This window comes from Engystomops pustulosus, chromosome 9 (genome assembly GCF_040894005.1).
Source record: "Engystomops pustulosus chromosome 9, aEngPut4.maternal, whole genome shotgun sequence".
In the NCBI taxonomy this organism is placed as follows: Eukaryota; Metazoa; Chordata; class Amphibia; order Anura; family Leptodactylidae; genus Engystomops; species Engystomops pustulosus.
Genome location: NC_092419.1, coordinates 52,083,363 through 52,155,451, shown reverse-complemented (window position 1 = coordinate 52,155,451; position 72,089 = coordinate 52,083,363). Strand labels below are relative to the sequence as shown.

Here is a 72,089-nt window from a genome sequence, read left to right as displayed (position 1 = left end):
TTCGTCGGGTTTCCCGAATATTTCCAATTTCCTCCATGATTTTGGCGCACGCGATCGGATTGTGGCGCATCGGCGCCGGCTTGCACGCCACAGAAATTCGGGGTCGGGGGGATGGCCGTTGGACAACCCGACGAATTTGGAAAAACCGCAGAATTTAAAAAAAGAATTGTGTTGCAAGATCACTAACATGCACCAGGAAGAAGAAGATGAACTGCGGCAGACCTCGGCACAGCAGCGACACCTGCTGGATATCGGGCACACGACCTTAGTGAACGGACCAAGAACTGTCCAAGAACGCAATGTCTGACAGCACCCTAACTGTCCATGAGCAATCACCCTGCCAAGACCTTATGATGGTATTCATACATACAAGTTTAACCCCTTAATGAGTTCATTTGTGCCTTGATGAATTTTACAAAACTGGCATGGGTCAATTTTTTTTTTGTGACACGTTGTACTTCAAGTTAGTTGGAAATTTTGGTTGATTCATTAGGCAATTATTTATTAAAAAAATAGGGGAATTTTGTAAAAATTTTGAAAAAATTCTAAATGTTCTGTTTTTAAAATCTAGAAATCCTGTTAATAGAAACATCCACATATAACCCTGTTCTATTAATTTCACCCCTCAAACTATTCAAAACATCATGTAGAAAGCTTGTTAACCCTTTAAGTATTTTATAGAACTTCAAACAAAATGAAGGTTTGATTTGGAATTTACTAATTTAGTCAATAATTCGTTAATTTTTCCCTTAAATGTACCCACTTAAGCTGAATACAATGCACTTACATGCACCAGGAAGAAGAAGGTGAACTCCGGCGGACCTGAGCGGGGATGCGAAAGATGCAGGATATCAGGTACATGATCTTCGTGAATTGCGACAGAGTACATTCTGGTCAGACAATGCACTTTCGGGGATCGTGACAGGACAGGTAGGTAAATGTGGCTCATTGCGTCTGGATCTGTGGTAGTGGATTCTCAGTACCACCGCAGACGATGACGTAAGCCGACACCTGAGATCAGAGTTTAAGTGGTCCCTGGTTTTCACCAGAGCCTGCCACAAAGCAGGTTGGACTTGTTGTGGCGTGGTACCACCAGGTCGCTCCACACGGGTGTGACAGTACCCCCCTTTGCAGGAGGCCACGGTCCAAGATATTGTCCAAAATATTGTCGGCTCACTGTCTTCATGTCCAGAACCTATTTTACCACAAAAACATCAGTGGAGTCAGCCTCAGGAGCAGAAGGAGGAGATTGCCGAGAGAAGCGGTTCAAGATGACAGGCTTCAGAAGAAAGACGTGGAAGGAGTTCGGGATGCGCATAGTGGGAGGAAGACAGAGTTTATAGGCCACAGGATTTATGTGCTACTGCTTTATCAACTCTAAATGGCCCCAGAAAACGTGGACCAAGCTTGTATCTGGGAATCTTCAGCCGGACGTATCTAGATGATAGCCACACCTTGTCAACCAGAGAGAAGACTGGAGAAGCCCTGCGCTTCTTATCAGCTTGGGTCCTGGTGACTGATGTATCTGCTCGCAGATTGATTTGAGGTCCTGCACCAACTCTTCCACCACAGGAATATCCAGGGGAACAGGACAGAGGAAGAAGTGAACGGGAATTTTTCCATAGATAATAAAGAAAGGGGCAGCATCAGCAGACTCAGAATCCAGGGTGTAGGAGAACTCATGTAACAGAGAGGACTGTCACGGGTGGTCTTGCGACCCATATCGTGGGCTCACCCGTGCCCCTCTGCCCTTGCCAGCGTGTCTCCCGCGCACCTTACCTGTCCCGGCTCGTGTCTCTTCTTCATCCCCCGAACGCACACATTCCCGACTCCTGGTGCGCAGCGGCTTATCTAGATTTAAAGGGCCAGCACACCGTTAATTGGCGCTGGCCATTTTCAGAAAACACACATAAGCCTGCCTCTTCCTGTACACCCTGCCGGATCTTTGAGCTATTTAGCCATTGTGAAAGTCTCACCGAGGTTCCGCTACCTTTTTAGTCTGATCGTACCACCATTGTGGCTCAGCAGTCCCGGCAGCTTGCCGTGCAAGGTGAACAGTTAGGACAAGTCACCACCAGGTTGCAGCAATTGTTGGCAACCCAGCCACAGCGTCAAGCTCCTGCGGCTCCTCCTACTGCCCTGGTTAGCCTGCCGGCTGCTGAACCTAGGCTAAGACTGTCTATGCCCACTAAGTATGATGGGAACCCCAAGCTATGCAGGGGCTTTATAACCCAGTGCTCCATGCACATTGAACTCATGCTGTCTCAATTTATCACAGAGCAATCCAAGGTGCATTTATCATCAGCCTCCTCTCCGGGAAGGCCCTAGCGCTGGCTACCCCTATTTGGGACAGAGACGATCTGGTCATGGTTACTCACATGGAATTCCTGGTGGAATATCGGTCAGTGTTCGAGGAACCTGCACGGGCCTCCTCTGCTGGGACGGCGTTGCTGAATCTGCACCAGAGGAACCTGTCTGTGGGAGAATATGCTGTCCAGTTCCATACCCTGGCCTCGGAACTCTCCTGAAACGATGCGGCCCTGTCCACAGCTTTCAAAAAGGGGCGCTTCTCTCACGTTAAGGCCGCTCTGGCCGCTCGTGACCTGCCGTCTACCCTGAGTGGTCTCATCACCCTAGCCACCCGGATTTATAAGCAATTTATGGATTGTGCCGAAGGGTTACGGCTCGAGCAACCCAAGTTCATCCACGATGTCTACCTCACCTGGCTCCTGCTTTCCAAAGGTCGCTCCAGCCTCCGGCCGTACCATCTACAGAGGAGCCTATGGAGGTGGACAGAGCCAGACTCTCCTCCCAGGAGTGTTTCAGAAGAAACCTCTGCCTTTATTGTGCCAGTCCTAAGCACTACATTGGGTCTTGTCCTGTCTGTCCGCAACGTCTGGGAAATGCCAGCACCTTGGGTTCTTGGGAAAAGCGTCCCTAGGTGTAAGCAAATCTTCTCCACGCCTGACTATTCCTGTGCTTCTCAGCATTGGCACCTGCACCCAGATCCAGGTCTTTGCTTTCTTGAACTCTGATTCTGCAGGGAACTTTGCGGATGCCGCTTTGATCTCCCAGAATCACATCCCCGTGGTTCGTCTCGAGAAACCTTTGGTCATCTCCTCTGTCAGTGGCTAAATCCTCTCTTACCCAGTCCAGTGCTGCACCAAGCCTCTGTCCTTGCAGGTCAGTGTGCTGCACAAATAGAGACTTTCTTTTTATGTACTACTACAGTACATGTCCTCCATCCTGTTGGGTCTACCAAGGTTGCAGCTCCACGCACCCGTACTTTCGGTGGGGTCCTGATTACCAGTCTCACTGAGTGGAGATTCCTCATCCAGTGCCAGGCTTGGTTTCTTCTGTGGCTCCCAAGCCCCTGGAGGGTCTTCTAGCTTGCTATCAGGACTTTTTTGATGTCTTCTCGAAAAAGCAGGCTGAGACTTTGCCGCCTCACCGCCCCTACGACGGTCCTGTGGATCTGCTGCCGGGTTCGTCCCTTCCTCAGAGCCGTCTATACCCACTCTCAGTACCAGAAACTGCAGCAATGTCGGACTACATGAAGAGAACCTGCAGAGGGGATTCATACGTAAGTCCTCTTCTCCGGCTGGTGCAGGCTTTTTCTTTGTGACCAAAATGGATGGGTCACTCTGTCCATGCATTGACAACCGTGATCTTAACAAGGTCACAGTTAAGAACCACTATCCGTTGCTGTTGATCATGGAGCTGTTTGACCATCTTCGTGGAGCCAAGATCTTCTCCAAATTGGATCTTCAAGGGGCCTACAACCTCATTTGTATCCGCCAGGGAGATGAGTGGAAGACCGTTTTTAATACCGGTGATGGACACTTCGAGTGATGCCGTTTGGACTGTAACACACCAGCCGTCTTCCAGGAATTCATTAATGACATCTTTAGAGGCTTGCTTTATGCCTGTGTTGTGGTCTATATGGACGATATTCTGGTATTCTCTCCGGACCTTGTATCCCACCAAGTCCACGTACGGCAAGTCCTCAGTCGTTTAAGGGCCAATAGCCTTTACGCCAAACTTGAGAAATGCCAATTCCACCAGCGGAATCTTCCATTTCTCGGCTATATCATCTCCAACAGAGGTCTCCAGATGGATCCTGCTAAGTTGTCTGCTGTTCTTCAGTGACCTCGTCTGACAGGACTACGTGCACTACAGAGGTTTTGGGGCTGCGCAAACTACTACAGCCAGTTTATTCCACATTTCTCCTCCCTGGTATCTCCCATCGTGGCACTCACCAAGAAGGGTGCCAACCCCAGACTCTAGAAGTTTTTGGAGCTATGTGTGGGTGCGCTAATAACCAAGATGGAGAAGAAGAATGTACAGATCTGAGAATAAAAGTGTATACAGATCTAGACTGAGAGCAAAAGTGTTTAGTGTTTTTAATTACAGCAGTAAGAAATAAAAGTCCAATGGTAACGCGTTTCAGCATAAACTCTTCGCCAGACCATAACTACAATACATGATAAAGATAACAAAATACACAATAAGTGGGAAATAATTATAACATCAGTAGTATAAAATCCCAAAACATAATAAGGCAGAGTAGATTACATAGAGTCAGTGTGAATAAATAGGTAGAAACCATAAAAATATTTTAAAAATATATATATATATTTATACAGGGTGAACTTGAAAGCACGAAAAGACAAAAATGGAACAGAGACGCTGAGGACTACCAGAAGGGAACCATCTATGCCTGGCAAAGTGACCCTTTAAATCAGGGCCCACCACGACAACGGGAATATGTCCGAAAAACAAGGGAAGAATCCCGACCACCAGCACTACCAATCGAGGAGGGGAAGTTGTGCCTACAAGCTCTGAATCTTTTTTAGGCGAAGGCATGAGCCTTCAGCCTTTAAGGACAAACCCACAAGGAGAGGAGGTGTTAGACACTGGCGATATAGGAAAAACAAGGAACCAAAAAGAGAGAATGGCCGCGACGAAGGTGGCGACCAGAAAGAAAGACAAACACTAGTTGTTAATATTTCTTCATAAATTTTGTCTGCAGAACAAATCTCACTATTGAATAGAGGATTGTCGTTCTGCCCCGCAGCACCTATTGATTGGTTTAACATTGAAATTGAGCTTCAAAATTTTTTTAGATCTGTGAAACTGAAAACTTGGTTAGCTGAAAAACCCACTGTACCATATGTGAGTAATGTACCCACTTCTCCTGTACTTAAACTTAAGGATTTTAATTTGCATGTTAAAAGTAATTTTGTCCCCAATATGACCAATACAGCAGTGGATTCCTTTATACAAGGGGTCAAAGGAGGTATACAGAAACTCAAGGAAAGCAATACCTTGGGATTGTTGAAACATCCGAACATTACTAGGCAGGAATGGCAGGCTTTGCAAAATCTTGCCCATGGACAAGCAGACTTATGTTGGTAAGGCAGAGAGACAGCTGGCAGATAAACTTGTGTATAAGAAAGTAAACTCCGATCCAAAATTTGAATTTATCAAAAAAATCAGAGGTGTTCTTGATAGAGCCAAAGAATCAAATCTTATCGATGAAGCTTTGTTTAATTATTTGAAAGTAGATCATCCTGTTACACCAGTCTTATACTTACTGCCTAAAATTCATAAATGTCTGGTGAATCCGCCAGGGAGACCCATAGTGGCAGGTATGGGCTTCATCTTTAATACAATTGCTATTTTCTTAGATAAGCTATTAAGACCATTTGCTATCAAAACAGCTTCGTACATAAGAGATACGTCAGATTTTTTGCAAAAATTGGAAAAGGTGGATGTTACTGCAAATGAGAATATCATCTTCGCCTCTTTTGACGTAGTAAGTCTGTACACGTCTATTAGTCACAAGAGAGGTTTAGCAGCAGTGAGAAGTAAACTGGCTAAATCAGATTATGGTGATGATGTCATCAATTTGGCGATGGAATTGCTTGAATTGGTACTAACGTGTAATTACTTTCTTTTCCAGGACACGTTTTTTGTGCAATTGAGAGGTACGGCGATGGGGGCGAATGTAGCCCCCACATACGCAAACATTTTTATGAGTGTCTTTGAGGAGGATTCGGTCTATGTCTCCCACCACTTTGATAATGTATTGAAGTGGTGGCGATACATAGACGATATCTTCTTGATTTGGAAGGGGACATCTGACGAACTATTACTTTTTCAAAACTTCCTAAATGGGGTAGATGGGAATGTGCAATTCACTTTAGTGTGGTCAAAAGAACTGATACAGTTTCTAGATGTGCAGGTCGTGTTGAAGGACAAGGAGCTACATACAGACCATTACGTTAAACCTACGGACAAGAATAATTTGTTACATTTTAGTAGCAACCACCCTAAAAAAATGATAAGATCTCTCCCCTATAGTCAGTTCCTTAGGGTTCGCCGCATAGTCTCCCTTAATTCTAATTTACAAAGAAACTTTGACGGACTAACAATGAAATTCAGGGACCGGGGTTACCCCAAATCACTGATAACTGAATATAGCAACAGGGTCCTTGAGATGCAAAGGAAAGAACTCTTACAACCGAAAACCAAGCAGACCAAATCTGACCGCATACCTTTTGTATCAACTTACACCCAAATCAGTTGTGAAATAGGGAAAATTATCTCCAAAAACTGGCACATTCTCTCTGATGCCTTCCCTAGGATCCTAGAATTTAGTGTTCCACCACTTTTTTCCTACAGACGGACACCCAGCCTTAAGGACAGACTGGTTAGGGCCGATATAGGCTCTAAGAAAAAAGATGATCAAGGGCGATAGATTCACCCACCCAGTGACTAACATTACATATGAGATTAAACACTATCTCACATGTGACTCGGACCACGTCGTGTACTTGTTGCAATGCCCCTGTAATCTTTGGTACATCGGCGAAACCACCCTGGATTTTAAAACTAGAATCAATCAGCATCGATATACGATCAGGGTGGGCAGGAAGGACCTCCCAGTCCCCAAACACTTTCATGAGTGTAAACACAGAGAGGGACAACTTAGATTTCGTTTAATTGATAGGATTCCGCCTCTGAGGAGAGGAGGGGACAGAATGAAATTGCTCAAGAAACGGGAATTGGAATGGATTTTTAAACTGAATACATTAAAACCCAACTAGTGGAATTGTCTAACTAACTGGTTTACCTTACTATACTATATACATCCATATGTCCTCCGTCTTAACCATATGATACTAATTTTCTTTTTGTCCTAGATGACGTTCTCACCATTTCACTTGCTCACTACCATATTATGCTGGACACCGTCTGTGGATCCCTCCTTTAACTTTGTTTTTTCTTTGGATTCTTCTTGAACCCTGTTTCTTGGCTTAATAATGTAATAAAGAACTAAATTTTTTTTTACTATATTACTATTATTAATTCTTTTTTGCGCTTCATGCGTGACAAATGTATTGGAGTAGCAGATCAGTTGGTATTAAGACCTTGAATTACACCGCCTATCCTTATATTGTCTTACATTTAAACGCTATATGCGATTATTAACAGTTCACACCGACCACTAGGGCATTGTTCTCAACGTTCACTAGTGGGGGAGACCGCAGACTGTCTGTGATGGAGATGGATACATTTCCATTGCAGCGAGCTGTAGTTCTCCATATTTACACGCTGTGCAGTTCTTTGCACTCGTTGTTACCCACATTTTTTGTGACATTGTATTCTTGACCCCTTTCGAATCACTTAGCCCATAATTTGGGTCGGTGTGTTACATGTCTAGGTACTCTTTTGGCTTGACCCAAGGGGCACCGTTAATACAGATAGTGTCTGTTCTATAGATATATAAGGTTTAGAGTATAATTTATTTATTTCTATCAATCACCAGCTGCAGACCTTTCCCTTCTTTAACATGGCGCTTACGGACACTGGGACGAGGTCCGCGCCTGCGCCGTTGATTAGCAGCAACATGTTACCTTGTAATCTTTCATTAAGCGGAGATACCCTTTTCCAAGATGGCGTCCGCAGCTACCTTAATAAAGTTTATGCACATGCGTGACATGCGTACTTCTGATCTGCTCCCCACTACAGGTCACGAGCATGCGCAGTAGCGCTGCCGAGACGCGACCTGCGGCTGTTTTGATTTTTTGTAAAGGAGTTTCCACATGGGTGAGTTATTTTCACTGATCAAAGGCACAATATGTATTTTTAAATTCTGTACCATCTTATGATTGTTATTTCTCTATTGCACATGTTGATATATTGATCTTAAAATTATTGTATGAAATGAAGCACGATCTTGTATACATATGTAATGTTTACATTTGCTCATGATGTCATTGCACTGCGACTATAAATATCTGTATGTAACCAGACACACCTCGCTTGACAAAGGCTGAACAACAGCCGAAACGTTGCGGGAGGTGGAATAAACACCAAAGCTTTTTTCACTATTTTGGAGTGCTGCCACTTTCTTTGAACTGATATCTACTGGACTCTGACTGGTTAGAGTCAAGGATAGCACCCATTACCATTCCTTACAAGGACTGTGCTGCTGTTTTTTCGATTTTTTTTATATATATATATATATACATACATATATATATAGTATATAAAATTATTGAATACTTTTACTGAAAGAAAAAACTTCACAACAAGTAGCTACTGGCTAAAATTTATATAGCATGAAATGGTGGAGAATGACATACATTATATAATAATAAATAATATATAAGGTATAAAAAGTATATATATAGATACATAGTGAATTAATATAAGTCTAGATAGACGGAACTGTATGAGAACAGAATTTTAGAGGGGTATTGAAAGACCGCAAGATGGTAATGCTTACTTGAATGGGAGCCAGTGAGATAAAAAGTGGGAATAACAGGGGTAATAAAATTTGAGGGACGGGAGATGTGGAGCAGTGCGATGACCAGTAAGTAAATAAGATGATGTAAATTGACGGAGGTGTATTACTTACATGGAGTGAAGGACCGGCGGGAAGTAGCGCTGCTGATCTGGCCGAGCCGCTGGGCTAGCAGAATATATCGAGCCAGGGACGCCGGCGCATGCGCGGTCTTGGCGAGCTGGCGCATGCCTGGTGGAGCTTAGCCGGCAACCGCAAAAGGTAGTGAGCGATCGCCGCCTACAGGGATTTCAATCGCAGATGTGCAAGAGAGGGAGTATCTAAAGGGTGATCACCAGATATAATCTGGAGAGAAGTAACTAATAGTTCCATAATTAGGAATGGTCCTGTAAGGCAAAACTTAAACTTAGTTTAAACAAGCGACATATTGCATTTCATTGCATAGTGAAAATTATGAATATTATAAATATTATGGGGGTCATTTACTAAGGGCCCGATTCGCGTTTTCCCGACGTGTTACTCGATTATTTCCGATTTGCGCCCCTGAATTGCCCCAGGATTTTTTTTTTTATAATTTTGTTTATTAATGATAAACAGCAAGTCAAGGTACAGGAAAGCAAAGGGTTACAAATCATCTTTCGTATTCTTACATACAATGAAGGTCATGGTCTCTATGTGTTATATCACAAGAAAAAGAAAATTATTATCAAGAACCATTGTCTTCTATGTCTATGTGATTGATTTGGAAGAAAATAAAGTCCACATTCCCTCCTGACTCACTGGTCTGTCTGTTTACAAACTTATCAGAACTCGTTCAACCGGTCTGTGGGTCTCGGCAGAGTACCACAGAACTCAAACCTAACTTAAAACATCGCAGAAAAGAGGGGTTAGAGGAGAAGAAAAAGAAATAAAGAAATAATAGGAAAAGAGTGGGGTGGGGTAGCTTAGGAGGGGGATCCTGGTCATGGGTCTCGTCCAGAAAGATGTTTTTTTGTTCAAGATTTATGTTTATATAATTTTATAGCAGCCTTACGTAGTCAGGAGACTGTTTAAACTGAATCCAGGGTTGCCACGTTTTGTAAAATTTTTCCTGGGTTCCATGAACCGAGGAAGTGAGGTCTTCCATATGCATCAGGTCATTGACCCTTGTGACCCACACAGACATTGTCGGCGGGGCAGTTTGCTTCCACAGTATAGGGATGCAGGATCTCGCAGCGATGACCAGGAAACGCAACAAGGATCTCTTATATCTTCATGCGGACATATCGCAATGATTAAAGAGGAGAAGGGAGGGTTCCAAATTAATTGAATTTCCACACAGTGTGGAGATAACTCTCCCCAGGTCTTGCCAAAATGGCTTGAGTACATTGCAGGACCAGAAGATGTGTAAAAAGGAACCCTGCGTCTCTCCGCATCTCCAACACATGTCTGAGACTTGTGGAAAAATAGCATGTAGTCTGGTCGGGACCCTGTACCATCTTGCTAGCAATTTGTAACTTGCTTCCTGATATCGTGAACTAATCGTCGCACTATGGCAAAGCTCGAAAATTCTCTCTTTCTGTTCAGGGGTCAGAGATATATTTAGGTCTTCTTCCCATTGTGTGAGGAAAGTAGGGCCCGGGTCATTTGGGATTGACATCAAACATAAGTATGTTAGGGATAAGGTATGTCGCATGCCATTTGTGTTGCTGCATAAGCATTCGAAAGTGGTCTTTTCTTTATTAAATTGCTGACAATGAGACAATGAGGTCAGGTAATGCCGCAGCTGACTGACCCTCCACACCCCAAGAGTACAGGGGTCTGTCACCCCTGACAGCTCCTGACTCGTCATCCAATTTGAATCTTTGATGAAGTGTTCTGCCCTAAATTTGCCTGCTCCCCTCACAACCTGGAGGAAAGTCCGGGTTGCCAAGAATGGGTGTGAGAGGAGATTTCAATGGGATAAGTCTGTTTCGAACAATTTGAGATTGGCACATGGTCAAGGTAGGACCTACTGTGGGGTGTTTCTTTAGGGATACCACTTTGGAGGGTTCCAACCAAGGCAGTATCTGTAATGGTATTTGGGTGAAAGATTGCTCAAGGTGTACCAATGGCTTTTCCTTCTGGTTGCAGCACCAGTCCAAAACTCTTGCCATGTGTGTAGCACTATAGTAATTTTTGACATCAGGAAGACCTATTCCTCCAGATCTTTTGGACCTGAACAGAGTGTTTCGACTAATTCTGGCCGGCTTCCCCGCCCAAATAAAGCTATGCTTTATGGCATTCAAAGATCGGAAAAATGCAACAGGTATGTGAATGGGAATTGCTTGAAATAGGTACAGTAAACGGGGTAAAATATTCATTTTAAAAATGGCGCATTTTCCAAACCATGAGAAGAGTCCTTTGGACCATTTAGCACAATCTCTTTGAATGTTTGAAAGGACCGGGGGGAAATTCAATGCATATAATTTAGATAAATCTGCCGGGAGGTGTATTCCAAGGTATTTAATACTAATTGTTGCCCATTTAAATCTAAAAGATGCTTGGAGTGTTTCTCTTAGAGGTTCAGCTAGAGATATATTTAATGCTTCCGACTTAGACCAGTTAACCCGGAAATTGGATAAAGATGAGACGCAATTCCTGCATGAGGTTAGGCAGTGAAATCTGTGGGTTACTTACAAAAAAGAGTAGATCGTCTGCATATGCAGCTATTTTTTGGGAGGAGCCTGAAGTCGTGATGCCGGTGATATCTTGATTAGCCCGAATTCTGCGCAGAAAGGGTTCCAGGGAGAGTACAAAAAGTAAAGGGGACAGAGGGCAGCCCTGTCTCGTGCCATTTCGAATGACAAAACTTTCTGACAATAAGCCATTCACCCGAACCGAGGCCGAGGGGGAGGAGTACAGAGACAATATCCAGGACAACATGTGACTACGCAGTCCAAAGTGTCTAAGTGTTTCAGACATGAATGGCCAGCTGACCCTGTCAAATGCCTTCTCAGCATCTGTAGAGAGAAGCATGAGAGGTGTCTTTTCCATTCGCGCTTTGTGAATCAGGTTAATCGCCCTAGTGGTATTGTCTCTGGCCTCTCTCCCTAATACAAACCCTGCCTGGTCCGGGTGAATATATCTTTTCAGCAAGGGGGCCAATCTCATCGCTAAAACCTTCGAGAAGAGTTTGAGATCTTGGTTTAATAATGAGATTGGTCTGTAACTGGCACACTGAGTCGCATCCTTCCCGGTTTAGCTATAACTGTAATGGTAGCTTGTAAAGCTTCCTGCGGGAGAGGCGAGCCAGCAGCCACGGCATTATAGGCCTTCGTCCAATGAGGTTCAAGTAAGTTCGCAAATGTTTTATAATAGGGCAAAGAAAAGCCGTCCGGTCCCGGGGCTTTGCCGGTTTGTGTCGCTTGCAATGCAGCTTTAAATTCTAGACCTGTTATAGGGGATTCCAGCATTTCCGCTTCCTCACCCGTCAGCGTAGGTAGTCCTGAGCCGGCTATGTAGTCTTGGATCTTACGTCTACATTCTGTCCTAGTGTGAGAGGGAGTTGGTCGTTCCAGATTATATAGAGTCTGATAATAATCTCTAAAAGCAGCTGCTATCTCTTGATTAAGGTGCAAGGTCTCCCCTTGTGGAGATGTAATTTTAGGGATATATGTGTGTGCTCTCTGATCTCGTAATGCTCTAGCTAAAGTCCTGCCACATTTATTACTATACTCGTAAAAGTGTCTCCTGCACTTTGCTAAAGTACCTTTGGCCTTGTCAATTAGTAACGTACGTAAGGCTTCTCTAGCTGAGATTAGGGAAGTTCGAACGTCAGAGGTGGGTGTTCTCTTATGTGTGAGCTCTAATGTTTTGATCTGATCCAATAGGTTGGAAACCGCTTGAGCTCTCTCCTTTTTGCGGCGATGTGATATGAGGATGCTTCTGACATTAAATTTGTGTCCTTCCCATGCTATGCAGGGGTCAACATCCTCTGCTATTGTTCTTTCAAAATGGGTTGAGATCGACTGTTTGATGTCCTCCAACACTAAAGGGTCTTCCAGGAGGGAAGCGTTAAGCTTCCACTGCCACTGGGTTGCTGCTGGATTTGGTAGCGAAATGGTCATTGAGATTAGAGCATGGTCGGAAAAGGTGATGTTATCTATGGTTGCTCTATGGAGCAATCCTAGGTCTCTATGACGTAAGAATAAGAAGTCTATTCTGGAGTAATTATCATGGGTGGCTGAGTAAAATGTATAGTCTTTATCTGAAGGATGAATTAACCTCCAGGTATCAACTAGTTGGTGTTCATGTAGTAGACTTCTCATTCTACGTAAGCTTGCTTGTGTAAATGTTGATGTTCCTGTGGATGTATCCATTACTGGGTCTATTGCTACATTAAAGTCTCCACCGACTACCACTATGCCTTCGGCAAACTCATCTATCAGGTCTAAGAAATTGCTCAGAGCCCGGGTCTGACCTGTGTTTGGGAGGTATAATGAAGCAAAGGTATAAAGACTGCCGGCTATCTCACCCTTTACCATGGTTATACGATCCTCATCATCGCTGCGAGAATCCACAAAGGTCCATGGGATCGTGTTTGCTATTAAAATAGAAGTGCCCCTAGACCTAGGGTCATCAGAGTAACTGTGGTACGAGTGTGGGAACCACCTGTTCTTAAGATTAAATGGTCTCGCTGTAGTAAGATGTGTTTCCTGTACAAAGGCAACTTGAATTTGCCTGCGCTTGAGTAGGTTAAGAAGGATAGAACGCTTTTCAGGGCTATGTAGGCCTTTCACGTTAAGAGAACCTACATTGAAGTTGTCTAAGACTCTGTCTGGACGAGACATGTTCACTGGCAGGGAGGGCTAGGGGTGGGTTGGAACTTGGGGGATGGGGGGGAAGTAGGGAAAATCTGTAGTGGGTTAGAGACCAGAAGAGAAACAAAATTAGAGGGAGGGGACCAGGAGGAAGAACCGGAAAATAAGAGGAGGGAAAAGAAAAGAAGAGTAACAAAATAGAATGTAGAGAAGGGGAATACCCCTAAATCCCAGGTAAATATACCAGGGAACACCAATATGTGGTGTACGTGTGGGGAACGTAGAAAAGCATGTACAGAGCTTGCCGACTAACAGGTATTAATAATAATTATAATTACAGTAGACAGTCTAGCATCCTCTTCCCCCTCATGTCTAAGGTACAGTCGCCTACGCAAACTCCACCAATAGGCCTGAGTGGGAGGTTTAAAACCTTAAACGTTGCAACTACCGCGGCTACCTCCAACAATGATTAACCTCCAGTTATTCAGCACTTGCCTTATAGACCGGAGTATCACTGTTGGGTGCCACATTGCCCATCCGACATTTACATATGGATAGTTATTTAAGTAACAGTGCTATACATTGTAAGTAATTATCCAAACATTTCAGTGGAAGTAACTAGTAATCAGAGGATAAAGTAGGAGGAGAAAGAGAAGGTGGAACCTTAACAGGACTATAGATATACGCCTGGTGTTGGTACGTCTCTCCTCTCTGGGACAGTCCTTTCACTTATAAAAGTTTAGATTTTCTTGTCTGTTGTCGATGAATGATGTTTCTCTGGCGAGTGTTTTCTCAGTAAGTATGGACTTAGGCCTCTACTGGTAGCGCTACCGATAGGTCTGGTCCCAGTGGGATGTTGTCATCTGCAGGAGGTGGGGCTGATGATGATGGTGGGACAGTTGCGGGCATCATGGATGAGCAACGTCTTCCCATGGAATCTCTTCTTCTTGATGTTGCAGAAGTGTTTCTCGTGTGATCAATAGTGAGCCAATCAGGTACTGAGATTGGAGGCATGTTCAGAAAAATGAATAGGCCCGGCAGATCCTCCGGCTTCCTCAGGAAGTAATTCCCGCCATTATGTCTGACAATTAGATGAAACGGGTGACCCCATCTGTAAGTGGCTCCCAGTTCCTTTATACCCTGCAACAGGGGGTGTAGTGCCCGTCTCATATTCAAGGTGCGAGCTGAGATATCCGGGTAGATGTGCATTTCAGAACCCTCCACTTGGATGGTACCTTCTGCCCAGGCAGCTTTGGTAATTTTTTCTTTGTCGGTGAAGTAGTGAAGTCTACACAGCACGTCCCTGGGTGTGGAAGAATCCGGAGTAGACATGCGTGATACTCTGTGAATACGGTCAATCAGTATCTCAGTGTCTGGTGGACGGCGTAGCAATTTGTTAAAGACGACTGACACTCTCTCAGGCAAATTGTCACTAGGAAGATTTTCAGGTAGACCTTTAATGCGGACATTATTTCGCCTGCCTCTGTTTTCCTGGTCGTCCAGGAGTAGAGTCAATTGTTGCAGATGATGTCTAGAGTTGGTAATTTCCCGTTCCAACACAGAGACCCTTTCATTTAAAGAGACAGTCACATTTTCAGTGTTCACAGTTCTAGTAGTGTCTCTAAATCTTCTCTGAATCCCTCTAGTGCCTGCTGGTGGGATGCCTCTACCCTCTGTAACACAGAATCCAAGTCCTGTCGTGTGGGGAGGGCCTGAATTAGTTCTCTTAGAAACTGGAGCTCAGTATGTATTGTGTCCCCATGTATGCCTGTGGCAGGGTTAAGGGATGAAGATTGGCTCCTGGGGCTATCAGTTGGGCTAGGCCAGCTGGGGCTTGCAGAGAGAGCCGGATCTGTTACCTGCTGCGCCTGCTGATCACTTTGTGGGCTGGTAGCAGTGCTGCCGCGCTCATCCCTGTTGTTCCCGCCGGAGAGGCGCCTACTGGCAGGTGCGGGCGCCATATTTGATTCCCTCGGCGTCCCCCGCGGCTGGTGCCTGAAGCGGTCCAGACTCGCTCCCCCGGCCGCTGTCACGTTCGTTCCGCTCCCGGAACGTACAGTGCTACTTCCCCTCCTGTTTGACATTTGTAATGTCGGGGAGAGGTGTCGCTGCCCGCGGTGATGGCGCCTGTCAGTGCGGAGCTCTAACAACGAGCATCCTCACTCTGCCATGCCTAAGACACGCCCCCTTGCCCCGGGATTTTGGCGCACGCGATCGTATTGTGGCATATCGGCGCTGGCATGCACGCGACGGAAAACGGGGGGCGTGGCCGAACGAAAACCCGTCTGATTCGGAAAAAAACGCCGCATTGAAAACAAAAAATGTGTTGCGGAGCTTGCACTTACCTTCACTAGGATTAGGCCGGTGAACTTGAGCGCGTTCCGATGCTCTTCAGTGCAGCAGCACCACCTGGTGGACGTCGGAGGAACTACCTTAATGAATCCCGGCCGGATCCGAATCCACCACAGAGAACGCGCCGCTGGATCGCGAATGGACCGGGTAAGTAAATCTGCCCCTATAAGTATAAATAAAAGGCAACTGGTGTTAAGATAAGTATGTAAATAAGTATACATAAATAAATAAATAAATACATAGTACACAGATATAATGGATGGATGTATAAATACATAAAAAGAGCAATCAGCATATAAAAATTGGGTGATAGGGAAAGGCTATTATTACATGTGTATTTAAAAATAAATCATATGTAAATGGACAGGATGAATATAATGGGTGATCCTTGAGGGACTCCGGAGCGTAATGGCATGACGTAGCACGCAGCACGTCACGCTGCACAGCCGCCCTCCACACCTCCCGCTCCCCACGCTGACCTGGCCCTTGGACCCGGCCCGGGAAGGGAAGGGAGGACCCGGGCTTGCCCGTCCCGCTCCGTGGCGGTAGCGGTACCGCCGGGCACGCTGATTTTTTTATGCCCGGCGCTCACTTTTGAAGGAGGCTGGCCGCTCGCGGCGCATCTTTGGCGCTCAGGCGCCGAAACAGCTGGGCGCCTGCACGGCTCCGTGAGCTGAGCTGGAAGGACTGAGAAGATGAGCAGGGATTTGACGATGTCCGGTGCCGGATGCGCGCTGACCCGGAGGAGGGCGTTCTGAGATCGCTGCCGAGGCGTGTGGCTGGAGTGCTATCCTGGGTGTCGGCGTGACCGGAGACAAAGGCTGCAAGAAGTTCGTCGTGTTTGGTCCCTGCTCTTCAAGCCTGAGATGATTGCATTTTGAAGCCGTTCGTTTGGATGGGTGAGATGTACCTGGCCTGAGATGTCGGCCGCTCGTAGCTGTTCGTTTGGATGGGTGAGATGTACCTGGCCCTAACCTTCCTCTCCCATGTATTAACCTGACTGCATATGGTACTAACTCTGACTTTTTTCTAAACCAACTTAACATCTGCATGACATCTGCTTGCTATCTGTTTGCTATTTGCCCGCTATACGTCAGCCATTTGCACCCCTTTATCTAATTTTCTTAACATTGTCAGTAGCAAGCTATATCTCTGCAACTTCTTCCCACGGGGATAATATGCTGTCAAGAACGCAGAAGATAAGCTAATAACCACAACGTGGCATTTGTGTTATACTAACTCTGCACACAAAACTTTCTAACAACTGGACAATCCATTGGGGTGAACGGACCCTGTTTTTGGTTATGCCTGCCTTTTACCATTTGCTTTCCTGGCTTGCAGAAGATTCTGTGTTTTTCGATTAATCTATCTCTGTTTTGGTTTCAGCTTCCTATATTGCTTGCTATTTTTCAGTGGCTTGCATCTCGCTTACCGTACCAATTTAATACTGATCATTGTCAATCGTGCAGTATATGTTGCGCTACCGTTAGGTTGCTGTATTTGGGTCCTTGGTTATTTGTCCAGTGGTATAACATTGTGGTTTAGGGGGTATTTATTTTGATATCAGGTATGCCTCCTAAAAATACCTCAAGGAAGTCCTTGGGGGCAGCCTCCCCCAAGGAGAAAGAGAAAGGAGGGGCTAAAGGAGACAATTCCACAAAGTTGGATAAATTATGGAAGTCCCCCCCAGTTAAAACACGTACAGGTTCGACTATACAGAAAAACCCTGAAAATGAGGCTCAAGACCTCAAAAATAAACCACAAGGCTCGAGATCGGCTACGGTAGAGGGGGAGGAACAGGACGGGGACGAGTCAAATATGGGGGGAGAAAACGTAATGTTAAAAGAGATCTTAGACTCCATAAAAACATGCAACGCAGCAATACTGGGTCTGACAGATCAGGTTGGGGCCTTGAGAGGAGATGTCTCTCTTTTGAGAGAAGAGCTGAATAGGGTAAGAGATAAACAAAAAACAGCAGAAGACAAAATTACTAATATTGAGAAGGAGGTGGACACTCTCAAAAAAATCACCTCTCGTCTGGAGGTAGAGAATAAGGCCCTTAAAGGGAAAATTGCGGATATGGAGGACCGCTCAAGAAGAGCCAACCTAAGACTAATAGGGGTTCCAGAAAAAGCTGAGGGGGAGAACCCTGTAAGTTATATTAAAGAATGGTTCTTGAAGGAAATAGGGAAGGAGCATCTCTCCCTGTATTTTGACATTGAGCGGGCTCACAGAATCCCGGCAGGTCCCTATATTCCGGGGAATACTCCTCGTACCCTTATCTGTAAAACGTTACTCTCGAGAGATCGGGATATGATATTGAAACGAGCACGTGATTTAAAAGATCTATCAATCCAAGGGGCTAAAGTCGCAATATACCCGGACTTTTCTAAGGACACCCTCCAGAAGAGGAAGAGTTTTCTGGAGGTGAAACAAAGGTTGAGAGACAAGGGAATCATTTATTCATTAATGTTTCCGGCCAAATTAAAAATTATTTTTCAAGGTCAGTCCCAGTTTTTTAGTACGCCAGAACAAGTCTCAGACTGGTTAGATCTTAAGGGACTATGAATATGGATATTTAGGCCATCATATGTTGTTTCAGGTCAACAACGGGGGGGATGGGGGTGAGGGGGGACGGGAAAGTGGCTGAAGTAGGTAGAGTTGTACTACGGTAGAACAGGTGGGGGGATTTGGGGGGGAGGGATGATCCGATGCTGGGGATGTTGTTTGGTCGTAGCGTGGTTCCTTTTTTTCTTTTTCTCCTTTTGGGTCTGTTCGTTGTTCCTTTTCCCCTGTCTTTCGTCCAGATATAATATATGGGTACTAGGTTTATATTATGGAACATAAGAGGTTTAAAAGATCGCCTGAAACGCTGCATTATTTTTGATTATATTGTTAAACAACTACCAGCAATTGTTATTTTATTGGAGACACATCTCGATAAGGAATCTTTGGCTCTTGTAGAAAGGAGGTGGGCCAGTCAGGCGTACAATTCAGTTTTTTCATCATTTTCTAGAGGAGTCTCTATCCTGGTGCATAGATCAGTTGGCTTCCAAGTATTAGAAGCAAGGTGTGATCCAGACGGAAGATATGTATTTTTGTTAGGTATACTAGATGGCATTAAATGTGTTGTGGCAGGAGTTTATATACCTCCCCCCTTCAGATATGATGTCCTGATAAGTCTACTGCGGTTTATGGAAAAGGTGGGTGATTGCCCGGTTCTGGTCCTTGGTGACTTTAATGCTGTAATGTCGGACAAGAAAGATCGTATAGGGAAAAAAAACCCGGCAAGTATAGAGAAGGGAGACACCCCCTTTGCTAGGTTTTGCCAGGAAGTGGGTTGGAGAGATGTGTGGAGATTTTTAAAGGGGGAACAATCGATATTTTCATGTTACAATCGCTCCCATAATACTTTTTCCCGGATTGACTTAGCGTTGGCTAATGATCTTGCCATCGATTGGGTGGGGAAAATTCGGTATGATAACCGTTCCATCTCCGATCACTCCCCGTTGGTTCTTGAGTTGTCCGGATCTGGGAAACCTGCTCTTAAGTTTTGGAAGCTCAATGCGCATTGGTTAGTGCTATTGACAGACGAGGATAAAATCAAGGAAGAGATACGCAGATTTATTGTGATGAATAGAACCGGGGCCAACCTTGGGTTAATGTGGGACGCTTTGAAATCCTTTCTTAGAGGGATATTAAATTCAGAAATTATATACCTGCGTAAGCAATGGGCTAGAAAGGAGAGGCTATTAAAAAAGGAGGTAAAAGAAAAAGAGAGGGCCTTTCTAGAGTGCGGTTCGAGAGAGCGGCACGATAGCTGTATTAGGGCACAAGAGGAATATAATAGACTTATGGCAGATAAGGCGACGCAGAAATTATTTTTTTTGGATCAGAGGGCACATTGTGAGAGTGGGGTACCCTCAAAGGGGCTTTTGCAGAAAGTTAAAAAACAACAGGAGGAAAATAGAATAACAGCCATTAAAAATAATTTTGGGGACATAACTACTAATACCGAGGAGATTAGAGATACTTTTTTAAAATTCTTTCAAGGTATTTACTCCTCAGATTTGGAGGTGTCAACAGGGGACATAAGACACTTTCTAGATAATATGCAATTCCCTTCTCTCTCGAGGGAAAGGACAGATGTGCTATCGCGCCCTATAACGAGTGCAGAGCTTGAGGAGTCCCTTGCATCCTCCAGACGTAATTCCGCCCCGGGACTGGATGGGCTTCCTCTAGAAATTTATAGTAGATTTGGTTCTATTCTTCTACCTCTTATGGTGGAGATTTGGGAATCTGCGCAAAGGGAGGGTAGGTTGCCTGATTCGTGGTATGAGGCAAGTATAGTTCTGATTAAAAAAAAAAATAAAGACCCATTGGAAGCGGAATCTTATAGACCGATCTCGCTTATTAATGCAGATGCCAAGCTGGTGGCCAAATTAATGTCAAATAGATTAAAAGAGTTTGCGCCAGTACTTATACATGAAGACCAATGTGGCTTTCTGACCGGTCGTCAGAGTAAGACCAATATAAGACGGCTCTTTGCGGGTCTGCAGATGGGCCGGGGTGGGTCGCGCTCCATCCTGTCACTGGATGGGGTGGAGTGGGACTTCCTCTGGGAGGTCCTATATAGATTTGGGTTGGGTGCCCCGTTCGTGGATTGGGTCAGACTTTTTTATAAGTCCCCGAGGGTCTGTATTAGGGTCAATAGCGACTTCTCCCCCTTTTTTACATTGTCTAGGGGTACTAGGCAGGGATGCCCCCTGTCCCCGTTGTTATTTGCGTTCTTTATAGAACCTCTGGCAATAAAACTTAGGGCAGACAGGGAGATAGAGGGGGGAGGATTAGCTGGGTCCGAGGATAAGATAATGCTATATGCTGATGATGTTCTCCTATTTCTCAAAGACTCCGAAATATCGGCCCCAAAAGCCCTGAAGGTCATTCAGGAATATGGCAGATTTTCAGGCTTTCAGATAAATACCCATAAGTCGATTTTGGTCCCTTTGGATGGTGACCCTCATCCCAATTATTTGCAGTTTGAACTGAAGGTCTCCTCTTCATGTGAATATCTCGGTTTAAAGATCACGGCCAAGGTTGATGATTATATTACTCTGAATCTTGTTCCCTTATTAACAAAAATAAAAAATAAGGTGAATACATGGAAGAGTTATACTTATAAAGAGTGTATTGCTACCTCAAATATTATATGTATTATCTAATTCTCCTTGTTGGATAGGTAAGAGATGGTTTGGGTTTATTCGTGCGATTTTAAATAAACTACTGAAACAAGAAACTTTAATGCTTAATAAGGAAAGGGGCGGTCTTTCAGACAGTCTAACATATTTTATGCGATTACTTTGCAGTTGGAGCGAAGATTTGATTCAATTTTGACTCTAATCAGGCCAATTGAAGCGCCTTAACGTTAAAAGATTCCCTTTGGCACGGTTATTGGAGTATACTTGGAGAGATCTTAGGAGTTTATTTGGTATTAAGGGAGGATTTAAATTTACTCCTCTGTGGGGTAACCTTAACTTTTCGGAGCTAGCTAAAATGGAAGACGTTGGGTTCTGGGAAAGAAAGGTGATTACGTCTTTGGAGCAGTTGGAAGAAGATGGGACATTGCCCTCCTTTCAGGATTGGTGCCTTAGGGATATTTTGGAGGAAAGGGATTTTTTTAGGTATTGTCAAATTGTGCACGCATATAGGAAAGAATTACATCATGATAGGTTCACGATACACTTAGGGGGTAAATTTACGGAATTATTAGATTTAGATGTATCACGACTTAATTTATCAAGTATTTATTGTCGACTTAGGTCTATTATAGACCAGAAGTTTAGTCATGTTACTCAATTGAAATGGTCAAACCAGGTCGGTTTTATCACTGTGGCACAATGGCGAGATATTTATAAGAATGTGGTTAGATCAACGATCAATTTAAATCACAGATGCACACAACTACACATATTATATAGAATTTATTTTTCACCATATTTAATGTTTAAAATTGGTTTAAGTGAAAACTCTAACTGTAGGAGGTGTAATTGTTCCCAAGCCGATATCCTACATGTTCTATGGGATTGTCCGAAGATCAACTCTTACTGGGAGGAGATATTCATGAGATTAGAGGATCAGCTTCAATGTTCTTTCCCGCGTGTCGCCACCTTTGGGGTCTTGGGCCTGCTCCCGATTCCCTTAGATGATAGATTAAAAAGTGACTTGGCCTTGAAGACTATCTTCCTCGCAAGACTAGTATTAGTCAAACATTGGTTAGATGATAAGTCCCCAACAGTGAATGAATGGAGTAATTTAGTCAATCGTATAAAATCATACGAATGTGCGTACGAGAAACGTTATAGGAAGGGCAGCAGACTTAAGGATATTTGGAATCAGTGGAGTTTATAGAGGTTTTCTATGTACTCCACTGTGTATCTATTGTGTCCACTCAGCGTCTCCAGCATCGGTAGAGGGTAGGGAGGGAGGGGGGGTTTGGGGGGGGATTATGCTTATTGATATTTGGACATTCTTTGCGATAGGATGATGGCTCTTAACCCCTTAAGGACGCAGCCATTTTACAGCTTAAGGCTCAGCCCGATTTTTTGGATTCTGACTTGCTTCGCTTTATATGGTTATAACTTTTGAACACTGTTACTTATCAAAACGATTCTGAGATTGTTTTTTCCCCACATGTTGTACTTCATTTTAGTGGTAAATGTTGGCTGATAAGTTTTGCGTTTATTTACAAAAAAAAGAAAATATGATAAATTTTTTGAAAAATTTGCCATTTTCGAAATTCTAAATCATTGCGTTTTCAGGCAGATAGATTTACCACCTAAATAAGTTGCTGAATAACATTTCCCATTTGTCTACTTTACATTTTCATAATTTCTGAAATGTCTGGATAATTTATTTTGATGTCACGCGGCTTACAAATAGAATATCGCTTTTCCGGATTTTCAGAATTGACTATTTTGGGGATAAATACAGTTTTGAATGAAATTTTACATATTTAGCATCAAACCCCCCTATATAATCTACCCATTTTCAAATCTGCACCCCTCAAGCTATCAGAAACAGCTTTTACGAAGATTGTTAACCCCTTGAGATCTTCATAGTAATTGAATCAAAATGGAGGTGAAATTTAGAATGGTCATATTGTTCCCTTATACGTTCATTTAGCACTAAAATTTACACATTTCCAAAATATAAAAAGAGAAAACCCACCATACAATTTGTTCTGCAATTTCTCCTGAGTACAAAGACCCCCCACATGTGGCTGTGACTTGTTTTATGGGCGCACAGCGAGACGCAGAAGGGAAGGAGCACCCTGCAGCTGCCAGGATTTTAGTTTCCTCATTGGCCCCTTTTGAAGGCTATAAAATTTTCGCTTTTTCGTTATTGGGGCCATGTGACGGCATTTTTTTTGCGGGATGAGATGCTTTTTCCATTGTTACCATTTTGGGGTTGGTATCACCTATTGTTGAAAATTTAGGAACTTTTTTTGAGGGCAGGAGTAGAAAAGCATCAATTCTGTACTGGATTTTTGACTTTTTTTTTTTTGGTGTTCACCGTATAGACTAATAATCATGTTATCTTTATTCTATGGGTCGATACGATTACGGGGATACCAGACATGAATATATTTTCTTACGTTTTACTAAATTTGTCAAACAAAACCCTAATGTGGGGAAAAATCTATAATTTTTGTATTGCCGTCTTCCAAGTGGCATAACTTTGTTACGTTTTTGGCTACGGAGCTGGTTGATGGCTTGTTTTTTGCGGGACATGTTGTACTTTGCACCAGTATCATGTCTAAGTACATATGGTTTTTTGGTCGCATTTTATAGCATTTTTTGTGGGATTGAAAAGGTAAAAATCATAATTTTTGGAGGGTTTATAACAGTTTTTTTTTACGGCGTTTATCGTGGGGGTTCAATAATGATTTACTTTTATTCTACGGGTTGTTACGGACGCGGTGATACTATATATGTGGGGTTTGTGTTATGATTTAGACTTTTTTTTTTAGTTATATGTCTCTTTATATGTTTTGGGGGTTTGGGGCATTTTTAGTGATTTATGGCTTTATTTTTTTATTGAATAACTTTTTTTTTTACTTTTTTACTTTTATACCATGGTACATGAACAAGAAATCCTCTGATTGCTTGTTCATGATAATATTCTGCAATACTCATGTATTGCAGAGTATTATCAGTGTCAGCCTATGCACTTGCATAGGCTGGCACTTTGCCAGTAAGATGACGTCACAGACGCCATCTTACTGGCAATTCTTGCTAGTAACTCTGGGGTCCAGATCGGACCCCAGAGTTACTATAGCAACGATCGGCGCCCCCCGAAAACGGTTCGGGGGGGCCGATCGTGGGGGAAAGACACCCCAGATGCTTGTTAGATGCCGCGGTCGCGCTGACCGCGGCATCTAAAGGGTTAAGCACCCGCGATCGGAGACAACTCCGATCGCGGGTGTTACACTGGGGTGCCGGCTATTAGTTACAGCCGGCACCCCGTGTTTCCCGATGCCGGTTCGGCTCTGATCCAGAGCCGAGCCGGCATAGGCGCCGTGGCGGATATATCCGCCACTGAGCGCTAAGTCACTGCGCTCCGTGGCGGATATATCCGCCGCGGAGCGTGAAGGGGTTAATAGAAGGGAGCCTGTGTATATGATGTTATTTACAACACGACATGTAATGATTCAATGTATTATGGATTTTGTTTGATATTGCAAAAGATGTCATGTAACATATTATGGATAACTGATAATATAAAAAATAAATAAATAAATAAATAAAAAAAAATATAATGGGTGATTTTGTATATTTGTCTAAATGTTAAATTGAAATTAAAAGATATCTGCATAGACAGGCGGAACGCGTGGGGATTGCTCCTTGCCCCTTCTAACCCCTGGCTGGACACTTTAGATATGGAGGTATTTATGATTATGCTTAAGACTATACTATGATTACCTCTTTGTAATTTATGTTGCTATATTTCTATCATACCTCTAGTGGATTCATACATTATTTGGCTAGTGGGGCTTGTGTAGTACTTAGTTGTGCTTTTTAAATGTTTTTAAAACTATCCTTGTGACTAATAAAGATGTAATTTTCATTTTGAAAAATATAGTGGACATCCGTCTTTTCTTTAAAACTTGAATAGGACACTAAATACTTTTACTCTCAGTCTAGATCTGTATACACTTTTATTCTCAGATCTGTACATTCTTCTTCTCCATCTTGGTTATTAGCGCACCCACACATAGCTCCAAAGACTTTTTTGCCTCTCCTCTATACATACTTACGGTTCCTTTTGGATACCGGTCATTGGAGCAAGTGGGAGCTGCTGGAGTAACCAACACAGGAGTTCTACAAAAGGTGGACACCATCCCCTACTTGATTTTCTTACTGCACCCGTACAAGTGGCACCTATCAATACTTACCTGACGGAAAAACTACCTTAACGTTATCACGCGAGGCGCCGTCCTCTTTTGTTGCCCTTTTGTTTTCCACTTTAATTTCAACCCCAGACTCTGGCCACAGGCTGCTGAAGAGGCCTTCTCTAAATGAAAGTCTGCCTTTGCCTCTGCGGCAGTACTCATGCGGTCAGATAAAGGGAAGCCCTTCCAACTAGAGGTTGATGCCTCCTCTGTAGGAGTAGGAGAGGTGCTTATCAAGAAAGGTCCTAAAGGTCGCACTCTCATGTGTGGTTCCTTATCTAAGACCTTCACCTCGGCAGAAGGAAATTACTCAATAGGAGATCTGGAACTTTTGGCGATAAAACTTGCCTTAGAAGAGTGGCGTTACCTTCTGGAGGGAACTCATTTTCCGGACTGCATTTACACAGGTCATAAGAACCTTCTCTATCTCCAGAGTTCTCTGTCTCCTGGAGACTCAATCCACATGAAGTCCGTTGGTCACTTTCTTTTCCCGTTTTAATTTCCCTATCAATTTCTGTCTGGCTGAGAAGAACATCAAGGCTGGGGCCCTCTCTCTTGCCTCAGATGTCATTGGGGAAGAACCAGTTCCTCGTCATGTCATCCCTCCTTAGTGACTGGTAGTGGCCACACCTTTGGATCTTCGACAACTTCCTCCTGGCAAGACCCACACACAACTTACTTTCTGGAGGAAGATTCTGACTTGCGGATATTGCTCATGTGTGGGGCTGTCCATAGTAAATGCATCAGTATTGCAGGGTATTATAATGAACAAACAATAAAACGATTGCTTTTTCATGTCCCATAGTGGGACACATTACACTTACATATACAATTAGAAAAAGTGAAAATCACCATACAAACCCCACATATGTAGTATCACCATGTCCGTAATGACCTGCGCTATAAACAAAATGATTATTATACCCGCACTATGAAAGCTGTAAAAAAAATTTAAAACCCCACCAAAAATTATGATTTTTACCTATTTTGTCCTACATAAAATGCAATAAAAAGTGATCATAAACCAATCAATACAAAAATGGTACTGATGTAAACCACAACATGTCCCGCAAAAAACAAGCTCTCATCCAGTTATACAGATGTTACAGGGGACATTATTCATAACTGGACCCTGTGCTCTATTATTATATATATTACATATAGTGTAAATGGATACAGTTTATACTGACCACAGTCACTGATATTCTGTGGTGAGTTGTGTGTGTACTGAAGCTGTTTGGTCATTAACATATCAAAAGGCTTTGAACAGTAAGAAGCCACCATGAACCAGGTGAGAGATTCCCCCCTGCACACTACTGGGGTCTATCCTGAGAGGGTCTTAGGGTGGAGTTATAAGGGGGTGGGAAGGGACTACACATAGGGATATTTAAGCATGGTAAAAACAGAAATCGCTCTCTTCTGTCTCTTGCTTCCTGCCCCCCCCCCCCCCCCCCCCGGACGAGCAGCACTTAACTAAGGAACCAGGTCATATATTGTGTGTGCTTTCTGTGTTTGTATATAACTTTATAAGAGTAATTATAACATAGTACTTATTATAATATAGTAGACTTTATACGTGTACCTATAGATATTCCAGGTGTTATGTGTTTTACCATATATATACATAGCTAAGTGTTTACAGTGAGTGTATATATATTAGTGTAACTACATGTACAACCTGTATAGAGAAAACAAAAACAAGGAAAACCAAATCCGCTGTAGGGAACGGCGTAACGACGCAAGAGAGACAGAAAACGGATAAAAGTCCAAATATCCAAACGTAGAAATACAAAAAATGCAAAAGTCCCTCTGCATCAACGTCCTCTGTAAATATTAGATAAAAAATTAAAAATAATCAATAAGAAAAGACACAGTACCTCTCCATTTTCAAACATATGTACCCGAGTAGAGGCAAAAAACCTTATTTGTGTGTTATCACTCCTTGGTGTAGTGTTCTTTTTAAGCTGGATGCGTCCGTGGATCCTGCAGCTCCCACTGGAGATGCGGTGCAAGTGTCCGGTCTTCCGACTCAGAAACTCAAACTTCTCCAACGTTGGTTCCGCTACGGTCCGGAAAGGGAACACTTCAAGTCTATTCACCAATAAGGAGAGAAAGAACACACAATGGTGCAATAGGGTTTTGCGTAAAGCTTTTTCTTTTTATTTCGTATACTGAAAAAAAAACTTCTGATAAAAGGCCTTATAAGAATAAAATGGTTGCACATCCGACATTAACAGCCCGACTCCGAGTTTCGCCAGGTGGCTTCATCCGGGGCTTGTCGACGTGCACAGGTTGTTGCTCATTTATAGATAATGAATCGCAAGTACAAAAAACTTAACCCCGACTGCCAGTTTCTGATTTAACTAACCCAAAATACTAGAGGTATTATATCTAACAATAAAAATTCCCAAGAAATAAATTGATAAGAGGGCTTCATGAAAAAGATTATTTGTATACATAGGTAAAAATCCACGAATAACAATAGAAAATGAAAAATTAAAAAATATAAAAAAATATACAAGGAAACAATTAGAGGGGGGGGGGGGGATTACCACCCATCTTTTCTGTAATATTGATTCAACTGTAATGTTCTTTCAAATGTTTTCATCTATAAGAAACATTTTATTTCTAGGTCTGCATTCAGACCAAGTGGAAGCAGCGTTTTTAATTGAAAGATCCAGAAGGATTCTCTCTGGCTCATCTTTTTTTATAAGATCTTCTCATCTCCAATGGGGAGACACCTTTTCTATACTAAAGAAGGAAGTACATACAGGATTTTTATTATGGTATTTCGGATAATGTGCAGACAGAGAATGATCTAGTTTTCCATTTTTAATGTTTCTAACATGCTCATTCACCCGGGTTTTTAACTTCCTTATAGTTCGTCCTATATATTTTAAAGCACACGGGCAGACGATCATGTAGATAACACCCGTCGAATCGCATGTGGCAAAGTGCTCTATATTAAAAAATTGTTGACTATCAGATGATGTGAAATTATGGACACCTCCAGTGCAAATTTTATTCGTGCTTTTGCATGCTTTACAACGGGAACAATTAAAAAAAACGGTGTGTGCAGTCCTAATGCTTTGTGAATTTGTCCTAATACTACTGTGAACAATGTGGTCCTTAATGTTCTTTAATCTTCTATGGACAACCTTTGGTTCTGCCATTCTATGCCCTAATACCCAATCGTGCTGTAAAATGTGCCAATTCTTTTTAATTATCTTCCTCACCCAATAAGAATCCTTTGTGTGATTTGTAATAAATGGAATTGTGATTTTTTTCTTCTCTACCTTCACCTTTCTTAGTATCTTTCATTTTAGTACCTTTATTTCCAATTATTTTCTCTCTATTCACTGGTGTAATGGTGTCATTTTCTATTTCTTCTTTTGCTTCATAAATATCCTCTATATTGTAGTTTCTTTCTATGAACCTTCCTTCCAAAATCGCTGCTTGTTCATCATAATCCTCTTTTCTAGTACAATTTCTCTTTATTCTTTTAAACTGGCCCTTTGGAATATTCTTTAACCAAGGGCCAAAGTGGCAACTCTCAAAATCTATATAGCTATTACAGTCAGTTTCCTTGAAGAACGTTTTAGTGTATATCTTATTATCTCCCTTAATCAAAAATCAAAAATTGAATACTAGTTTTACTAAAATTAGACGTAAAAGACAAATTAAAATCATTCATATTAATATATCTAATAAATTCTTCTAGCAGCTGTTGAGAGCCATCCCACACTATTACAATATCGTCGATATACCTCTTATATAGCTTCAGGTACTCCTCAAAGGGATTATTTTATTTATTTATAAAATGCATTTATTCTCCCAGGTGGCCATATATAAATTGGCATAACATGGGGCAAATTTTGCCCCCATCGCCGTTCCTGATGTCTGTAGGAAGAAATTACCCTCAAAACAAAAATAATTCCTTTCTAATCCAAATTTCAACAGATCTAGGACAAAATTCTTTTGTTCTACTGGAAAATTCTGATCCTTATTTAAAAATTCAGCAACCGCAACTACACCGCGTTGGTGCGGTATATAAGTGTACAGGGAAGAAACATCACAAGTACATAAAATAGTGTTTTCGTCCACCACAATATTTTTAATAATATCCAAGAGAGTCCCTGAATCTCTCAAATACGCTGTTGTATTACATACATATGGCTGGAGGATTTTATCAACATACGCAGATGCTCTGCTAGACACTGAATCTATTCCTGCCACTATCGGGCGGCCAGGAGGAGTTCTTTTGTTCTTATGCAATTTTGGCAGAAAATAAATAGTGGGAATTTTTGGAAATGTTATGTTAAGAAAATTATATTCACTGTTGTCAATAATACCTATCATCTTAGCTTTATTCAGGATGGTCACTAACTCATCTTTAAACTTTTCGGTCGGGTTATTCTTCAATTTATGGTATGTATTCTGATCTGATAATATATTGTTCATCTCTTCCATATAATAGGTCTTATCCATAATAACAACACCCCCCCCCCCCTTTATCCGCTGGCTTAACCACAACCGATTCATCTTTTTGGAGATCCCTTTAATGCATTTAATTCTTCATTTGTCAAATTGCGATTATATTTCTTCCGTATGGGGACTCGTTCTAATTCTTCAGTCACAATTCTTTTGAAAGTATTTATACAATCATTATTGGGCAAGTTTGGGATAAATACGGACTTCTCTCGTAAGCCACTATGAATATATTTACTATACCCCTCTGCCACTTTATAAGGGTGCATGAGGAAGTATTTCTTCAGATTGACTGATCTAATGAACTTTTGGACTTTGGTATTTATCCCAAACTTGCCCAATAATGATTGTATAAATACTTTCAAAAGAATTGTGACTGAAGAATTAGAACGAGTCCCCATATGGAAGAAATATACCGTATATACTCGAGTATAAGCCGACCCGAGTATAAGCCGAAACCCCTAATTTCAACACAAAAAACTGGGAAAACCTATTGAATCGAGTAAAAGCCGAGGGTGGGAAATGCATTGGTTACAGCCTCCCAGTATATATGCTGCCCAGCCCCTGTAGCATACAGCCTGCCCAACCCCTGTAGCATACAGCCTGCCCAGCCCCTGTAGTAGGAAAAAAAAATAACACTGTACTCATCTTTCCGACGTCCCCCATAGGTCCTCTTCTGTCTCAGACTGTCCCAGACAGAAGAGGACCTACAGGTGATGTCAGAAAGGTGAGTTTTGACTTTATTTTTTTATTGACTAGAGTATAAGCCGAGTTAGGGTTTTTGAGCACAAATTTTGTGTTGAAAAACTAGGCTTATACTCGAATATATAAGGTAATCGCAATTTGACAAATGAAGAATTAAATGCATTAAGGGAATCTCCAAAAAGATGAATCGGTTGTGGTTAAGCCAGCGGATAAAGGGGGGGGGGGGTTGTTATTATGGATAAGACCTATTATATGGAAGAGATGAACAATATATTATCAGATCAGAATACATACCATAAATTGAAGAATAATCCGACCGAAAAGTTTAAAGATGAGTTAGTGACCATCCTGAATAAAGCTAAGATGATAGGTATTATTGACAACAGTGAATATAATTTTCTTAACATAACATTTCCAAAAATTCCCACTATTTATTTTCTGCCAAAATTGCATAAGAACAAAAGAACTCCTCCTGGCCGCCCGATAGTGGCAGGAATAGATTCAGTGTCTAGCAGAGCATCTGCATATATTGATAAAATCCTCCAGCCATATGTATGTAATACAACAGCGTATTTGAGAGATTCAGGGACTCTCTTGGATATTATTAAAAATATTGTGGTGGACGAAAACACTATTTTATGTACTTGTGATGTTTCTTCCCTGTACACTTATATACCGCACCAACGCGGTGTAGTTGCGGTTGCTGAATTTTTAAATAAGGATAAGAATTTTCCAGTAGAACAAAAGAATTTTGTCCTAGATCTGTTGAAATTTGGATTAGAAAGGAATTATTTTTGTTTTGAGGGTAATTTCTTCCTACAGACATCAGGAACGGCGATGGGGGCAAAATTTGCCCCATGTTATGCCAATTTATATATGGCCACCTGGGAGAATAAATGCATTTTTGAAAATAATCCCTTTGAGGAGTACCTGAAGCTATATAAGAGGTATATCGACGATATTGTAATAGTGTGGGATGGCTCTCAACAGCTGCTAGAAGAATTTATTAGATATATTAATATGAATGATTTTAATTTGTCTTTTACGTCTAATTTTAGTAAAACTAGTATTCAATTTTTGGACTTGGAATTGATTAAGGGAGATAATAAGATATACACTAAAACGTTCTTCAAGGAAACTGACTGTAATAGCTATATAGATTTTGAGAGTTGCCACTTTGGCCCTTGGTTAAAGAATATTCCAAAGGGCCAGTTTAAAAGAATAAAGAGAAATTGTACGAGAAAAGAGGATTATGATGCACAAGCAGCGATTTTGGAAGGAAGGTTCATAGAAAGAAACTACAATATAGAGGATATTAATAAAGCAAAAGAAGAAATAGAAAATGACACCATTACACCAGTGAATAGAGAAAAAAAAAAATGGAAATAAAGGTACTAAAATTAAAGATACTAAGAAAGGTGAAGGTAGAGAAGAAAAAATCCATTTATTACAAATCACACAAAGGATTCTTATTGGGTGAGGAAGATTATTAAAAAGAATTGGCACATTTTACAGCACGATCCGGTATTAGGGCATAGAATGGCAGAACCAAAGATTGTCCATAGAAGATTAAAGAACATTAAGGACCACATTGTTCACAGTAGTATTAGGACAAATTCACAAAGCATTAGGACTGCATACACCGTTTTTTTTAATTGTTCCCGTTGTAAAGCATGCAAAAGCACGAAGAAAATTTGCACTGGAGGTGTCCATAATTTCACATCATCTGATAGTCAACAATTTTTTAATATAGAGCACTTTGCCACATGCGATTCGACGGGTGTTATATACATGATCGTCTGCCCATGTGCTTTAAAATATATAGGACGAACTATAAGGAAGTTAAAACATTTGAAAGAACATTACAGTTGAATCAATATTACAGAAAAGATGGGTGCTAATCCCCTCCTCCTCTAATTGTTTCCTTGTATATGGCAGTTGGGGTTAAGTTTTTTGTACTTGCGATTCATTATCTATAAATGAGCAACAACCTGTGCACGTCGACAAGCCCCGGATGAAGCCACGTGGCGAAACTCGGAGTCGGTCTGCTAATGTCGAACGTGCAACCATTTTATATTTATAAGGCCTTTTATCAGAAGTTTTTTTGTGAGTATACGAAATAAAAAGAAAAAGTTTTACGCAAAACCCTATTGCACCATTGTGTGTTCTTTCTCTCCTTATTGGTGAATGGACTTGAAGTGTTCCCTTTCCGGACCGTAGCGGAACCAACGTTGGAGGAGTTTGAGTTTCTGAGTCGGAAGACCGGACACTCAAAACCGCATCTCCAGTGGGAGCCGCAGGATCCACGGACGCATCGAGCTTAAAAAGAACACTACACCAAGGAGTGATAACGCACAAATAAGGTTTTTTGCCTCTACTCGGGTACATATGTTTGAAAATGGAGAGGTACTGTGTCTTTTCTTATTGATTATTTTTAATTTTTTATCTAATATTTACGGAGGACGTTGATGCAGAGGGACTTTTGCATTTTTTACATGTACAACCTGTAGCCGTATCCCATTCACACGTGGATCTGTGTTCTTCACGTGTATTGGAGGAGTAGATATATAGATGCTATTGTGCATGAGTCTCTATATGTACATGTCAGGTACTGAATGTGACTCCTGCTTCAGGGTATATCCAGGAGCTGCCGCAGTGTTAGAATATATTGTATATACATACACATTACAGGGTCCAGAAGGGGTCAGGAAAAGAGGTTTGTGTGTAGTTGTGTTCTCTATGTATTTTGTATTGTATTTTATGTAGTTACTTTGTCACATGTATGTTGTTAGTAAAGTCTTTTTGTATATAAGTATCTGCGAGGATTGTATGTTATTCCTATGAAGGACTGGAGTAGGTGCTTATGGTAAATAGCACAGAGTAAGGGGCTGGACAGAACCACTGAAACCTAGAGGAACTGCAAAAACCCAATACCCAAAATCCCCTTTATCAACAGATGACAAATTAAAAGATGCTACTTGGAAAATGATGATTCAAAAATTATAGATTTTTTTCCCCTCATGACATTTTATTGTACAAAATTAGTAAAATGTAAGCAAAACATAACACCAAAAAAAAAAGTCCAAGTCAAAAATCAATTACAGCATTGAGGTTTTTATCTACAACCCTCCCCCCAAACACACAAAAATGGAATACATTTCGAGCAATAGGGCAAAGCCACCCCAAAATATCACCACTGAAAAATGCATCTCATGCCACAAATAATGAGAGCTCCTTCCCTTCTGAGCCTCACTGTTCGCCCCTACCACATGTGGGGTGTCTCTGTACTTGGGAGAAATTGTATAACAAATTTTAAGATGGGGTTTCTCTTTTTATCTTTTGTGAAAATGTAAATTTTAGGGCTTAATGAATCTATTACCTACAAAATTGAACCACTCTAAATTTAACCTGCATTTTTATTTAATTACTGTGAAGATCTCAAGGGGTTAACAATCTTCCTAAAAGCTGTTTCTGATAGTTTGAGGGGTGCAGATTTGAAAATGTGTTGATATACAGGGGGTTTCTAATATTATATATTGCAAATTTTATTAAAAACAGTAATGATCCTCAAGAAAGTAAATTCTGAAATCTCATTGAAAATACAGGAAACCGATGTTGATAAGTAAAAGTGTTCAAAAGCTATAACCATATAAAGCGACGCATGTCATTATACAAAAAATTCGGGCTAAGCCAAAGACCACCAGGATGAAGGACTGTATAATAATAATCTTTATTTATACAGCGCCATAAAATTCTGCAGAGCTTTACAAATCATAGGGGAGATATACAAATATAATATTACATTAAAGAGTACAAGCAGTCATATAGAACAATAGGAGTGAGGGCCCTGCTCACAGAAGCTTACAGACTATGAGAATGAGGGGTTGACATAGAGCTTGTATAAAGGTCCAGCCATTATTTGTGAGGCAACTGTATAAAATAATTTAATACATAAAAATTCTGCTGCTTGAACCAGCCATCTGCCGCCATATAATGTACATATTCAAGGTCAATGAAACTGCAGAGAATCCTGGAGCTTGGTATCTGGTGTTTGCTGGATAACAGAAGGGAAGAGGACACATGATGGGTTAGTAATTAGAGTGTTGACATTTCATGCAGTTAGCAAGTGTAATAGGGCTGCCTAAAAAGATCGGTTTGAAACTTTGGAAGTTGGGTATTGTCAGGCTTCTGGGGTAGTGGACCCGCTGTACCAACGCGGACGATAACATAAGCTGACACCTGGGAGCGGAGGTTTTCACCAGAGGCGACTTTGTCCACAGTGGTGGCCAAGGTGAGGTACAGAGTCGTCAGGCAGAACCATTTTTTCGGGGACAGGCAGGAGGTTGAGACAGGCAGCACAGGATCAACATCAAAGGCAAAGCAGGAGGTCAGGGCAAGCAGCAAAGAAGCATAGTCAGAAACAGGGTCATAACGGGAATTCACAAAACGAGTATTAGACATAAGGGACAAGCTTTTTCTGAGGCACCAGGCACAAAGATCCGGCAGAGGACACAGTAAAGGGCAGGGATTTAAACAGGAGGGGCAGACGGCCAGCACCAATTATCAGCGCACTGACCCTTTAAACTTCAGAATGCCATCGCGCCCTCGGAGGGACGCGTGCGTCAGAGCTAGGAGATTGTCGGTGGATCATGGAAAGGTAAGAGAGACAACCAGGGCGCAGTGAGGGGCACCGGTGCGACTGTGACCCGGGACATGGGTCACAAGAGCACCCATGACAGGTATTAGTCTAAGAGTCCGGGGAAGGTCATTCCAGAGAATTGATGCAGCTCAGGAGAAGTCGTGAAAACTTGAATAAGAGGTTCAAATTAAAGTAGAGATTAATCTAATATCACTGCAGATCCAATGGGTTGGGCGATAGACTTAGGTGAGAGAAGAGAGATAGGGAGTTGTAGCATTATGCAGAGCTTTGCGAATGAGGGTAATAATTTTAAATGGAATTCGGAAGGAGACAGGCAACCAGTACAGTGATTGTCACAAACTGTGTAGCGCCTGGCCGCTGCATTAAAATTAGGTTGTAGAGTAGGGACTTAAGACAGCGGAAGACCAATTAGTAGGGAGTTACAGTAGTCTAGTCGAGAGTGAATCAGAACAACAATTAGCATTTTAGAAGTTTCAATTGTCAGAAATGTGCAGATTCTGGAGATGTTTCTAAGATGTTTCTAAGATGCATCCGGCTAGAGTGAGCAACAGACTGAATATGCGGTGCAAAGAAAGCACAACCGTCCAGCACAACCCCAGTATTGGGCCCCTCTTTAAAAATATTTTTATTAATAACCTCATAGAGGGTTTCCATATTTGCAGATGATAATAAGCTCTGTAAAGTAATTCATACCGAGGACGATATTCGGCAGAGAAATGGCTGATGGAGTTTAATGTAGTTAAATGTAAGGTTATGCACTTGGGCCATAAAAACAGAAAGTACAATTATGATCTAAACAGTCAAACACTGTTTCTGCCATCACAACTTCCAGATATGACACAACAATAAATTACAACCCTGAAAGACCCCTTTCACTAGCCTCAGTGAAAAAGAACCTTATCAACTTTAATATAAGCCTGTTCATAATGGGATTATATAGGGAGATGAAACAACCTGGTAGCATGTATATAAGCGAGACATGGACGTGGAGTTCGTGGATCGAGATAAAATTGCAACACAGCTTAAATTTTATATTTAATTGCCTTAAACAGTACACACAATATATACGTCCAGAAGTCATAGCTTCTCAAGGGGAAGTCGTAGGGTCAGGATCTTAAAGGGGTTGTCCTAGTTTTGAAAAAAAACTATATGTGGCCGGGAGCGGGCTGCCTAAAACAATAAAGATGTACTTACCTTCCGATGCCCTCCGGTATCCAGCGCTGCTGTCGCTCCGTTTCGGGTGCCGGGTACGCCTATCCGTCCTTATACACAGCATTGTGTATGGGGGCCGGAAGGTTGTCGGGTCCGGCCGGAAGCTGAATCCAGCGCTGTTTGTCTAAATGGCGCCCGGACCGGAGCGACAGCAGCGCTGGATACTGGAGGGCACCGGAAGGTAAGTACATCTTTATTGTTTTAAGCAGCCTGCTCCCGGCCACATATAGTTTTTTTTTTTAAACTCGGGCAACCCCTTTAAGACCAATTCAGCACTAGACACAGGCAGAGTGCAATTACACTAAAGGTGTGAGATACATCAAGTTGCAGTTCTTTATTACCAACAGATGTAAGAATGTCCGGTAGAAACAAAGGCAGAAAGAATCCTGCCACAGCTGTGGACATTACTGACGACGATGCAGTACCGCAGATGGACCAGGAGGTGGGAGGCACTAAAGTTGAAGGCAAGGGGGAGGCTTCCGCCTCTCGTTAAATTGGGGCAGGCGGCTGCGCAGCCTGATGTAGAAAAAAATACAACCGGCGACTGACGTGGCCAGGGGCGGACTGGGAATTTAAAATGGCCCTGGAAAAAACTATAAAAGTGGCCCCATTTAACGGGCGGAGTCAAAACAAGTGGGTGTGGTCAGATAAAGTGGGTGGGGTTATAACACACAAATTGTTGGTAGATGGCCTTAATGCGAAACAATAACATCTTTTGCTAGTAAGTGAATCTAATGTGCAAAGAATGTGACCTGTCGATTAGTAAATTATGCCTTAATTACCTTTCCCCTGTGCCATACATGTAGAATTCAGAGAAAGAATATATTGATACTGCCTCCTATGTACAAGAATAATGCTACAATAACACATTTAGAATAACACATTCAATCCTGCCTTCTATATACAAAATAAAACTACTACAATACCTTCTCCCATATACAAGCCAACTACTATAATACTGCCCCCTATGTACAGGAATATAACTACTATAATACTGCCCCCTATGTACAAGAATATAACTACTATAATACTGCCCCCTATATACAAGAATATAACTACTATAATACTGCCCCCTATGTACAAGAATATAACTACTATAATACTGCCCCCTATGTACAAGAATATAACTACTATAATACTGCCCCTATGTACAAGAATATAACTACTATAATACTGCCCTCTATGTACAAGAATATAACTATTATAATACTGCCCCCTATGTACAAGAATATAACTACTATAATACTGCCCCCTATGTACAGGAATATAACTACTATAATACTGCCCCCTATGTACAAGAATATAACTGCTATAATACTGCCCCTATGTACAAGAATATAACTACTATAATACTGCCTCCTATGTACAGGGATATAACTACTATAATACTGCCTCCTATGTACAAGAATTTAACTATTATAATACTGCTCCTTATGTACAGGAATATAACTACTATAATACTGCCCCCTATGTACAGGAATATAACTACTATAATACTGCCCCCTATGTACAAGAATATAACTACTATAATACTGCCCCCTATGTACAAGAATATAACTACTATAATACTGTCCCCTATGTACAAGAATATAACTACTATAATACTGCCCCTATGTACAGGAATATAACTACTATAATACTGCCCCTTATCTATAATAATATAACTACTATAATACTGCCCCCTATGTACAAGAATATAACTACTATAATACTGCCCCCTATGTACAGGAATATAACTTCTATAATACTACATAAATACACAGAAGCGAACATGCAAAAAAATCTGTATTTATCATATACATCTACAGAAAATACATGAGATCCTCACCTATTGCATCCAGTGACATCAGGTGACGTCTCCTCGGATTGTACTCGTTCCTCATCTTTTCCATTAGTTCCACCATCACCTTGTCTCTTCAAGGTACACAGCTTTCCTGCAGAGTTTACCACACAGACGTCTTATGTTCTGCACTTTCCCATTGTCCCTTCTTCTGCTACTACCAACACTGTGCCCCAAATACTGTAATAGAGCCCCCTGAAATATTAGTACCACACAAATAGTGCCCCATAATGTAACACCCCTACCCCAGACATACAATTGATGGCCCCAGCCTACCCCAGACATAGAATTTATGCCCCCAACCTACCCCAGACATAGAATTTATGCCCCCAACCTACCTCAGACATAGAATTTATGCCCCCAACATACCCCAGAGATAGAAATTATACCCCCAGCCTACCCCAGACATAGAATTTATGCCCCCAACCTACCCCAGACATAGAAATTATACCCCCAGCCTACCCCAGACATAGAAATTATACCCCCAGCCTACCCCAGACATAGAATTTATGCCCCTAACCTACCCCAGGCATAGAAATTATACCCCCTGCCCGCCCCAGACGTATAATTAATGCCCCCCTGCCCGCCCCACACATATAATTAATGCCCCCCCCGCTCCAGACATGTAATTAATGCCCCCAGCCAGCCCCAGATATAGAATAATCCCCCCCACCCCTAGCCCATACGTATAATTAATGCCCCATGCCAGCCCCAGATATACAATAATGCCCCCTGCCCGCCTCAGACATATAATTAATGCCCCCTGCCAGCCCCAGATATACAATAATGCCCCCGCCATATAATTAATGCCCCCTGCCAGCCCTAGATATAGAATAATGCCCCCTGCTCGCCTCAGACATATAATTAATGCCCCCTGCCAGCCCCAGATATACAATAATGCCCCCTGCCATATAATTAATGCCCCCTGCCCGCCCCAGACATATAATTAATGCCCCCTGCCAGCCCTAGATATGGACTAATGCCCCCCCCACCCCAGACATATAATTAATGCCCCCCTGCCAGCCCCAGATATAGAATAATGCCCCCCACCCATGGCCGGCACCAGCACCCGGCTTACCCGGGCAAGTGCCGGGGCACCAGAGGTCCAAGAGGGGCCCACAGCAGAAACTAGCAACATAAGTAAGCTCAATTACATCGGCATACTTCGCCGATGTAATTGAGAGAAGCGCCGTACTCACAATGCCGGCGCGGCTGACAGGGGGCGGCACCGCAAGTGGACCCTCACACAATATAAGTGCATTGGCGCGGCCGATGTATTTCTGCTGCGGAGCGTCTAATACTGTGCAGGACGCTGCCGCCATCATCCCTGCTGCTGCACAGTAGACACTGCTGTCACTTGGAAGATGTAGTAGATGTGTGCAACGCTTCAGGCAAGTTAGCGTTTATTATTTTTATCTGGTCACTAATAATGTGTTTTTTATTAATTCATGGAGCCTGTCTGGGGGGGGGGGCATATTAATTAATAGAGGGTGGTGTTTGTGGAGGGGGTGTATATTAATTAATGGAGCCTGGGGGGGGGGGGTTGTATATAAATGAATGGAGCCTGGGTGGAGGGGGTGTATATAAATGAATGGAGCCTGGGTGGGGGGTGTGTATATAAATGAATGGAGCCTGGGGGGGGGGGGGTGTATATAAATGAATGGAGCCTGGGTGGGGCGGGGGTGTATATAAATGAATGGAGCCTGGGTGGGGTGTGTGTATATAAATTAATGGAGCCTGGGGGGGGGGGGTATATTAATTAATGGAGCCTGGGGGGGAGGGATATATTAATTAATGGAGCCTGGGTGGGGGGTGTATAATAACTAATGGAGCCTGGGGTGGGGTGTATATTAATTAATGGAGCCTGGGGGAGGGATATATTAATTAATGGAGCCTGGGGGGGGGGGGGTATATATTAATAATGGAGCCTGGGGGGTGTATATTGGAGCCTGGAGGGGATATTTATTACTGTATTCTGGCTGGGGAGGGGTGTATATTAATTAATGGTGCCTGGCTGGGGGGGTGTATATTAATATTGGTATCTTAAGGTTCTGCGTTTTTAATGACACCACATGAGTTCACTGCTAAGGGGCCCAGTGAGGCACTGTCGCCCAGGGGCCCACTGAAACCTGGAGCCGGCCCTGCCCCAACCATATAATTAATGCCCCCCTGCAGGGCCGATTCTAGCATATTTGCTGCCTGAGGCGAATATTAATATGCTGCCCCCCCCCCCGCTCCCTGTTCAAAAAATGCTGAAAACAGGTTCTGAGAGACATTAGTGGCATCTAGTACCTTATAGATGACAATCTCTTCCATCAGGAGGACTTTATTCCGGGTTCTCCAATCCATGACGTATTACTGCTGAATTCACGGCCGGATATCTTCAGCTCCGTGCAGCATCTCCACCCGGCGCCCCTAAAAATACCACAGTCACTTACAGTATAAAGTCTCCTGGATAACAACACTGCGCTCCTAAATAATATATACCCCTCACAAGGCAACTGACCGCACTCTCCCCACATATAAAACATCCCTTCATTATATATAAATATTCTACTGGAATTATAGCATACACAGCACCAATCAATATACAACACTCCCAATTTATTAATACAGACCCCCCCCCCAACATTTGGTTTACATGATGCAAAGTAATCTATTGTATCTTATGAATAATATATCCCACCCAGTTATTATGTTACATGTGAATTTATATAGAGTACTACCCTGATTGATGTAAATATATAGCACCTCCTAATGAATATATATATATATCATTTATTTTTATAGGCCCCCCAGTATAAACAGTATCCAGCCCCATATAAATATATACAGCCCCCCCAGAATAAACAGAATCTGGCCCCATATAAATATATACACCCCCCCCAGAATAAACAGAATCTGGTCCCATATAAATATATACAGCCCCCCAGAATAAACAGAGTATGGCCCCCGATATAAATATATACAGCCCCCCAGAATAAACAGAATTTGGCCCCCCATATAAATATATACAGCCCCCCAGAATAAACAGAATCTGGCCCCCCATATAAATATATACAGCCCCCCCATATACCCTCCAGACAGAATAAACTAAATCTGGCCCCATATAAATATATACACCCCCCCCCCAGAATAAACAGAATCTGGTCCCATATAAATATATACAGCCCCCCAGAATAAACAAAGTATGGCCCCCGATATAAATATATACAGCCCCCCAGAATAAACAGAATCTGGCCCCCCATATAAATATATACAGCCCCCCAGAATAAACAGAATCTGGCCCCCCATATAAATATATACAGCCCCTCAGAATAAACAGAATCTGGCCCCCCATATAAATATATACAGCCCCCCAGAATAAACAGAATCTGGCCCCCCATATAAATATATACAGCCCCCCAGAATAAACAGAATCTGCCCCCCCATATAAATATATACAGCCCCCCCCCCCCGTGTAATAAGAATTTGGACCCCCATATAAATATATACAGCCCCCCCCCCAGTGTAATAAGAATTTGGCCCCCCATATAAATATATACAGCCCCCCCCCAGTGTAATAAGAATTTGGCCCCCCATATAAATATATACAGCCCCCCCCCCAGTGTAATAAGAATTTGGCCCCCCATATAAATATATACAGCCCCCCCCCCAGTATAATAAGAATTTGGCCCCCCATATAAATATATACAGCCCCCCCCCAGTATAATAAGAATTTGGCCCCCCATATAAATATATACAGCCCAGCCCCCCCAGTATAATAAGAATTTTGCCCCTCATATAAATATATACAAACCCCCGCCCCCCCCAGGAAAAATGGGATCTGGCCCCTTATAACTATACACAGCCTCCCCAGTAAAAAAGTATATATAGAAGACACCTCCCACCCCCCCACCCCCGTTACAGCAGTAATCGCCCCATAATATATATTTAATTAATAATTGGACAATAAAAATAATAAAACTTGTACTTACCTCACAGCAGGGGGCTCCCACGGCGCGCGGCTCCCATATTCACGCGGCTCCCATATTCACGCGGCTCTTCTGGCAGCCACGGCTCCGCTGAGTGACACAGGCGCGTGACGTCATCATCCGCCGCCTGTGTCACTGCACTGTACGGAGCGACGCCAGCAGCCGTAAAGGCGCAGCGCCGCTCCGCATGTAAATCGCACCTGTTTCTTAAAGAGACAGGTGCGATTTATCTGAAGGGAGATTCGGGCGCCAGCGGGCGCCCGAATCGCCCACATTGGAGCTGCAAAATGCCGCTTTTAAAGAGGGCCGCATTCTGCCGCCCGAGGCGAGATTTTCATCTCGCCTCATGGCAGATGCGGCCCTGCCCCCCTGCCAGCCCCAGATATACAATAATGCCCCCTGGCCGCCTCAGACATATAATTAATGCCCCCTGCCAGCCCCAGATATAGAATAATGCCCCCCTGCCAGTCCCAGATATACATTAATGCCCCCTGCCAGCCCCAGATATAGAATAATGCCCCCCTGCCATATAATGAATGCCCCCCCCCCATATACAATAATGCCCCCCATTCTATCATTAAAAAAACCCCATAATACTCACCTCTTTGGAGCAGGTTTCTTCCGGTCTTCCCTCGGTCCCTCGTCACTGCTCCGCGCCTCCACACCAAGCCACTGAGCTGCAGGGAGGGCCGGACAGCTGACAGCTGGTAAGTGTCAGCCTCCTCCACACTACACAGGTCGCGCAATGAAGTCAATTGCGCGACCTGTGTAGCTGAATGTATACACAGACGCAGAAGCAGCGTACTAATTAATGTGTACTAATTTGTGTACTAATGTGTACTAATTAATAGTACCTGCATCGTACGATCGTACGATGCAGGTACTATAAGTTAAATCAAAAGTTGTAGGAAGTGCGGACCGGCCCCGGAACAGCTCTGGACCGACCGGCCCTGGATTTTCCCGGTGGGTACAATGGCCAGTCTGCCCCTAAACGTGGCCAATGGGGGGAAAATCAGCACAAGCCTTTTGGAGATGGAGTGGCTGCACAAGGTGTTAGTTAAAACCTACCCCCTGCAGGGCCACAGTCCCTCTGCAGCCTTTGTAGTGTTAGCTAGTTCCACTAGGCTAATTGGGATGAGGCTGGAGGGAAGTGGGGTATTTGAGTAATATAAAGCCCCCCTCCCTCTGGCCATATTTATCACAACCATAGACGGGGAAATCCTCTACACCTAGAGGACGGTCGGTTCTACCACTATCATAGATAAGGGGCATTTTCTACACCTAGAGGCAGTTCTAACATTACTATAGCTAGGTGGCATCCTCTACACCTAGAGGAGAGGCAGTTTTACCATCATTGAGGGGCAGCATAGGAAATAATTAATTATGAGGGGCAGCATAGGAAATGATAAATTATGAGGGGCAGCATAGTAAATAATTATGAGGGGCAGCATAGTAAATAATTAATTATGAGGGGCAGCATAAGAAATGATAAATTATGAGGGGCAGCATAGTAAATAATTATAAGGGGCAGCATAGGAAATAATTATGAGGGGCAGCATAGGAAATGATTAGTTATGGAACTAATCATTTTCATATTTTCATAGGAAATTGTCACGGGTGGTCCCGCATCTCACCCGTCCCAGCTCCTGACTCGCTCCCCTCCGCTGTGCGCGCGCGTCGGGTGTACCCGCTCTCAGTACCTGAAACAGCCGCCATGTCCGAGTATGTCCAGGAGAATCTTCAAAGAGGCTTCATTTGCAAATCCACCTCTCCGGCAGGCGCCGGCTTCTTTTTTGTCACCAAGAAAGATGGCTCTCTCCGCCCCTGTATTGACTATCGCGGTCTTAACAAAGTCACCGTTAAGAATCGCTATCCTCTGCCGCTGATCACGGAGCTGTTTGATCGCCTACGGGGTGCGAGAGTCTTTACCAAGCTGGATCTTCGTGGGGCCTACAATCTTATCCGGAGGGGCGACGAGTGGAACGATATCTTCAGGGACTTATTGTACCGCTGTGTTGTGGTTTACCTGGATGACATCCTTGTGTATTCTGCTGACCTCGAGTCCCACCATTCCCATGTACGGCAAGTGCTCAGCCGCCTCAGGGCCAACCATCTCTACGCTAAACTGGAGAAGTGCCTGTTTCATCAAAAAAGCCTTCCATTCCTCGGCTACATTATTTCCGATAAAGGCTTGCAAATGGATCCTGACAAGTTATCTGCGGTTCTTCAGTGGCCACGCCCAGTGGGACTACGGGCTATTCAAAGATTCCTGGGCTTCGCTAATTATTATAGACAATTCATTCCTCACTTCTCGACTCTGGTAGCTCCTATGGTGGCGCTAACGAAGAAAGGTGTCAATTCTCGTGCCTGGCCCCCAGAGGCTGACGAGGCCTTCACGAGACTAAAGTCTGCTTTTTCTTCTGCATCTGTCCTTACCAGACCAGATACCGAGAAGCCATTTTTTGTGGAGGTTGATGCCTCTTCCGTAGGAGCTGGAGCGGTCCTTACTCAGAAGGGGCCTAGGGGCCGAACTCTATCTTGTGGCTTCTTCTCCAAAATTTTCTCTCCTGCAGAGAGGAATTATTCTATTGGAGATCGTGAGCTTCTGGTCATCAAGCTTGCCTTGGAGGAGTGGCGTCATTTGTTGGAGGGAGCCAGATTTCCAGTCAGCATCTACACTAACCACAAGAACCTCCAATACCTACAGTCGGCTCAGCGGTTGAACCCGCGTCAAGCCCGGTGGTCTCTCTTCTTTTCCCGTTTTGACTTCCAAATCCATTTTCGCCCTGCCGAGAAAAACATCAAGGCTGACGCCTTGTCCCGTGCTTCGGATGTTATGGGGGAGGACTGTGCCCCGAGATACATCGTTCCTCCTGAGAGACTTGTGCTGGCTGCGCCGGTGGACCTCCGGCAATTACCTCCCGGCAACACTTATGTGCGACCTGGACTTAGAAAGAGGGTTCTGACCTGGGGACATTCTTCTCGTGTGGCTGGGCACCCTGGGGTGCAGCGCTCTGTGGCCCTAATTTCCCGATTCTATTGGTGGCCTGATTTGGTCAAGGACGTTCGGGATTTTGTGCGGTCCTGTACCTCTTGTGCTCGTAATAAGCCCTCACGACAAAAACCTGCTGGTCTTCTGTTGCCGTTACCCGTGCCTACCTGCCCGTGGTCTCACGTGGCTATGGACTTTACTACAGATCTGCCACCATCATCTGGCAATACCGTAATCTGGGTGGTAACCGACCGCTTTTCCAAAATGTCTCATTTTGTTCCTCTGCCAGGCCTGCCGTCTGCTCCACACCTTGCCAGCCAGTTCTTCACCCACATCTTTCGCCTACATGGACTTCCGTTGCACATCGTCTCGGACCGAGGGGTCCAGTTTGTCTCCCGCTTCTGGCGAGCCCTGTGTAATCAACTGCAGATAAAACTGGACTTCTCTTCTGCGTACCATCCTCAGTCTAATGGACACGTTGAAAGAGTTAACCAGACTTTGGGCTGTTACCTGCGTCACTTTGTCTCTGCCCGTCAGGATAACTGGTCCACTTTGCTACCTTGGGCAGAGTTCTCATATAACTCTCTGGATTCGGAGTCTGCTGGTGCATCACCCTTCTTTGTTCTATATGGAAGACATCCACGTCCACCCCTACCTCTCTCCGTGTCTGCTGATGTTCCTGCTGTGGAAGAGTTGGTAACGGACCTTAAAGCTATTTGGGAACAGACTTGTCAGTCCCTGCTTCAGGCCTCTGCCCGCACCAAGACTCAGGCCGATAAAAAACGCAGGTCTCCTCCCATCTTCTCTCCAGGGGATAAAGTGTGGCTGTCTTCAAAATATGTCCGGTTGAAGATTCCCAGCTACAAGCTTGGCCCTCGCTATCTGGGTCCATTTGAGGTGCTGAAGCGTATTAACCCTGTGGCCTCCCACCATGCGCATCCCGAACTCCTTTCATGTCTCTCTGCTCAAGCCTGTCATCTTGAATCGCTTCTCCCAGCAAGATCCTCCTCCTACTCCAGTGGCAGACTCTACCAACACCTATGAGGTAAAAGAGATCTTGGACATGAAGACGGTGAGGGGGAAGCAGTTCTTCTTGGTTGACTGGAGGGGTTTTGGGCCTGAAGAAAGGTCGTGGGAGCCAGAGGACAACATATTGGATCGTAGTCTTCTGCAGAGGTTCCTCCAGCCTAGGAGGAGGGGGAGGCCGAAGGGGGGGGGGTACTGTCACGGGTGGTCCCGCGACCCACATTGCGGCTCACCCGTGCCGCCCTGCCCCCACCAGTGCACCGCCAGCGCATCTCACCCGTCCCGGCTCCTGACTCGCTCCCCTCCGCTGTGCGCGCGTCCCCGACTGCTAGGGCGCGCGCGCGGCACCTTCTCCAAATTTAAAGGGCCAGCACGCCATTAATTGGCGCTGGCCATATTGCCCAATTCTTCATAAGCCTGCCTCTTCCTGTTACCCTTGCCGGATCTTTGTGCCTCATAGCCTTAGAGAAAGCCTCCTAGCGAGTATTCCTGCGTTCCTGTGTATTCCTGCGTTCCTGTGTATTCCTGCGTTCCCGTGTATTCCTGTGTGTTCCCGCTCCTGTGTTCTGTGTTTCCGAGTTCCTCCGTGTTGCTGTGTTCCCGTTCCCACCTGCCTGGACCTCCTGTTGCTGACCCCGGACTTGGACCTGACGTTGCACCTCTGCCGCCTGCCCTGACCCTGTGCCTGGACCTGTCTACGAGATTGTCATCCGCTAAGGTACCTTGACCTCGGCTGCCACCGTGGGCTAGTCACACCTGGGAACGACCTAGATGTATCCTGCCGCAGCAAGTCCAACCCGCTTTGCGGCGGGCTCTGGTGAATACCAGGTGCCGCTAGGCTCCGGTTCCGGGTGTTGGCTAGTTACATCTCCCGCGGTGGTCCAGAGGATCCACTGATCCTAACAGAAATAATTAATTATGAGGGGCAGCATGGGAAATAATTAATTATGAGGGGCAGCATAGGAAATAATTAATTATAAGGGGCAGCATAGGAAATAATTAATTATAAGGGGCAGTATAGGAAATAATTAATTATAAGGGGCAGTATAGGAAATAATTAATTATGAGAGGCAGCATAGGAAATTAATTATTTCCTATCCTGCCCCTCATAATTATTCCCTATGCTCCCCCTCCATTATTATTTTCTATAATGGCCCCATAATTCATTGTTTCATATATTAGGGCCGCCACAATTTTTCTACTGCTGTTTAAAAAAAAATAAAATAAAAACCCTGTACTTACCTCTGGCTCCCACGTCTTCTTTCTTCTGGCTGCTGCCGGACAGAAAGGGGTGCGCGGCCGCGTGATGACGTAATCAAGCGGCCACGCATCCAGGTTCAAGGAGGGATGTGCTCCGTGGTTGTCTTCCGGCCACATCGCTCCACCTGCAATAATAGTGCTCAAGCACCCGTTTCCGGCCGCATCGAGCACTATTCAGTGACGGGCAGGAGCTTCCTGTCTGGACGGACGGAGGCCCCTGCCCGACTGCCGAAGGCCGTGGCCTGATCATAGGCCACGGCCTAATCACTGACTCTATTGAAGCGCCAGCCCGGGGGCCCCCAAATAACGGATCCGGGGGCTCGGCACTTGATGGGACGGGGGCCGGATAGAAACTGTCCGCGGGCCGCAAGTGACCCGCGGGCCGTAGTTTGGGGACCCCTGCTCTACACCTAGTAGAGAGGCGGTACTATCATCACCATAGACAGGGGGCATCCTCTACACCTAGTGGAGAGGTGGTTTTATTGTCTTTGTAGACAGGGGGCATCTTCTACACCTTGTGGAGAGGTGGTTTTATTGTCTTTGTAGACAGGGGGCATCTTCTACACCTTGTGGAGAGGTGGTTTTATACACTGCTAAGCAACTGTTATACTACAAATGACTGTGATAGTTTTCTGGCACCACATTCAGTGAAAAGTACCTGGTTCACCTGAACTTTGTGATAGAAGTTATTTACCCTGCACACTGCACCAAGGTGTTCCGGAAGAACTGAAGGGGTCCGTGTGGTACTTGGGAACTCTAGGGCTGCATACCGCCACATGACACTACAACACCCAGCAAGCCCATTGCTCCCAGGTTACTGCAGTTCTACCATCACCAGAGACAGGGGGCATCCTCTACACCTAGAGGAGAGATGGTTCTAACATCACCATAGACTGTATGCAAATGAGCCTGAGGGGCTCCAGGCTCCATAGATGTTAAAGGAGCCTGGAGCCCCTCAGGCTCATCTGCATACACTCTTTCATCCTGGTGGTAGATGTCTTTTAAGCTATAAACTGCCTCCATCCTGAAGGGGTTAAAGGAAATCTTTTTAGTGGTTTTCCAGATGTGGACGTTGGAATCGCAGTGAAAAGTTGCAATTTTTTCTGCAAATAAACTCCAGTCCAGAGCAGGCATAGGCAAAGGGTTGCTTGAACATTTGAGACTTTTGTGTGACTTTTCATACAACAGTCTCAAAAAAACAGTGGACTCACATGCCTCATTTATCAAACAGTGGGGGGCGCATTAACATATGAGTTTTACTGGGCAGCAGTTTCCCTAAGGGCGCGTTCACACATTGCATTTTGGCCTATGTTTTTATTGCGTTTGAAACAACAGCTGAGGAGATGTGATTTGCCTAATAACATTACTGTTAACATTTTTGTTACAAAATGCATTGTGAATGCAATGTTAACAATGTGTTAATGCATGCCTTTTGTTAATGTGTCAGCTGGGTGTTGGTTACTGATCGCTCGTCTTATGTCTTACCACTAATAGCAATTAACACCATGAGGGAAATTTAGCAGGATTGTCGCATTATGTACCAGCACGCTGGATTTACTCAGAGGCTTGGATCCTCCACCTATATAAAATCTGCGTCACGTCCTGCCTGGCACGTCCTGAGCCCTGCACTGTCCTATGCTCCACTTTTTGATAAGTTTTAAGGCAGCTGCCACAGATAACACACTAGACAACATGGGAAAGTGGACAAGGCAGGGAAGTAGTACCTTCTGCAGTAATGGAAGGAATATTGCCTCCATTGTGCAAGAAAGATGGAAGGAGAGGCTGATGTGCTGGTTCTCCCTGGGACAACCCCTTAGTGTCTGTAATATATGTCCCTGGGTAATGGATGGGGAGCCTGTGGTGGTGACAGCCGTATCCAGGGATCAGATGGAGGCAGCGTTGTGCAAAATAACTCACAGTTCTTTATTGAACAGCAGACAACGGGCCTAAACAATCTCACCGCAGAACTGGTACTGGAGTGGTCATGGAGAGTGGTCCTCAGGAATGGTTCAACAGCCTGATAGTAGAGGCAGGCTGGGATGGAGCTGTGTCCAAACTATGGAAGCTGCAGCTCTGTGTCTCCTGACTCTGGTCCTTAGCTAAGTGTCAGTCCTGATGGTGGACTGACACTGTCTCTCTCTTCACTCTGTAAGCTGGTAAGAGGATCTGCTCTCTAGGGAGAGCTGGTGGTAAAAACCCCAGGCCCCTCCCTGTCCAGGGGTTTTATTATCCTGGTCAGGTAGTGGCTACCTCTCCAATCACACTCCAGTGCACATTGTAGAAACATCATTGGTTGACAAGATCACATCCATGCATTTTTTACGATCTGAAAACGCACTAAAAACGGCCCAAAAACGCCATGTGTGACATCACCCTTAGGCGAGTTGCGCAGGCTCACCTGCTGGGGAGAGACAGATAGAGGGCCCTATTGCCTATACATTGGCAGGGGTGTTGCAATTGCATACCTCCCAACCGTCCCGTTTTGGGCGGGACAGTCCCTTGTCCCGCCTGCACGGGCCGTTAAGTGAAAGTCCCGGTTATTTCTGCGCTGTCACGGATTTTTTCGTCTTATCCCGCCCCCGAGTCCCGCCCCCGAGTCCCGCCTCCGTCCTGCTCAGGATACAGAGAAGCCAGGGGGCGGGGTGCAGCGTCCTCCTCCTCTCCAGCTCCCGGGCTGTCTGCTGCAGAGCCGGCACCTCCCCCATCCCCTCCCCTGGGAGGCAGAGCCCTCCCTGTCCTCAGGCTGCCACTCGGCACAGGATGCAGGCACATGGATGGATGGATGGAGCAGTGCAGAGTGTCATATTCTCTGCACTGCCCCTGCACAGCAGCCCCAGGGGATCAGCCTCTGTGCAGGCAGGAGCTCTCCAGCTCTCCTACATCAATAGCTCCCTGCCCCCACCTCCTCCTGCTCCTCACTGAAGTTCGTCTGATGAAGCAGAGCCGATTGTGTGCAGCTGCTGCAGTGTGATAACAGGTACTCTACAGTGACTGCAGGCACAAGGGTTAAACACTTCACTTTCCTCCATAGACCCCCTGCCCCCCTACCTTATCCCCCCAGTGCCCTTCTATTCTGTTTTTATTGTACCATATACTTAATCCCTTAACCCCTTAAGGACGCAGGGTTCTCCCTCTCATTTCTCGCTCTCCAACTTCAAAAATCCATAACTTTTTCATTTTTCCGTGTACAGACCTGTGTGAGGGCTTATTTTGTGCGTAACAAATTTTACTTTCCCGTAATGTTATTTATTTTAACATGCCGTGTACTGCGAAGCTGCAAAAAATTCCAAATGTGGAAAAAAAAATTTTTTAAAACGCACGTGCATCACGTTCTTGTGGGCTCAGTTTTTTCGACTTTCACTTTGCACTCAAAATAACACCTCAGCTTTATTCTTTGGTTCGGTGCGATCGCGGTGATACCCAATTTTTCCAGGTTTTATTGTGTTTTAATACATTTTCAAAAATTAAACCAATGTGTACAAAAAAAAAATAAAAAAATGTTGCCATCTTTTGACGCTAATTACTTTTTCATACTTTGGTGCACGGAGCTTTATGAGGTGTCATTTTTTGCGAAATGAGCCGACGTTTTCATTGCTACCATTTTGAGGTCTGTGCGACATTTTGATCATTTTTAATTTCATTTTTTATGTGATGTAAAAAGGTGTAAAAGTCACATTTCGGACATTTGGGCGCCATTTCCCGCCTCGGAGGTCACCGCCACCCGTAACCGTTTTTATATTTTGATAGATCGGGCATTTTGGGACGCGGCGATACCTAATATGTTTGTGATTTTTACTGTTTATTATGTTTTATATCAGTTCTAGGGAAAGGGGGGGTGATTAGAATTTTTAGTATTTTATAAATTTTTTTTATTTTTTAAACTTTTTTTTTTCTTTTTTTTTCCCACTATTTCTTAGACCATCTAGGGTACATTAACCCTAGATGGTCAGATCACTTCTACCATATACTGCAATACTTCTGGCTCATTGTAACGAATCTCCAGAAGCCATGTAGCCTCGTGTCAAACGAAGACCCGAGGCTACCACGGCAAACGATCGCCGCCCCCCCATGACGTTCGGGGGCACGGCGATCGTAAAAATAGACTTTGCCGGTGACAATGACCGACCGCGGTTATTAGCGGTGGGGGTTTTCTGCAATATGCAAAACCCCCCACCTTGTATGAAGAGGACTCAGCCCGTGAGCCCTCTTCATACACTCCTTATACCTCTGCGCCGTAGAGCTACGGCCCAGAGCGTTAAGGGGTTAAAGGGGTTTTCCCACAAATACAAGTTAGGACCTATCCATAGGACAGGGCTTAACCTGCTGATGTGTGGGGGTTTCAGTGATGTGACCCCCACAGATCATGAAAACGAGGAGTCTGTTGGGGTCCACATAAGGTACATGTCATCGCTCTATGACAGTAATGGAGCAGAATGGTCATACACGGCCGTCTGCTCCATTACTCTGACGGAGCGACGAGGGGTCCGTTGGAGGTATGTAGGATCCCTCGTTTTCATGATCTGTGGGGATCTCATCACTGAGACCCCACTGATCAGCAACTTAGGCCCAATCCTGTGGATAGGAACTAATTTGTATTTGCAGGAAAACCCCTATAAGTACTTGGCCCTTTTTAATTTTTGCGTTTCCATATTTCACTCCCCACTTTCAAAAATCAATAACTTTTTTATTTTTCCACGTACAGAGCTGTGTGCGGCCTGTTTCTGCGTAACAAATTATACTTCCTAGTGACAGTATTAAATATTCCAGGCCCTGTACTGGGAAGCGGGAAGGAAAATATCAAATGTGTTTTTTATGGCTTTCACTGCGCGCTCCATAGGACCCCTCCCCTTTACTGCGCTCCATAGGACTCCTCCCCTTTACTGCACTCCATAGGACCCCTCCCCTTTACTGCACTCCATAGGACCCCTCCCCTTTACTGCGACAACGAGCACGTCTCCCCCCCTAGACAACAAGCATGTCCTCCCCCTAGACAACGAGCATTTCCCCCCCCTAGACAACGAGCATTTCCCCCCCTAGACAACGAGCATGTCTCCCCCTGACCCCTAGACAACGAGCATGTCCCCCCCAAGACAACGAGCATGTCCCCCCCCTAGACAACGAGCATTTACCCCCCCCAGCCACGTGCATTCCCCCCCCCCTAGACAACAAGCATGTCTCCCCCCGACCCCTAGACAACGAGCATTTCCCCCCCTAGACAACGAGCATTCCCCCCCCCCCCTAGACAACGAGCATGTCTACCCCCGACCCCTAGACAACGAGCATGTCCTCCCCTGTGGCTGCGTGCCTTTTTTTGTGTGTAGGTTTTTTTATTTTTGTCTTCCAGGACCGTGCCTGCTGTGGACTGCTTCGGATTCGAAGGATTACGTCGATGACCGACATTTCTAACAAATAAAATGGTCAACGAGGGTGTGTCTGCGTTTTTTGTTCAATAAAATTTTCTGAAAACGGTGTGATTATTTATTTTTTTGCGACACTCTTCATAGTTTGCCGTAGTAGTGGTGCCGGCTAGGTGACGGTGCTCATTACTAAGGGCTGGCCTTAGTGTTTGCCTTAATTTTTTTGGCAAATTCACACTAACGCCCATACCATTACCCCGGTACCCACCGCCACCAGGGGTGCCGGGAAGAGCCGGGTACAAACCAGTACCTGACCGTCTATAGATGGTCAGGTAGTGGGGCGGCTGCAGGCTGTTATTGTTGCGCTGGAAAAGCCCCTAACAGTGGCCTATCCCAGCTCAGTAATGGCAGGCTGCTGCTGCTTTTTTGTATCAGGCTGATTTAAACAATAGGGGGCACCCCATGCCGTTTTTCCCCCCATTTTTTTGTAAAAATGGGGGAAACAGCCTGGGAGCCCCCTTTAAAAGGGGAACCACACGCATATTTTTGTCAAAAATTTGAAGAAAAAACGGCATGGGGCTCCCCCTATTTTTCAAATCAGCCAGATACAAAAAAGCAGCAGCAGCCGCCATTACTGAGCTGGGATAGGCCACTGTTAGGGGGCTATTCCAGCGCAACAATAACAGCCTGCAGCCGCCCCACTACCTGACCATCTATAGACGGTCAGGTACTGGTTTGTACCCGGCTCTTCCCGGCACCCCTGGTGGCGGTGGGTACCGGGGTAATGGTATGGGCGTTAGTGTAGTGCAAACACTAAGGCCAGCCCTTAGTAATGAGCACCGTCACCTAGCCGGCACCACTACTACGGCAAACTATGAAGAGTGTCGCAAAAAAATAAATAATCACACCGTTTTCAGAAAATTTTATTGGACAAAAAACGCAGACACACCCTCATTGACCATTTTATTTGTTAGAAATGTCGGTCATCGATGTAATCCTTCAAATCCGAAGCAGTCCACAGCAGGCACGGTCCTGGAAGACAAAAATAACACAAACACACAAAAAAGGGCACGCAGCCACAGGGGAGGACATGCTCGTTGTCTAGGGGGGGGAGGCATGCTCGTTGTTTGGGGGGGACATGCTCGTTGTCTAGGGGGGGGGCATGCTCGTTGTCTAGGGGGGGGCATGCCCGTTGTCTAGGGGGGGGCATGCTCGTTGTCTAGAGGGGGCATGTTCGTTGTCTGGGGGGGACATGCTCGTTGTCTGGGGGGGACATGCTCGTTGTCTAGGGGGGGACATGCTCGTTGTCTAGGGGAGGACATGCTCGTTGTCTGAGGGGGGCATGCTCGTTGTCTAGGGGAGGACATGCTCGTTGTCTGGGGGGGGCATGCTCGTTGTCTAGGGGAGGACATGCTCGTTGTCTAGGAGAGACATGCTCGTTGTTTAGCGTGGGGGGGGGACATGCTTGTTGTCTAGGGGGAGTGGAATATACCCCCCAATTATATACATAAATATACATTGGTGCCAGTGGATGCGTTGGAGGTATGAGCAGTGGCGTGGCCAGGGGGTGTGGTTAGGGGGCGTGGCTAGGGTGCGGCTTCTGTGGGTAAAAAAATCATTTTGTCCCTCTTTCTCCTCCACAAAAGTTGGGAGGTATGCAATTGCAGGTGAGGTTGGGGGAGTAGTTCCTTGTGCAAATCTGGCCAGAATTTTAGCTGCATTTCTGCCCCATATGCAAGAGCCATAAAATCAGGACACAAGAGAGAAAATTCAGCCATATTCACAGCTTGTCCCCCCTGCCCAGTGTTACATCATACACCTGTGCTGCAATCACATGGGGCACTTCAGAGCACATGCTGGCCCACTCTGGTGAATGGATAAGCAATTCATGCAGGTTATCACTATGGCACTTGGCCCCCAGTAATCAATTACCCCAAGTTAAGTGCCCACAGTGGTTCTATGGACCTCACAGGTGCTGTAGCCACACAACAACCAACCTCATCATGTTTTATTCTGCTCTGGAATTCAAGTAAAGAAGAAAATTCTAAACCCCCGCTTTCCAGTAACCTGCCAGGATCCAACATGGCGGCCGCCGGCCCTACCAGTCAGGACAGTGACACGTCACGACAGTCCACGTGACTCCATGTCACCTGCGCAAGAAGGCGGAAATACAAGATCCGGCAGTAGCTGCAGACGCTGGGGAGTGAGGAGGAGAAGGGATTGGGGATCACTGGCTGCGGGATCTGCAGGGTGAGTGCAGACACCATACATGTATAGTCATGTGCTATATGTCATGTCAGTCCGGGTCACCCCCTGTCACTATCTAATCCCCATATACTCATATCCTCAGTGTAAGGAATGAGCTGGGGTCTGAGCAGCGATTAGCTGCCCTGCTGTTCTCATACAGTACTGGGGGGCCATTCATATGCTTGGACCCCTACAATCAGACTCTTATCTCTGTCTTGTACACAATGGATAACCCATGCACAAACCATAAGGAATGGAGGAAACAGGTTTCACACCTCATGGAGAGCGGATGCCCCAGGTCACATAGGCACAAAGGCAAGAGGTTATCTTAGAAAGACCTAATGGCTGATCACCTGCTTTTAGATACCTCTCTACTCTAAATTAAGCATGAAGGGTTAACCCACTTGCTTATCTTTTCTCTGCTTGTTACATCTAATCCTAGGTATGGATGAGGCAGATTATTAAACCCTTCTGAGCCAGCATGGGGGTGAGATTAGAGAGTTGCTTATGAAGGAGTATTTTATGTGTTGGGGATGACTTTTCCTAAAAGGGATTGTCTATATACAAACCTCTGTAAAGGTGATCTCTAATCTCTGGGAAGGAGTATGCACAAGAATAGCTCATGGCAAGGTGTGGTGCAGATGGATGGAATTCATGCATAGACTATAGTGGGAGTGTCACCTTAGTCACTAAACTTCATTAAATACCATTGTGTCCTAGTTTTTCTTGTATGATTTAATATTTCTTGCCACTCCGAAAACATTTGGAAGGTTTAAGGGTTTATTAATCGATGTTCTTTATGTGTTCTAGGAAAGATGATTTCGGAAGGGGGATCATTTATGAGGGGCATGTTAATAGGAGGTGGGTTTTGTCTTGTGGTTACTCTTCTTGGACACATCAAGTTAGGCCATGAAGCTACCACCCCCCATGAACACCATCACATTCAAGCACCCAATAAGGAGGACGTTTTGAAGCTTACAGATGCAGAACGGATGGAGTTGAGTCAGAGCATGCGGGTCTATTGTATTATCCTTGTCAGACCAAAAGACCTGAGCCTCTGGGCTGCGGTGAGGACCACATGGAGCAAGCACTGTGACCAGGCTGACTACTACAGCTCCGAAAATGTTAAAGTCTTTGATTCCATATCAGTTGACAGCAGCGACACATGGACTATGATGAGGAAAGCTATCCAGATGTCATATGAGAACCATAAACATGAATATAATTGGTTTTTTATTGCTCAACCCTCTACCTTTGCCATTATCGAGAATCTAAAGTTTTTTCTCTTGAAGAAAAATCCATCAGAACCTTTCTACATTGGACACACTGTAAAAGATGGAGAACTAGATTACGTGGATGTTGCAGGTGGCATTGTGCTCAGTATTGGATCAGTGAATAGACTTATCAGTGTCATGAGTGAACCAGATAAGTGTCCAGAAACAGGCGGGATCATATGGAAGGTTTCAGGAGATAAGCAATTGGCCATGTGCCTGAAATACAAAGGAGTGGTAGCAGAAAACGCAGAAGACTCTGAAGGGAAGAATGTCTTCAACACCAAATCTGTTGGGACTCTTATTAAGGAAGCCATGGCAAGTGATCCTCAGAAAGTAGTTGAAGGCTGCTGCTCTGACATGGCCATCACATTCAGTGGCCAGTCTCCAAACCACATGCAAGTTATGATGTATGGTGTGTACAGGCTACGGGCCTATGGACGCAGCTTCAATGACGCAATGGTGTTCTTACCACCTCCCAACTCTGATAACGACTGAAGAGGGTAGAACAAGTCTCATCTGAGGAAAAAAACTAATAAAACAAGTATGGTGGCTTTATTTATTTACCTGAAGATGACAGTGGCTGGGAGGTAGAACTTGATCTGTGTATATGTGTAATTTAGTTTTTCCTTCTCTGTACAGTATAGAAACTTCAGTTTCTTATGACAAGTTCATGACCTGCTCTTTTACTACACTAACTGCACCTACTACTTTTACACGGTGATGACTTTTGCACTCAAATTCTATTTTTCTACTTCATAAAGAACTGGGTTGCTATTTCCTGTTCACCTGGTAAGAACGCTTTGTACACTTCTTCAGGCTGCTCCCCATGGGAGAGTGTAAATGATCTAACCTCTGTCTGTCGCCTAAATCCTACATGGGTGATTTTGCCAAATGACACTGTAAGGTGTTTGCACTTTCTGCTGAGTTCCCGTTACTACCACAGGATCTAACTCCATTACCTCATACACACAAAGATGCCTGTATACAAGTAACAAGGTATCTCCAGTGACACCCTTTAAGTATTTCTTTTACAAAATCCAAATGGCAATACCTCTGTTTTATTACCAATCTGCAGATCGGAGCACTGATGTTTTCATCACCCTCTCTTTAAGGTACAATGGCCTAAATGGATATTGCGAGAATTGATATGCCATCCTGGAACACCATTTTTTATTTTAAAGGAAATCTACCATTAATATTAAACATGAGAAACCAGGGATATTTACTCATAGATTCTTATATTAGTTATTCATGGCCTCCTTACTTCTAAAATCAACTTTATTATTTTATGCTAATGAGCAAGAAGGGATCCTGGTGTCCCTTGAGTTCCTCCATGCTGAAGCTTCACAGTAACCCTGTCTCCCACCACAGCTCCCTTGGCACTACCTTCTCTCCCTTTGCGTGTGAATCTGCTGAACGTAGAGACTCTGATCACACCCCTTCTTGCTCATAATTTTAAAAAAAATATTTTTTTTTTGGAAGGAAGTCATGGATAACAAATATAAGAACATTACCACAGTCACAGAGCCTGGATCTATGAATGTGTCCCTGGTTTATCATGCTTCATTGAGGGGGTTCCCTAAGATGAAAAGATTATTCATAGGAGTAATCGCATTTACAGTAGTCATCTGCGGTCAGTCTCTAAGCAGACATTATTATCCTGCATTTGTTTGCCCTATACAGATGAGCTGCATGCATTGAAGTCTGTGTACACAGTGCAGGGCAGGTGTGTTAGAGGGAACGCAGCAAGTGTAGACTCAAGTTACAACCATAAGAGTCTGTCAAGAATTTTGGTCATATTGTGTGTGATAACGATTTTATTTTTAAAAGCGCCATTATTTTTTAGAGGGAGACACATACTTTTTGTGTTTATGGCGCTACAATCGAAGGGCTAACCAAATGACCTTTGGCACCATCAACCACACAATAAAATTGTTAATGGTACCAAAGGTTGCTTTGATAACCCAATTACTCTAAGGTTTCTGTTGTGTCAATGGTGGATGTGGCTGAAGCAGATCCTGGATAGCTGTGTACAGCTGCTACATGAATGTGTGGACACCCTGCCCCTGCGGATTCCTGCTTCTCCATCAGTACTGTAGCACTGTCATCTGAAATACAATGTCCACATCGTAGTCTACAGTATAAAAACTATCCATACCGTATTTTATATGTACAGTGAAAACATTTTTTGGGCTGAAAGGTGAATTTAATTTTCTGATGACCTATAATTTTAAACACAATTTTATTCTCTGGTGACTTGTCTCCTTTAAATAGTTGACAGAAGATGTTTTTTGAGTTGTGTTATTATGCAGGTCAATGAAAATTACTTCAATGGCAGCTCCATCTTGTGTGCCTGCAGTGTGCGGCATTGTATACATTGTACAGGTCATGGCTGAGGGCAGGGTTCAGTGGTCATGTGTACCACAAATGTGACCAAAGACTAAAATCCACTTTGGGACCCCCTCAGGGGTCAGTAAAGTCCTTTAAAGAAATCAGTTTTGATAGTTATGGTTTTTTTGTGGAAAATTTCTTCCATTTTCAAATATCAAGCGTAAACTGTAAGTTTCTAGGGATGACTAGCGGAATTTGAGCCTTACCAGACATGTTTCCATGTTTGTCAGTATCAGTCATTCATCCAGAACCACTTGCAAATTCTATAAAGAAACCACTATGTCAGTACCACGTTTGGCACATTAAAGCGTTAATACTTGCAGCGTCATTTTGGCTGGTATACATTATATCATTTTTTCAGAACCATGATGGAAAAAAAAAGATGCATGAACTTCAGATTTAGAAAATCTTATTGCCCTCCATGGGACTGTTTTCTTCTTGTGTTCATTCTCCTGTGCATATGTAGTGTGTTTTACAAGTTTTTCCAATGTCTAAAAAGTTGCATTGGGTCACTTGATGTTTTATTTTCTTTGTATTAACTGGATAATAAATCCTCCTGATCTTCCCTCTGGTGATCCTGAACAACTGGATGAGAACACTTGTCATGAGGAACTGCACATAACCCTTAGAGCCAGTCATATGAAGTATAGAGCTGTAATACTAGAAGTTTACAAGTGAGGAACTGGGGAGGTTTGTTGGGCATATATATATATATTTTTTGACTGGTATGTGGATATCAACAGCCTTTGTTGTATAAAAAAAAAAAAAGTGAAAAATTAAATGAATAAATATTTGTAATTTTTTTTATGGTCTGGAATATTACGATAATGAATTTCTGTATGAATTAAACAATATTTTATAGGTGGTGTTGACTCCCTTTATTTTTACATTAAAAAAAATGAAGAAAACGATTCCTGTGAATCGGTAATAACATTGGTACAACCTCTTTAATAATGGACTAAAACTTGCTAATTATGTAAGGGTTTTCTATACAAATGTCATTGATGAGACAGGATTGCCGCCTTCCTAACCATGGAGAAAAAAATTGCAGGAAAAATCTGTAAACAGAAAAAGAAAAATGGTGAGAAATTCCAATTTACAAAAAGTTTTGCCAGGGTTAAAGGGAACTTGTCAGTGCGATGAGACAAAGAAGCACCCACAGGTCCTTATGGAGCGGTAGTTTAGTGTTCACAAATTGCCCTTTAGAAAGTGCCCAGGTGATGGGTAATAAATTTCCATTTACAAAAAGTTTTGCCAGGGTTAAAGGGAACTTGTCAGTGTGATTTGGGACACTAAACCACCCACAGGTCCATATGGATAAGTGCTTAAGTGTCCCAAATCACCCTTTAGAAAGTCCCCAGATGCCTGCTATTAAAATAAAAACATGAATACAGTACTTACCTGGTTCCGGTGCTCCATAAGGACTTGTGGGTGGTTTAGTGCCCCAAATCGCCATGACAGGTTCCCTTTAAATTATATTTAGGCATTCAAATAAATAAATAAACCGGTCAAACAGGTTCTGCAACATACATAGAAACTTTCTCCAGCTGCAATGAGGGTAGTAGGTCAGAATAAAACATATATAGAGAAAGAGACCAGAAAGAAGAAATAATACAATAAGCGTGGAGGTATACAGAGGATAGGGTCTAAGGGGGAGCTTTATCATTAGGCAGGATTTTGAGCAGATGTCTATGTGCTAGTCTGGCAGGTTTCCACCAGTCAGATTTATAGTGCGGTGTCTGTGCAGTGTTACATGCCTTCTGTCAGCTGTGTGTGCTCTATGCGAATAGACTGCACCAGTCGCACGTATGGTTCACATCTGCTCAATTTCTGCCTTTTTGCGATGTTTTTGCACAGGAAATTCTCAGATGCCTGTAGTAGCAATGGACCCACATACACCACCTCCTATGTAGTGTAGTTTTGCGATGAAATTTGCGTTCTTTTAAAAATTCTCAGTTGATAAATGCGGTGTTACATGTTGTTGCACACTCTATGGTGTATTTTTTCCACCATTGTGTGACTTTAGAGTTGCGTTTTTTCCTCACTAAAAAACCCCTGCAAAATTGCGACAATTATACACCAAGAAGCTACATACGACGAATGATAAATCTCCCCCACAATGTCGGATTCGGATTTCAAGTGACAGGTGTCTAAGTGCCTGATGTTAAAGGAAAAAAGTGTTACAATGCTCGAAATCCACAGTATAATCCACTTTTCCATTACATATAGGACTGACAATGCAGTCACTATGATACCGATTCTGTCACTAGTAACCAGAATACATCATCCGGTCTGACTGAATGTAACTTACAATATTATACAGTAACTGGTGACTACTGGAGATTCATGATCACCAGACCTGTAAGATACAGGATAGCAGGTAAACAAATATGACATATTTACATACAGTGCAGAGTCCTGTGTTGCAGGCTGATGGGAATCCTTTCATCATAGCTATATTTGATGCAAGGATCTTTTGCTTAGCCTGAGACACAGGACACTGCAGATCCCTGATCACGTGTGTGACACAATTTGCATATTTTGTGTTACTGATTACTTACTTACTTTTTGACCAAATCTTGTAGCCATGATTGACATTTTCAGCCTCTATCTAGCCCATAGCTGTCTGTTGGCCTTCTGGGCCGGTCTCATTACACTTGCAGATTTTCATATTCTCTCTACTATCTTTGCATCATAGCCTACAGTCCTATGAGAGGTCCCTGCATAGATGTGTGTGTCACCAACAGGATATTTAATTGGTATCAAAAGAGCCACGGGCAGCACCGAAAGGCAAGTATGCAAGTTTTTTTTTTTTGTTTTTTTTTTTATAGCTTTACAAATTATAGAAGACTTATATAAATATGTATCAATGGGATTGAGTGCCCTGATTGCAGGAGCCTTCAGTCTATGATGAATGGGGAAAGCTGCTGCTACTGCAGGCAATTCATTACCAGGGGGGGGAGACTTTGTAGGCTGCTCCAAACAATTCATAACCAGGGGGGAGGCTGCTGCAAGCAATTCATTACCGGGGGAGGCTGTGACCAATGCTTTCCCCACCTTAGGCTTGTACTCGAGTGAATACGTTTTCCCCAGTATTTTGTGGCTTATACTCTAGAACAGTGATGGCGAACCTATGGCACTGGTGCCAGAGGTGGCACTCAGAGCCCTTTCTGTGGGCACTCAGGTCATCACCAGAGATGACTCCAGGAATCTTCCTGCAGTCACAGACAGCCCAGGACTTGCTGTGCACAGAGCTATTTTAAAGTGACAGCTGTACCTGGGACTATTTTCTGCTTTATTGGTGCCTCAGGTGCTGGTATCAATGAAAACTGTCACATAGAAAGGAGTATAAATCACAAATTACATTTCTGTGTTGGCACTTTGCGATAAATAAATGGGTCTTTGTTGTAGTTTGGGCACTCGGTCTCTAAAAGGTTCGCCATCACTGCTCTAGAACATATGGGTTTTTTTTGTAAAAAAATTTGTTCTTAATTGTTATTTATCTGTGTATGTTGCTCTTCCTATGAGGCAATGTCAAGGGGGCTTTTCCTCATTGACTGAAAACCATCCATGTATAACTGAGGAAGCATGGGTAGTTGCAGTACATCAATACTACCCCCTGAACTCAACATATTTTACTTTATAACATTCTGCCTGCAAAAAAAAATCCTACAATCTTACCAATTCCTCCTGCTCTATGACATGCTGCCTGAAGATAGGACACCATGTAATATCTGCTCAGTTCCTCCTGCTCTATAACATGTTGCCTGTTGTAATCTGCTCAGCTGCTCCTTCTACAGAACATGTTGTCTGCAGATAGGATACTATGAACAATCTGCTCATCTTCTCCTGCTCTATAAAATATAGCCTGGAGACAGTACATTGTAACCTATCTGCTCAATGAGGACTGGTACCTACTATGGGCAGTTCAGCAGTGTGTGTAGCCTCAGTATAAAAAGAAATGGATGTAGTTCTGTTATTCTTTATTAAGCAGCACAGACTGCACATATCACAATTAACCACACAAATAAAAAGTTACATCTGAGTGCCATCAGTACCAATACAGTGCTTCACTTGTAAGTTTTCATGTGCCACAATCCGTCATTCAGATAATGAATATTTTCAATGCCGATTCCTTTGTTGACCTTCTCGCTGTGAAAACAAAAGCGTTATTGACTTTGTGTCTATCCTGTTCCTGGAAGAATAGAAAATCCTGTTGCACCCTGATGTCAAGCAAGACGCACACACCCATTGTTTATCAGCAAAAGGCTGGCACCTTTTTATTAAAATTTGGCCAATACAGCACATGGGTGACATATTTAGTATAAGGGTCAACGTGGGAGTTAAAAAGATAGCATGTTTGAGCCATTTGGGACACTAAAACTACAATTCGTTATGGACCATAAGTTTAGTGTATCACATCACTCACTACAGGAGTATTCCGCTGCATTCACATGGACGTATGAAAACGGCCGTATCCGTAACGTACCTTTTTTATGGGTTACATACGGCCACCTTCATTTCAATGGACAATACGTCCTACCATTTATATTGCCGTTTTTGACACCATAAAATATAGAGCATGTCCTATTTTCTCCCGTATTTCAGTTCCGTATGCCCTAGAAGTCTATGGGGGATGTGTAAAATACGGGTTACATACGTGCTGCTTACGGATGAAAAACGCCACGTATAAACGGGCTCATACGGCCCGTAAATAAGGGACTGGAGAAATTATACGTCCGTGTGAATGTAGCCTTTCCCAGAAGATACAGCTGATAGGTAAAAGTGCTCACAGCAGGATAACCTGACCATACACAATAGACACAAAGAAATACTATGAGGGACATTTATCAGTGCTTCTATGTCAGTTTTCAAATTTAATTCAATTAATCACAATTTCTTTTGCACTGCAAGAAATTGCAATTATTATGACAATGGTTATGGCCGCCATCAGAGTGGGCTGGCATGGGACGATTCCTATGCGGTGCCTGCACACCTTTTGGAAATATAAGATAACATTCACTGCTAAATGTTTGAAGATTTTTACTCAAAATTACACCAGGTTGGACCTGGTGTAGTTTTGTCTCCCAGCAAGTACAGCCGACGGATACATCATGAGGTCTGAGCCTCATACTGTATCCACTGTGGCAATGCGGCATTATCCTATGCCAGCGCACGAGCGCCAGCGTATGATAAATCTCCCCTTATATGTATAAACCTACATCATGATGAATATAGAGCACTGAATGTCATTACAGGGTACCGTCTCATAGTTAAAACTTTCTTAAAATCTTTTTATTTCAAGCTTAAGTGTATGGGAGCTCAACAAAAGTATTCACTTTCTTAAAGGGTTTTTTGGGATTTAAAAAAAACAAAACAAACAAAAACATAAATCAGGCCTGGAGATTATAAAAACAGTACAAATCTTATACCTGCCTCCTCCTGCTGTCCGTGGTCACACGATAAGGCCTGTCATTGCCATGGCCGTTTTCTTACAGAGACAGGTGGCTCCCGCCCGACCACAGTCTTGTGACTTATACGGCAGGGGCACGGCAGGAGCCGGAGGAGTAAAGTAGAAGATTTTTAAAATTGTTTTTATAGCCCTTCCCTGAGACCTCAATCCTTTGGAATACCTATAAAAATACTAAGAAGTCTTCAGTAATACTTACATGTCATCTGCAGACATCTTCATGACCCCAACACACAGGGCGTGCTGTTTTCCCTCAGCCATTATTGCCTGGTTGCTAAAGTTAAAGTTAAACTTGTGAAGATTCAGATGTTCTATTTTACAGTCAACACAAGGCTTTTTTGGACAGACATCCATCTCGTAGCTGAAATAGTTTTAAATGGGTTGTCCACACTCGGCAAATAATTGATATAGTTGTGTGATAAAAAGTTATACAATTTTCCATTATACTTTCTGTATCATTTTGTCAGTTTTATCTGCCTGCTGTCAATCAATATTAAAGGTTTTATGGTTATTTCCTGTGGACAGAAATCTGTCCCTGGTCATGTGATATCACACAGATGCACCGCTCCCATCACAGAAGCGATGACCGATTTCACCGATTTTTATCCACTAGAAGTAAACAATGAAGCTTCCTATAGAAGGACAGCAAGCAGAGATCTAGAAAACTGAGGAATTCATACGGAAGGTATATATGAAAATTTGATATGTTGACATTGTAACCACTCAATTTCCCATCACTGTATATACTTCTACCATAGTGTAAGGATACAACCACAGTGTCAGCAGCTGCTGGGTAAAGCTTGGCTCCAGGAGATGTTAAACCAGGGCACATGATATTTGCTCCACTGAGGACAAACTTTATTGCACCTTTATCAACTTGCTGATGTGGAAGGATGAAAGGATCTGAAAAAGACAAGTCATTAAACCAATTCACTGAATGCAAAGCCAGTTACCCCAAATTTTCCATGCAGCATTGGATGTACGGCCACTCAATCTACCATTAATTTGTATTGGCCAACAGATGAAACCATTTGCACTTTGTGCATCTGGTGGTACAATATTTTCTACATTAGAAGAGCTTGAGACAAGAAGCCATTTCCACTTTATACAATTACACTTCAACTCTCTAGAAATCTGTAGGAATGTTATTAACATCCATAGGTGTTATTGGAACCTGGAGGCTCATCTGCATAATTTTTAAAGCCTTTTTTTCTTAAAAACCAGAGCATTAGAAGCTAAAAGAATTGTAGATCCTGTCAGGCTAGGGGGGCACACTAGTATATCACTGTGGTTGGTTTACAATGCTTCATCCTGGTGGTTAATGTCCTTTAAAGATCTTCAGGAACTCACATGCAAACTATAATATTTGCTTCACTTGTCTGCCCTTGTTCATGTTTAGGCTGGTTTCATACAGCTGCGTCTGGTGGTTGTATTTCCCACACCACACAGGGATCTGGACTGCAAGCATCATAGTCCCCTATGATGCGGTGTCACTGCCTACCCACACTACAACATGGTACATGCCTTCAGTGCAGGTCCAGAGCAGAGGCATCAGAGAAGTCCTGCTCCCTGCACAGTGTTGGGCCTTTTTAGTACTGATGGTATATTGGCTGTATTTCCTAAACAGGACAGGGCAGCGTGAAATTGGCCTCAATAAAGAAAAGTCTATTCAGTCTGTCAGTCACCCCAATAAAACCAGCCACAGTACCATATTGTAGCCTTTTTTAGTCTTCCTGACATGCTTTTATAGCATGTCATAGCTGCAGACTGATGGAGCTGGAGAGTGATGCAGATGAGAGAATGCAGGGCTGGGAAGTGCTAGATGCCGGCAGGAGGGGGGAGTAGGCAGAGCACATAGTGCTCTGGAGGCGGGGTAGGTTAACTGTGTTCTCAAGCTGCCCCACCTACTTGACTACCTCTTGGACAGAAATAGAAGATCTATTCTTAACCATGCAGCGGCTGTGGTACACGGTAAAAGCATGTCAGGAAGACTAACAAAGGCTGTGGTACTGTGGGTAGTTTTATAGGGATTAATGATGTGACAGATTCCCTTTAATAAGCTTGTCCAAAACTTCACAGCTGAATAGGAACTTCTCTACAATCGATGTCATCAAATTACTCTTCTGATTTTTGCAATCTCTTTCATTTCCGAGAGGCATCAGAGTCAAATGCAGACGCAAAGGATTTTCCAATGTAAATACCGCAAGGTCTTGGAGCAGGGATGAGGATTTTTAGGGTCAGAATTAGTTTCATTTTTAGCTATGGTCCAGGCATAATGAGGGAGAGGAGTCTACATTTGCTTTAGCTCCACAAAAGTGAGGCAAATAAACCACAAAAGGAGCCATCAGCATTCTCTGGTGTTTCCTGCTCTTTGGACTTAGACAACACGCGTCATGAAAACTATTGGGAACATTGTAAGTTTTGAAAGGACCTGCACCATGTACAAAGAACGGGAAAAGTCAGCTGTCAGATCATTCATAAAAAGAAAGAACAGTGACTCTTATATCACAGAGAATACAAGTATTTTTTTATATCACAGACATATCAGGAGAAACACATGTTAATGCTGATGCAGAAAACTTACACTTATGAAGCAGCCTCAGTGTCGGATAGAACGGACCTTCCCTTTGTCTGAAGAACAGCAGCTCTCCATTCACGGTTAATATTTCAATGTGTTCATGGCTGGGAAAGAAACAGATAGTCAGGCAGAGCAGTCCTAGACTGTGCTGACTGCTGATAGGCATCCTGTACTATAGTTCCTACACTATAAACATGGAGTTACGCCGCCCTTTTAATATGGAAGTTGTCAAACCTTTCTCCATCATTGGCTATTAGTGGAGATAAGGGGCTAGAAGATGAAGTAGTGCGCCCTATATATTACTCACCATCGTACTATTTTCACAGGGTCCTTTTTGGGCATTATCTGATTGAGCCATTGGTCAATTCCAGGAAACTGGTCATTTAGCTGGTTTTTTATGCCTTTTATTACAGATGTCTTTAATTGAATGCAGTTAGATACATTTTCCTTTTCATCAAATCTGCAGCAAAAAAAAAAAAAAAGAAAAGTTACAAATTGTTAGCAGAGTCAGCTTGTGATACATCAGCAATGATTATGTGTCCTCCACCCCTATTATTAGAGCTATGATTGGCAGCTTTGGGAACACACATCAATTTGTCTTATACTTCAGATGAAAGATATTCCCATCTTTCTTCCAAAAACAGTACCACACCTGGCCATGGTTCGTGCTGGTATTGCAGCTCAGCTGTACAGAAATGGGAAGAGCTTAGCTGAAATCCCATGCACTATCCATGGTCCGGTATGACAGTAACCATCTTTTTCAACCACCAGACAACCTCTAACTTTTCTCCAAAAGAAGGGAAAGAAGAGAGTTGCTTGTATGTTGAACGAGACAAATTTATTCTCATAGATATAGATATACTCATAGATCCAGGCACTGTGACTGTGATAATCGTCTTATACAGGCAGTCCCCGGGTTACATACAAGATAGGGTCTGGAGGTTTGTTCTTAAGTTGAATTTGTATGCAAGTCGAAACTGTATATTTTATAATGGAAGTTTTAGACAATTTTTTTTCTTTTGCCCCAGTGACAATTGGAGTTTCAAAATTTTTGGTGTAATTGGACCAAGAATTATCAATAAAGCTTCATTACAGACATCTTACAGCTGATCATTGCAGTCTGGGACTATAGTAAAGCATCCAGAGAGCTTCACCAGAGGTCACATGGGGCAGAGGGGTCTGTCTGTAACTATGGGTTGTCTGTAAGTCGGGTGTCCTTAAGTAGGGGACCGCCTGTATTTGTTATCCGTGGCCTCCTGCCTTCTAAAATCAACTTTTTAAATTTTGCCAATGATCCTGAAGGGCTCTAGGGCAGTGATTTTCAACCTTTTTTGAGCCGCGGCACACTTTTTATACTTAGAAAATCCTGGGGCACACCACCAACCAAAATAGCACAAAATGACACTAAAACAGTCATAAAAGGCCTCTCTTTACTAATAAAAACCCCCTAGCGGCCTCCCTTTACTAATTAAGAGCCCCTAGCGGCCTCCCTTTACTAATTAAGAGCCCCTAGCGGCCTCCCTTTACTAATTAAGAGCCCCTAGCGGCCTCCCTTTACTAATTAAGAGCCCCTAGCGGCCTCCCTTTACTAATTAAGAGCCCCTAGCGGCCTCCCTTTACTAATTAAGAGCCCCTAGCGGCCTCCCTTTACTAATTAAGAGCCCCTAGCGGCCTCCCTTTACTAATTAAGAGCCCCTAGCGGCCTCCCTTTACTAATTAAGAGCCCCTAGCGGCCTCCCTTTACTAATTAAGAGCCCCTAGCGGCCTCCCTTTACTAATTAAGAGCCCCTAGCGGCCTCCCTTTACTAATTAAGAGCCCCTAGCGGCCTCCCTTTACTAATTAAGAGCCCCTAGCGGCCTCCCTTTACTAATTAAGAGCCCCTAGCGGCCTCCCTTTACTAATTAAGAGCCCCTAGCGGCCTCCCTTTACTAATTAAGAGCTTACTTACCCTTGATGTCTTCTTCCGCGTACCTTCACTCCTAATGGCGATCCGCCCACCTTCTGTAGCTCCTGCACCGCGCGCCTCTGGTCACGGTACTTACGCGACCTGACGTCAGGTCTCGTCACATAGGCCGCACGGTGCAGGAGCTACAGAAGGTGGGCGGATCACCGACGTGGGGCTTGTAGGTAAGTATGGGGGCAGAAACACAGGGGCGCGGCGGCACAGCTACACAGGGGCACCATAGTTAGGGGAACTTTCCCCGCGGCACACTCAACCATGTGCCGCGGCACACAGGTTGAAAATCACTGCTCTAGGGGACATTCACAGGGAGCTTCACAGGCTGTTAGACTGTCTCACCCACTGTTCATCAGCACTTCCCCTTCACTCTGCCCGATGTTATCTCACCGCAGCAGAAGAATTTTTAGCACACAGTGGGAGGAGGAAGTACCCCTCACAGTGTAACTGCTCGTGAAGCTACAGCATGCAGGGGCTCTGGTAACAACTCCCAGGACTCTTTGGGCTCATTAGCATAATTTGGATTTTAAAAAGAGGGAGGACATGGATAAGAAATATAAGACTACCACAATCACTGTGCCTGGATCTATGAGTAACTGTCCCTGGTTTATCATACTTGACTTTGATAGTAGATTTTCTTTAAAGGGATTTAGTGTAGTCTGTTAACCGTGGACCGACCAAATTTCTGGGGACAAGACTATATATGATACAAATATTATCAGTCATCTGTAATCAAGGTCACAAGAAGAAGAGGCTCCCTGTATCATATTTCATCATGATACAGGAAGTCCTATCATCCGTTCTGTGGTCAGTTCGGGAAAGAGGACATGCCATGGTCTGTGATTCACAGACCCATAGAAGACCAATATCAGGGTCACTTACAGTGTAACCCCACTGATGTGCTATTTGAATCACTAGAAATGTGTCACTGAGGCAATTCCATCCCAATTGGAGACTGTAGGGAAAATGCAGGACCTCAGAGCAGCTGAAAGGATTGCTGTCCACGTAATGTGAGGCATTTCAGCTCATGTAGCCGTTTTCTTTACCTTGTGCTGCAATAAGGAAAAATGAACCTTGGAAAAGTTGCTTTACCCCTTGACATGTCTGGATTAGTAACTTTGTATTCCTAATTCCTCTATGGTGTGATGTCCCTCTGCTATTCCTCCTAGACATTTATTGACAGGTGCTGCCAGTGCTAAATTCTGTTCAGCGCTGATAGGACAGGGACACGCCCTGCTGACAATGTATGCATTCATGTACAATAGAATTACAGAACTCAGTTACATGAAAAGATGATTCAGAACTATTTCATGAGGAACACACATTGGATTGGTGAGATCTTATAATTTAGCAGCCATCAGTTATTATATATCTTAAAACAAAGAAATGCTAAGCGTCTCTCATATTAGAGGATTTGCTACAATGTTATCTAGTGTGAGAAGTCCTTTGTGCAGAAAACAGAAGTGGCCTAAACATCTGATATGTCCCGGGGCATTAATACAGCAGGGTGGAAGGTTTTCATTCACTGACAGAAAGCACAGTCACTAGTAACTGGTGATAACCTCCCAGTATATAACATACTCATCTGAGGCAGCACTCATCATTTGACAGCTATGCATATGATGATCGTATGTCAAGGCCTCATGGTACCCACCGCTGTAGGCAGCCCTATCACCCAGAACGAAGGATCAGACATTCATGCACTCACTTCTTGAACATGCTGAAACCTTCAAGGACCGATGGCTAATGGGAACGTTAGGGTTAAAGGTGAGGGTATCACATCCGGGGTACAGCACGAGTGGCCCGCCGACCACGCCGGCTCTGGATAATAATCACACCCCTAAAGCCCAACGGAAGTGATGTAGTCGGGGCGGGAGCATTGAACTACGGGCGGAAGAGATCACACAGGGGCGGGGCATGAGTCAACGCGGTCAAAGCGCATTGTTTCCATGGAGACGTTGTCACCCATTGTATAAAACGTGCACTGCCCTGATAAACCTACATAGGGCAATATTCCAAAGAAAAGTCACATACTGTACAGCAGGGGTGGTGGGCTGATAATATGTACTGCAGGTGGAGGGCTAGTATTACTACTATAGTGTACAGCAGGGTGAGCTAGCGTTACTATAGTGTACAGCAGGGTGAGCTAGCGTTACTATAGTGTACTGCAGGGTGAGCTAGCGTTACTATAGTGTACAGCAAGGTGAGCTAGCGTTACTATAGTGTACAGCAGGGTGGGCTAATGTTACTATAGTGTACAGCAGGGTGGGCTAGTATTACTTTAGTGTACAGCAGGGTGAGCTAGCGTTACTATAGTGCACTGCAGGGTGGGCTAGTATTACTATAGTGTACCGCAGGATGGGCTAGTGTTACTATAGTGTACAGCAAGGTGGGCTAGTATTACTATAGTGTACAGCAGGGTGGGCTAGTATTACTATATAGTACAGCAGAGTGTGATAGTATTACTATAGTGTACAGCAGGGTGGGCTATTATTACTATAGTGTACAGCAGGGTGGGCTAGTATTACTATATAGTACAGCAGGGTGTGCTAGTGTTACTATAGTGTACAGCAGGGTGGGCTAGTGTTACTATAGTGTACTGCAGGTGGAGGGCTAGTATTACTATAGTGTACAGCAGGGTGGGCTAGTATTACTATAGTGTACAGCAGGGTGAGCTAGTATTACTATAGTGTACAGCAGGGTGGGCTAGTGTTACTATAGTGTACAGCAGGTGGAGGGCTAGTATTACTATAGTGTACAGCAGGTGGAGGGCTAGTATTACTGTAGTGTACAGCAGGGTGGGCTAATATTACTATGGTGTACAGCAGGGTGGGCTAATATTACTATAGTGTACAGCAGGGTGGGCTAGTGTTACTATAGTGTACAGCAGGGTGGCCTAGTATTACTATAGTGTACAGCAGGGTGTGCTAGTATTACATAGTGTAAAGCAGGGTGTGCTAGTATTACTATAGTGTACAGCAGGGTGGGCTAGTATTACTATAGTGTACTGCAGGGTGAGCTAGTATTACTATAGTATACAGCAGGGTGGGCTAGTGTTACTATAGTGTACAGCAGGGTGGGCTAGTATTACTATACTGTACTGCAGGGTGAGCTAGTATTACTATAGTGTACAGCAGGGTGGGCTAGTATTACTATAGTGTACTGCAGGGTGAGCTAGTATTACTATAGTATACAGCAGGGTGGGCTAGTGTTACTATAGTGTACAGCAGGGTGGGCTAGTATTACTATAGTATACAG

General features: G+C 43.8%; 2 protein-coding genes across 2 annotated transcripts; one reads left to right on the top strand and one right to left on the bottom strand.

Annotated features, from left to right (window-relative positions):
• Positions 1 to 55,035: 55,035 nt before the first annotated feature.
• Positions 55,036 to 59,076, top strand: C1GALT1C1 (C1GALT1 specific chaperone 1). The gene is made up of 2 exons (XM_072124858.1): positions 55,036 to 55,163; positions 55,971 to 59,076. The coding sequence occupies exon 2, from the start codon at positions 55,976 to 55,978 to the stop codon at positions 56,927 to 56,929; it is 954 nt and encodes a 317-aa protein (XP_071980959.1). The 5' UTR covers positions 55,036 to 55,163; positions 55,971 to 55,975; the 3' UTR covers positions 56,930 to 59,076.
• Positions 59,077 to 62,791: 3,715 nt separating this feature from the next.
• Positions 62,792 to 70,734, bottom strand: MCTS1 (MCTS1 re-initiation and release factor). Its single transcript, XM_072124859.1, has 6 exons — positions 70,540 to 70,734; positions 67,181 to 67,333; positions 66,880 to 66,977; positions 65,065 to 65,198; positions 64,495 to 64,562; positions 62,792 to 62,977 (listed from the first exon to the last, which is right to left on the bottom strand). Exons 1-6 carry the CDS (start codon positions 70,548 to 70,550, stop codon positions 62,896 to 62,898), a joined length of 546 nt encoding a protein of 181 aa, XP_071980960.1. The 5' UTR covers positions 70,551 to 70,734; the 3' UTR covers positions 62,792 to 62,895.
• Between the last annotated feature and the right edge of the window lie 1,355 nt (positions 70,735 to 72,089).

What these genes read in the sequence shown, in the direction of transcription:
- C1GALT1C1 (XM_072124858.1), top strand. Translation starts at nt 55,976, where the DNA reads ATGATTTCGGAAGGGGGATCATTTATGAGGGGCATGTTAATAGGAGGT.
- MCTS1 (XM_072124859.1), bottom strand. An exon ending in CAGCTGCTGACACTGTGGTT is followed by an intron (nt 64,563 to 65,064) that starts GTATCCTTACAC and finishes TTTAGCAACCAG; the next exon opens with GCAATAATGGCTGAGGGAAA. An exon ending in AAGATGTCTGCAGATGACAT is followed by an intron (nt 62,978 to 64,494) that starts GTAAGTATTACT and finishes TTGTTTTCACAG; the next exon opens with CGAGAAGGTCAACAAAGGAA.